Here is a 54,325-nt window from a genome sequence, read left to right as displayed (position 1 = left end):
ATCCTGCAAAGCCTGCGGAAGGATCCTCGTATTCTTCGGATCAAGGAGAGGGACCATTACTGGCTGGCCACTCTCCTTGATTCACGGTACAAGGGTAAGGTTGCCGACCTTATCTTGCCATCGCAGAGGGAGCAGAGGATGAGACATCTCAGGGAGGCCTTGCAGAAAGGTCTGTGCAACGCGTTCCCAGAGACTGGGATGTTACAAACTCCTGGTCCTGGACAACGTGTTGCTGAGGCATCGGTCAGAAGGAGCGGTGGGGAAGGTGGCCGTCTGACCGATGCGCTCAGACAATTTTTTAGTCCACAGCCCCAAGGTATGATCGGTTCTAGCAACCATCGCCAGCGTCTTATTTACATGGTGCAGGAATACCTAGGGGGAAGGTCAGACTTGGACACCTTCCCCACCGAAAATCCTCTGGCTTACTGGGTCTTGAGGATGAATCACTGGCCAGAGCTTGCACAGTATGCAATTGAGCTACTGGCCTGTCCTGCATCCAGCGTTCTTTCGGAACGCACCTTCAGTGCTGCTGGTGGCTTTGTTACCGATCACAGGGTGTGCCTGTCCACCGACTCAGTTGATCGACTGACCTTCATCAAGATGAATCAGTCTTGGATCACCCACAGCTACCAAGCACCTGAAGCTGATGTAACCGATTAATTTTTTTTGAAATATCACATCCCTTCAAGACTGCCTATGCTGATGCGGAGTGACTGTCCTGTTATGTTGATTGTCTATCCTCTTCCTCCTCCGCTGATATGTTGGAAGAACATTTTTGGTTCTGGGTGATGCCACCAGCCCAATTTTTTCAGCCCTTGTTTAACAGGGGCATTTAATTACAATTTTTGATGCAATGCTTTGCAGCAGGGCTCATTCCTGCACCACAACTAGAGTATATGGGAGAGGTTGCAGTGTCGTGGCACCAGCACCAGTGCCTAAGGCCCAATTTTTCAGCCCTTGTTTAACAGGGGCGTTTAATTACAATTTTTGATGCAATGCTTTGCAGCCGGGCTCATTCCTGCACCACAACTAGAGTATATGGGAGCGGTTGCAGTGTCGTGGCACCAGCACCAGTGCCTAAGGCCCAATTTTTCAGCCCTTGTTTAACAGGGGCGTTTAATTACAATTTTTGATGCAATGCTTTGTAGCAGGGCTCATTCCTGCACCACAACTAGAGTATATGGGAGAGGTTGCAGTGTCGTGTCACCAGCACCAGTGCCTAAGGCCCAATTTTTCAGCCCCTGTTTAACAGGGGCGTTTAATTACAATTTTTGATGCAATGCTTTGCAGCCGGGCTCATTCCTGCACCACAACTAGAGTATATGGGAGAGGTTGCAGTGTCGTGGCACCAGCACCAGTGCCTAAGGCCCAATTTTTCAGCCCCTGTTTAACAGGGGCGTTTAATTACAATTTTTGATGCAATGCTTTGCAGCCGGGCTCATTCCTGCACTACAACTAGAGTATATGGGAGAGGTTGCAGTGTTGTGACACCAGCACCAGTGCCTAAGGCCCAATTTTTCAGCCCTTGTTTAACAGGGGCGTTTAATTACAATTTTTGATGCAATGCTGTGTAGCAGGGCTCATTCCTGCACCACAACTAGAGTATATGGGAGAGGTTGCAGTGTCGTGGCACCAGCACCAGTGCCTAAGGCCCAACTTTTCAGCCCCTGTTTAACAAAGGGCATGTAATTACAATTCTTGATATAATATTTCACAGCAGGGCCCATTCCTGTGCCCACCGAGAGTAACTGTGAGGACTTATAGTGTTGTGGCACCAGCACCAGCACCACAACCACCAAAGGCCCAATTTTTCTACCACTGTTCAACAATGGCATGTAATTACAATTCTAGATATAATCGTTCACAGCAGGGCGCTCCAGCGCCCACCAAGAGTCACTTTGAGGTCTTACAATGTTGTGGCAACACCAACACCTTGTTCCGCCATACTGCAGAGCATATAGGGCAGGCCCCTACTTTCAAACATCCAACTTACAAACGTCTCCTACTTGCAAACGGAAGGAGACAACAGGAAGTGAGATGAAAAAAGACAGACGGCAAAACAAATTATACAGGGGTGATAACCCTTCCCTATGTTTTCAAAAAAGCTTAAAAATAGATTTTTTGACTGGAGCTACACTTTAAAAATGTACCAGTTGAAAATTACAAACTGATTCTACTTAACACAACAAACCTACACAGTCCCTGTCTTGTTTGCACTGCCTGTATACTGCTGTTCTGAGTATATAGGGCCTGGGGGCCACACGCATTTCCTTTTTTTAATATGGGTACGGGGTTCCCCTTGATATGCGTACAAGACCCAAAGGGGTAGGTAATGGGCAGGGAGGGCTACCCATGCCATTTTTCTCAATGATTTTCAACCATATTGCAGGAACCAGATGTAACATTAAAACCGCAAGCAGTTTTAAATGACGTTATTTCCGTTAAATGTCATTTTGTGCAGGGACTGTTCTAAACACGGGAAACACGTGGCACTTCACAGGCATACTATAGACACCCCCCAGGCACAATATTTAAAGGAGTATTTTACTTTTTTTTTCACTTTAATCGTCATTAAAATCAGTGCTCCCGCCAAAACGCCCATTTTTAAAAACATTTTAGGCATTGACCCATGTCCCCTGGGGCAGGAGCCAGGTCCCCAAACCCCTTTTTAGGACAGTATCTTGCATATTAGCCATTAAAATTAGCACTTTTAATTTCAAACGTTCGAGTCCCATAGACTTCGATGGGGTTCTAAAGTTCGTACGAATTTTGGGTCCGTTCGAAAGTTCTGCTGCGAACCGAACCGGGGGGTGTTCGGCTCATCCCTAATATGTATAATCATGCATCAATTGTCTCATGTATCTGCATAATATGTAAAAACTCCTTGTTGGAGTATCAATGAATGTGTATGGTTTGGTTCTAATGAATTGTAAAAACTATTGATATACAGGATAATGCAATGAATTATATAAAAAAATATTTTATGGTAATCAATTAAAAGCTGCTTTTTACTTAATTATTTTCTTTGCTTCCATTTGCTTCATGCAAAGTTTCGCCCCTTGATCTCTTTCTTATTATTTTGAAGCGGGATGGAGGCGGGGACTTGAACGACCCCTGTTACCTCATTTAAAGTTCCAAAAACCCTTTTTTCTTTTCTTTGATCAACCATGTGAGTTTCTAAATGTTGTTCCTTCATTAAATTTAACCATATTAACACTTAGAGGCACCTCTCTTCTCTTTTATATTCAGTTGTGACATGACGCAACTTGTATATCAAGACATCGCTTGTATATCAAGTCAAAATGTATTTTAAAATGTTGCTTGTCTTGCAAAACGCTCTCAAACCAAGTTACTCTCAATCCAAGGTTTTACTGTATATACTATCTATTAACCCCTCCTTTCTTCATAATGAACAATACAGAATTATTACATTCCTGTGAGAAGCCGCTGTTACCTTTTAAGGTATTGGAAACACTCTTCGGGGGTTAATTTATTGGGTTACTATCTGGCTAAGAAGGTAAATATTCACCTTTCTTTGTCAGTGTGCTGGAACAAGGCTTGCTAAAGGATTTGATGCATTTGAAGTGTAGTTTCCTTTTTCATCCATTGAAGGATGCAGTGAGGCATATACTTCTGGGTTATACTGCTGCCTACAGGAGGACTGGATATTAGCAAACAAAAAAATTGAAGACCAGCCCAGGATAACCCCTCCTGTGTGTGGGGCCACCTAACCCTGCACATGGGGGTACTTTTCACACGTGTGCATGCTAATCAATGCCCGGGACCAGACGGGGACCGATTTCATGTGGAAATCAGACATTATGGCAGTTTCCCAGCTTAGAGATGAGCTGTATACCGTGTAAAGTAAAAGAAGTAAAAGTTCAGAGTCCTTCCGTGAAAGTGCTGTTCCATGTCACTACGCATTGTGTATATTGCATTTAGGAGAGATACTGCTGAGCCCATACCCTCTCTACCAATCCACTGTATCTCTGCCACCCCACTCCCAGTGACAGAATGGGGTCCCGCTGTGCACCTAGGGTGGACCTTATGCATGCATTTATTTAACTCTTTCCACTCTCCCATACCATGTGGCCAGGTACATGAGGTCTCTGTACCAAGGGTTCGGTCCCAGTTACGACCCCCTCACGACTGGAAGATTTGTTACCTACATCAAGTACTACGCCTCACGACTTTCTGAAAATTCGAACATCCACCTCTTAGCCCCTGTACACATGGTCGGAGATTTCGACAACCAAATCCGTCGGATTTTGTCCGTCGGATCTTGTCCGAAACTGTTGCATACACACGGTCGGACAAAGTTGTCGAAAAATCCGATCTTTCAGAACGTGATGACGTAATTTTGTTACGATGCGATTACATTCAGGCTAGTAGCCAATAGCTTGGATGTAGGAATTTGATTTGAGAATGTGTGGCACTTGGTCCGATCAAAATTCTCTACACATGATCGGAGTATGTCCGATCGGCCCAGTTGGTCGGGAAATATTTCCAACAAGTTGGAAAATTGGGTCCGACGGATATTCCGACGGTATCAGTCCGATGCATACCACACACAGTCGGATTATCCGACAACACGGTCCGATAGGACACATTCCGACGGATTCTCCGACCGTGTGTACAAGGGCTAAGACTCTTCAGTACCAGGGGTCCCCAACTTTTCACTTCTGCACAAGAGTTCTGGGGCTGATGGTAGCCATCTTTGAGGCAGTTCTGTTTTCCCAGTTTCACTCCACATCAACACAACATTCTCTCAATGTGGAATAAGTCAGTCCAGCCCTTGGACAGACTGATTCATGCAGCACCAAAGATCAGGCTGTCATTAGTTGATCTATGCCTTTCCTACCCTGAAATTCCTTCCTCATCTACTTGTCACGATCATGATGGAGGGCATTTTGGTGATCCTTATAACTCCAGAATGGCCCAGGTAAATATGGTATTCTGACCTTATAATACTCCTGGCAGACGCTCAGGGGCTGTTTCAGATTGTCTGGATCTTCTGTCTCAAGAACCGATTTACTATCCTGCTTCATGGATGTTGGCTTTAAAGGCATGGATGTTGAAGCCAAGGTTCTAAAGGCACAGAGGTTTCTCTAAATAGATTATCTACATGACACGTTAACCTAGGAAGTCTACTTCAAGCAGGTTTAGTGCCAAACATGGAAGATATACAGTCATTTCTGGGTGAGAGGTGAAACACTTCCACTTGAGGAAAATCTCAGAGGGACAAATCCTTGCCTATTCACACATGGGTTTCGACCAGTATTTGGACCTATGCACCATCAAGGATCAGGTTTCTGCTCTTGCAGTCTTGATCCAAAGAATACTGGCTTAATATTTTTTGGTCAAGACCCTTGTGCAGGGAGTCTCACAAGTGGTTCCCACCTGTTCAATTTCCTGTGATTCCTGTATCCACTCTCACCCAGAAGGTAGCATTTTTTATTGCCATCACCTCCGCGAAGTGAGTATTTGAGCCGGCAACTTTATCCTGTACAGAACCCTCTCTGGTCTTGCACTTGAATCCCAGAACTTCCTTCCTACCTTAGGTAGTTTTGGCCTTTTATGTCAACCAGGACATTGTTCTTTTGTTCCTTGGTCTAGCTCCAATATATCAGAAATTTCCCTCCATCGCATGTATAGCTTTGGTTATGATCATAGTTTATCTCACAGCCACTGCTTCAGAAAAACTGAATCTCTGTCATTCCTAAACACCCTGTAAAGGCGAACTAGCTTCTTATTCCACTAATTATTCACGCTTATGGTCTTAAAGGGGTTGTATAGGTTCAAATTATTATTTTTTTAATAACAAACATGTAGCGCTGGCTCCTGACAAGCGCTATGTTTTTTTTCTAAAGTTAATTTGCCTAAAACCACAGTTGGTTTTCAGGACTATTCTCAAAATTTCTGGTTCCAGTACCAGTCCAGCTGGGTTGCACTGGGTTCTCCTTGCTCGCAGGTGTCGCTGTCACTGCTGGCAAGAGTAGAAACACAATTTAGCTGGGTGTATTGAATGCCACTGTTCTCTCTGAACCAGCCCAGTGGGAGTATTCTCCTGCTGTGCATTCTGGGGGGTGGTATTTAACCCCTTGCCGCCCGCCATATAGCAAAATGACGGTGGCAAAATGGTTTTAATATCCTGACCGGACGTCATATGACGTGATCAGGATTTTAAGCCTCTGTGCACCCTCGGGGGCACGAATCACGGCGATCATTGTTGCGGTGTGTCAGTCTGACACACCGCAACTACGATCTCGGTAAAGAGTCTCCGACGGAGACTCTTTACCACATGATCAGCCGTGTCCAATCACGGCTGATCACAGTGTAAATAGGAAGAGCCGGTGATCGGCTTTTCCTCACTCGTGTCTGTCAGACGCGAGTAGAGGAGAGCCGATCAGCTGCTCTTCTGACAGGGGGGGTCTGTGCTGATCGATTATCAGCGCAGCCCCCCCGAGGATGCCCACACTGGACAACCAGGGACGCCACCAGACCACCAGGGATGCCCCCCTAGACCACCAGGGATGCCAGTCAATGTCCATAATGAATGCCAATCAGTGCTCATGATGGATGCCAATCAGTGCCCACAATGGGCATCACTGATTGCCTTGCATTATTGTTTGGCACTGATTGGCATCCATCCCTACAATACTTTACACTACAATGCTGCCTATCCGTGCCGCCTATCAGTGCCCATCCATGCCGCCTATCAGTGCCCATCCATGCCGCTCATAAGTGCCCAGCAACTGAAGAACCCCAGGGGAGGACTCTTCTGGAGAAGGCCATGCACAAGGCTGGCTTCTCTGAAGGAGCCTGGAGGCTTAGTTGAAGGACGCAACCTGGATCCACACTCATACGGTATCGCCGGATCGGCTGAGAGAACCTGGTACCGTATGAGAGCTCTTTAAATTTATCTACGTCCCTCAGTATCTCTCAAGTGTACATCACAAGTCTGTGGCAGAGACTTTGTCAAACACCCTACCTGCTGCTAGGCCTAGTGAGAGGAGGTCTATCCAGGGGTTGTAAAATCCAGCTGTGAAATGGTATTTATTCTCTGGATTTACTATAAGGACTTCCTTTATTTTTTGCAACCTAAGTACCTGAACTTACTCCTAACCCTCTGCCCAAAAGAAGATTCCGTGTCAGTTTCCACATTCTTTGGGCCATCTACCACGGGAATCCCTAGAAGGAGAAGCAAACAAGAAGGTAGAGGTAAGCCCAATAAAACCAGCAGCTCCTTCGGAGGTCAGTGCTACATGTGGGGGCTCGAGTCCGGGATTTGCCGTTACCTCTCGCAACTAAAGAGAATTGCGGTAGAGGGTTTGTTTTTTGGACTGCGCCCTATTTGCAAGGAGTGATTGACCTGGAATTACCCTTGCTAGGATTGATGCAAACTACTAACAGGTGTCAGGTCACCTTGAGGCCAGGTGACAGATGCACACCGTAGGGATTAGGAGTGCACCGCAAGGTTGTGGACCCTACGGCTGACTGCTGCTGACAGAGGTCAAGGTGATAGGAAGGCAGGGCCGCCAGAACACCAAGATGGATCCCACCGGGGATAGAGCGTAAGATTCCCTGGGGCGCGGAGTCTAAGAGCCAGCAGGTATTCACCAGAGCCTCGAGTGGTGAGTATGGACTTGGCTGCAACTGGCTCCAGGTCGCGACCCCCAGGGTCCCCCAGCTCGCACACCCACAGTAGGCAACAGGAGGATAGGGATGGTGAGGGATAAAGCCAAGGTCGGGGCCACAAGCAGACAGGAATAGTCGGGGACACGCCAAAAGGTCAGGATCACAGGCAAACAGGGATGGTCAAGGACACGCCAAAGTCAGTAACGGAATAACAGCAGAGCACACGGCAGGTAACAGGAAGCTAACACACAAAGGTTGATCAGCAGGGCTGGCCTGCAGTGCACAGGTTAATATAGAGCTCTCTGATAGCAACTAGGGTGGAGCCATGCCAGAGGATGGATTATAAAAGCAGTCAGGTGAGGGTCAGCTGGTCTCTAGCCACTTGCTTACTGGGCACTTAAACCCCCCTCAGTCCCAGACCAATTTTCAGCTTTCAGCGCTGATGCACTTTGAATGACAATTACGCGGTCATACAACACTGTACCCAAATGAAATTTCTATCATTTTTTTCCCACAAATAGAGCTTTCTTTTGGTGGTATTTAGTTACAGCTCGGAGTTTTATTTTTTGCTAAACAAACAAAAAAAGATGCAAAAAAAAAAAAATCATGTTTTAATAGTTTGTTATAAAATTTTGCAAACGGGTCATTTTTCTCCTTCATTGAAGTGCGCTGATTAGGCGGCACTGATAGGCTGCATTGGTGGGCACTGATGGGCTGCATTGGTGGGCACTGATGGGCTGCATTGGTGGGCACTGATAGGCTGCACTGGTGGGCACTGATAGGCATAGTTAAGGCGGCACTAATAGGCACAGATAAGGCGGCACCGATGGGCACAGATAAGGCGGCACTGATGGGCAAAGATGGGCACAGATAAGATGGCACGGATGGGTGGCACGGATAAGTGGCACGGATGGGTGGCACGGATGGGCACTGATAGGTACCACAGATAGATGGGACTGATGGGCACTGATAGGTGGCACTGATAGGTGGCTCTGATAGGTGGCACTGCTGGGCACTGATGGGCGGCACTGCTGGGCACTGATGGGCGGCACTGCTGGGCACTGATGGGCGGCACTGGGGTGCAGCACCTGAGGCAGATTTTGGGTGGCACTGTGGGTGGCACTGCTGGGTGGCACTGTGGGTGGCACTGTGGGCACTGCTGGGTGGCACTGTGGGCACTGCTGGGTGGCACTGTGGGCACTATGGGCACTGCTGGGTGGCACTGACAGGGGGGCACTTACTTTATTTCAGGATGGCACTGCGGGTGGCAGGTGGGCACTGGCAGGGGGCAGGTGTCCTTTTAAATTGCTGGCCGTGTTCGGGACTGATGTCCCGAACACGGCCGCCGGCGATCGGCTTTTTTTTTTTCTCCTCGCGCTGTCAGCGCGAGGAGGAATACTAGCCGATTACCGGCTCCGTTTTATCACATGATCAGCTGTCATTGGCTGACAGCTGATCACGTGATAAGGGGTCGGGATCGACCCCTTACACGGATCGGTGATCAGGCGAGTCTCACGGACTCGTCGATCACAGAGCGCGCCGCGCGCGCCCCTCAGGGGGCGCGCAGGCCGCTCGTAACCGGGACTACGTCAATAGACGTAGTCCCGAAAATGTGGGTCCGCGCTATTGCCGTCATTTTGCAATAGCGCGGATCCCAAGTGGCTAGAAATGAACACATGGAGACAGGTAAGCAGACGAACTCTATTGCATAACCATGACAACAGGTTACTTCACACATCATTATAGTCGTCAGTTTTCCTGTTTTGATTGGTTTGGTGGAATTGCATATGTCCTCGCTGTTTATTACTTTCTACATCCCACACCCTACAGGGTTGTGGTTGTATGGATTTCCATTCCACTATCTGTTATTTGCATAGACTCCCGTATTCCACCATATCCTTTTGATAGATGTTATTTTGCCTTCTAGTGTATTCATTTATTTTTAAATACATTGCTTTATGTAACTTTTCTTTAAGGAATCGAATATTGGCGCTGTAATGTGTCCCTATCAAAATATATTCACCATTTGGGCTCCACTGTCTCGGGGTTGTTTATGTGTGCCCACACTGCCTGCACGTACCCCAGTATACCTCAGCTCCCGGGACAGATGATATCCTGTGTCCCTGGCTATGTACCGTCCACAATGTACTGCAAAAAAAATATACGTAAGTAATTAGGGTGGGTTCACCCTTTATTATGTGTCATGATCAGCTATTAGTAGATTAATTTTATTTTATTATGGGTTTCCATAGATGTCCCTCAACATCTACCCCTGATGAGTGCCTTTTACACGAAACGCGTCAGTCATCTGGGACATAGATCTATGTGCACAATTTACCATTAATTTGGAACATCTTTTATGTATACTCTAATCATGTACTTACTGTTTTTATCATCGTGATCATTTTGCTTATATCTCCTTTACAAGTGTTGCTATACTCATTATATGTATGCAAATATTTGCATGTTCATTGATTTGAGACCACTAAGTGGCACCGGGTTTGCTATACTCTGATGTATTCCTGATGTTTGTATTGTACACACACATACTTATGTGCTTGTGAACTTTGAATGTTGTTCACTATAGTGTCTCTCTTTCTATGTGGTCTGTGATATTGACATGTTACTTTGTTTGATCTATTAAACATGAATTTTGACCCAGTTATTTTCACACTGTCCATGGCCTCATTTAAAGTCCCAGACTCCTTGATACATTGTTCGCATTTAGGGATGGAGGCATGTGTATTGCATGCCTCATTTAAAGTCCCAACAATTCCCCTTTCTTATTTGCAAGGAGTGATTGACGGCCACTGTTTGGCACGTAAACTGTGGGCGGAGTCTAAAAAAGCCTGTGAGTTGCATGATCGGAGGAACCAGTGGGAGGAGTCTTGCCCGTTTCTTTTCCTGCATGAGGCACCGCATGAGTGTGTCGTAGGAGAAAGAGGAAAAGAGTCTGTTTTTTCTGTGCTAAAGAGAAAAAATGTTCCAGATGCCAGGAACGTCGTTCATCATGGGACCCAGGATGCCTTCAGTGCAGGGCTCGAGTGCTGCGGGAACGCATGGGAACGGCGTTCCCGTACTATTTCCACAGCGGGAACGCCGTTCCCATTAGCTGTCTGAGCAGGGCCGGCTGAGGCTATGCAGCGCGTAGTCCGCGCCGCTCCTCAGCCGCCGAGTGACTGGTTGCTAGGCAGAGGCCGCTCCGCATCTAGCAACCGGTCACATGACTTCGGCGTGGGCACGCACTGGCACGAGCCCGTCAGTGTGACACACGCTGCGCGCCGGACTGTCCTCCCGCTCCCCTCTACCCAGTGCCTCCTGGGGAAACAGCCGCTGCAGTGCACTTTGAGTTTACTGAGAGAACAGAAGTTTATTGAGAACAGAAGGGAAGAACAGAATACCAGGAGGTCAGTCACTAGTAGTGTCATGTGTAAGTAAGTTGCATTCTGCAATACCCTGCCAAATTGCCAATACTCATCCATACTCTGCAATACCCTGTCAATACTCATCAATACTCTGCAATACCCTGCCAATACTCATCAATACTCTGCAATACCCTGCCAATACTCATCAATACTCTGCAATACCCCGCCAATACTCTGCAATACCCCGCCAATACTCTGCAATACATACCCTGCCAATACTCTGCAGTACCCTATCAATACTCTGCACTACCCTATCAATACTCTGCAATACCCCGCCAATACTCTGCAATACCCCGCCAATACTCTGCAATACCCCGCCAATACTCTGCAATACCCGTCAATACTCTGCAATACCCTGCCAATACTCTGCAATACCCTATCAATACTCTGCAATACCCTATCAGTATCAATACTCTGCAATACCCTGCCAATACTCTGCAATACCCTATCAATACTCTGCACTACCCTATCAATACTCTGCAATACCCTGCCAATACTCTGCAATACCCTATCAATACTCTGCAATACCCTGCCAATACTCTGCAATACCCTATCAATACTCTGCAATACCCTGCCAATACTCTGCAGTACCCTATCAATACTCTGCAATACCCTGCCAATACTCTGCAATACCCTATCAATACTCTGCAATACCCTGCCAATACTCTGCAATACCCTATCAATACTCTGCAATACCCTATCAGTATCAATACTCTGCAATACCCTGCCAATACTCTGCAATACCCTATCAATACTCTGCACTACCCTATCAATACTCTGCACTACCCTATCAATACTCTGCAATACCCCGCCAATACTCTGCAATACCCCGCCAATACTCTGCAATACATACCCTGCCAATACTCTGCAATACCCTGCCAATACTCTGCAGTACCCTATCAATACTCTGCAATACTCTGTCAATACTCTGCAATACCCTGCCAATACTCTGTCAATACATACCCTGCCAATACTCTGCAATACCCTGCCAATACTCTTCAATACTCTGCCAATACTCTTCAATATCCTGCCAATACTCTGCAATACATACCCTGCCAATACTCTGCAACACCCTGCCAATACTCTGCAATACCCTATCAATACTCTGCAATACTGTGCCAATACTCTGCAATACTCTGCAATACCCTGCCAATACTCTGCCAATAAATACCCTGCCAATACTCTGCAATACCCTGTCAATACTCTTCAATACTCTGCCAATACTCTGCCAATACTCTTCAATACCCTGCCAATACTCTGCAATACCCTGCCAATACTCTGCAATACCCCATCAATACTCTGCAATACTGTGCCAATACTCTGCAATATCCTGCCAATACTCTGCCAATACACACCCTGCAATACCCTATCAATACTCTGCAATACCCTGCCAATACTCTGCCAATAAATACCCTGCCAATACTCTGCAATACCCTGTCAATACTCCGCAATACTCTGCCAATACTCTGCCAATGCATACCCTGCCAATACTCTGCAATACCCTGCCAATAATCTTCAATACTCTGCCAATACTCTGCCAATACTCTGCCAATACTCTGCCAATACTCTTCAATACTCTGCCAATACTCTTCAATACTCTGCCAATACTCTTCAATACTCTGCCAATACTCTTCAATACCCTGCCAATACTCTGCAATACCCTGCCAATACTCTGCAATACCCCATCAATACTCTGCAATACTGTGCCAATACTCTGCAATACCCTGCCAATACTCTGCCAATACTCTTCAATACCCTGCCAATACTCTTCAATACTCTGCCAATACTCTTCAATACCCTGCCAATACTCTTCAATACCCTGCCAATACTCTGCAATACCCTGCCAATACTCTGCAATACCCCATCAATACTCTGCAATACTGTGCCAATACTCTGCAATACCCTGCCAATACTCTGCCAATACACACCCTGCAATACCCTATCAATACTCTTCAATATCCTGCCAATACTCTTCAATATCCTGCCAATAGTCTGCAATACATACCCTGCCAATACTCTGCAACACCCTGCCAATACTCTGCAATACCCTATCAATACTCTGCAATACTGTGCCAATACTCTGCAATACTCTGCCAATACTCTGCAATACCCTGCCAATACTCTGCCAATAAATACCCTGCCAATACTCTGCAATACTCTGCCAATACTCTGCAATACATACCCTGCCAATACTCTGCAATACCCTGCCAATACTCTGCCAATACACACCCTGCAATACCCTATCAATGCTCTTCAATATTCTTCCAATACTCTTCAATATCCTGCCAATACTCTGCAATACATACCCCGCCAATACTCTGCAATACCCTGCCAATACTCTGCGATACCCTGCCAATACTCTGCAATACCCTATCAATACTCTACAATACATACCCTATCAATACTCTGCAATACCCTGCCAATACTCTGCAATACCCTATCAATACTCTGCAATACCCTGCCAATACATACCCTGCCGATGCTCTGCAATACCCTGCCAATACTCTTCAATACATACCCTGCCAATACTCTGCAATACCCTATCAATACTCTGCAATACCCTGCCAATACTCTTCAATACTCTGCCAATACTTATTCCTGTTTGTGGGATATTTTCTAATGGGCTGTGTAACAGAATTTGGAACAGGGTGTATTTGTGGTAGAAATTCCCTGCGAGGGAAAGATCATCACCCATTGTGTTGATTGTTTTGTTTGACACGTTATTTTGTTTTTGTAAACTGGCACTTTACAATAAATGTTGTACTGTATTTTCTGTGAAGTATATATGCATATGAGCGTACCTTTTTTTTTTTTTTTTTTTGGTGGGGGAATGGATCTTGGGTGGGAGTTCCCACACTTTTTTTCCCAGGACTTGACCCCTGCTTCAGTGGGAAACCCCATAAGTGTGAGACTGCCTGGGACTTTGCTCATGGATACAGGAATTCGCCTGAGACCTCGGGGGAGTTTTGTACTGTATACGACGGGAGATGTCAAGGCCCTGGGAATGCTCTGTAACAAGTGTGACTGACTGCTCGCAAGTCTACGGCCGTTTGTCTGATGCCTGAAATGTGGAGAGTACCTATTTAAAGTTGAGCAACCGACCGTGCCGCCTCGTGCATACCGTATGGGCTGGGCCACGGGCATCGCCACCAAGGAGTGCTCCTGTGGCGAGGCCTGCATCTTGTATACCGACCACTGCAATCAGTGTCCGGGAGGGAGATGCTGTCACCACCGTCACCGGAGAAGCCATTACGGACATCATGGACACTACTTCGTCCACCATTACCACAATCCCTACGCCTGCTCAGAGGAAGGTGGGGTACGTGAAAGCCTTCTGCGGCCGTGGTAGAGGCCTAACTCAGACATTGCCTGTATTGGTTCGGGGAAAGAGATCGCTTCCAAGGAATCCGCTGCAGATACGGGTAAGAGTTCTGAGAAAGTTGTAATGAGTGAGACTGTATGTAAATATTTTCCAGTTGCGGGACTCAGAAATAGATTCTCTATCTGACTTATCAGGGGATGACGAGCTGTTCAAGACTTTGTCCCAGGAAATGCTATGGGCCAATGCAGATGATGTGGCCGCAACATGTAATGTATCTGGCTGATTGGCTTTGAATTCGGGGAGTGCATCGCCTCGGGCGGGAACCCCTACAACCATTGACTTGACTTTGCCTAAAAATGTTAGTTTGTCAGAGTCCAAGAAAAATTTTTTTTCTATGGTATGTAAATCACCAAATTCTTGTGTGCCTCCCGGGGGTGGAAGTGCCCGAGCTCTGCCTAGGCTCGCACAATCCCAGTGGCTGCTGAATAAGCAGGTGGCAACAGAGTATGGTTTGGAGTTCCCCTATATTCCCAAGGAAATTATGCAAGAAATTGAGAAAAACTGAGAGCATTGGTATGCCAGTGATGTGTGGGACTACCTGAAAGTACCAAAGCCCTTTAGGAAACAAGGATGTTCCCCCAGTATGTATGAATGCTTCACAGGATGTCTTCAGCACTGGAGTTTTGGAAGGCATATATACTTGGATAAAGTTGTCATTTGCCGGCCGGGAAAGGACAACGTAGTGTATTTCATCACCACTGTGGATGCCAAAGGAAAAACATTAACTTTGCCAGAACCTCGTTTTTATTGGTAAAGCAATTACAGAGACTGTTTTTCCCTCTGCTTGAAATAAATAAAGTACAAGGACTGTGGGGCTAGTTAGAAAGTGTTAGGTTTACTAGAGGAAAGCTCCTTGTCAAGGTCATCTACCGGCCACAGCACTTGTATAAAGGACTTGTATTTTGTTGCTCTTGCCACTAGATGGTGAGAGTCTGCACAAACACCTGGACAATTGCACGCAGACATGTAGGTTAATAACACTGGAGAGAGAGTCTAATTTTCTGTTGGGAATGGGACTTTGCCTCCTATAACTGCACGCATAGTATGTGTTCCTGTTGTTTTTTTTGTGTATTTTCTTTTCAGGAATCACCAAGATCGTCTATCAAGCTGCCAGAGAGTGGGTGGTGTATATAGTCAGGATTTGATGTTTGTGTATTGTGTGACTTGTTTTATGTCAATTGTTTAATGTATTGTATGTTCCATGTTCTTCCCTGTTCCTTTTCCATCCCTCAACCCAATTTTAAGTTCGGGTACCCAACTTTCAGGACTGAATTTTTTTTTTCCTTCCCAGACAATGAGGACATTGTCTAAATGGGAGTGGGGAGTATGTATGCTCCTGACGAGCAGGCACTATATTTTATTTATGTTTTTTTCTAAGTTAATTTGGGTTTCAGGACTATTCTCTAAATTTCTGGTTTCAGTACCAGTCCAGCTGGGTTGCACTGGGTTCCCCTTGACCGCAGGTGTCGTTGTCACTGTTGGCAAGAGTAGAAACGCAGTTTAGCTGGGTGTATTGAATGCCCCTGTTCTCTCTGAACCAGCCCAGTGGGAGTGTTCTCCTGCTGTGCATTCTGGGGGGGTGGTATTTAAGGTACCGACGCCACGTGGTTTGGGGTTCCATCTTTGATTTTCTGTCTGTTCAGTTCTGGTGGTCCTCCTGATGCAGCCCCATGGCCCTCCTGGCCTGGGGTGCGGAACCATGCATTCCGAGTCTCGGGGCCGGCTGAACCGAGGCAACGCAACTGCAGGGACAGGCCCGAGTGGATTTTGGGCTTTTGTTCCAAGGGTGGTCCGGTGCCATCTCATCTGAAGGGAGAGGCCCAGCAACTGAAGAACCCCAGGGGAGGACTCTTCAGGAGAAGGCCGTGCGCAAGGCTGGCTTCTCTGAAGGAGCCTGGGGGCTTAGTTGAAGGACGCAACCTGGATCCACACTCATACGGTATTGCCAGATCGGCTGAGAGAACCTGGTACCGTATGATAGCTCTTTAAATTTATCTACGTCCCTCAGTACCACTCAAGTGTACATCACAAGTCTGTGGCAGAGACTTTGTCAAACACCCTACCGACTGCTAGGCCCAGTGAGAGGAGGTCTATCCGGGGGTTGTAAAATCCAGCTGCGAAATGGTCTTTATTCTCTGGACTTCCTTTAGTTTTTGCAACCTAAGTACCTGAACTTACTCCTAACCCTCTACCCTCTATTGAAAGACTCTGTTTCAGTTACAAATAAATAACCCAAAAGAAGTTCTTTGGGCCATCTACCACGGGAATCCCTAGACGGAGACGCAAACAAGAAGGTAACGGTAAGCCCAATAAAACTAGCAGCTCCTTTGGGGGTCAGTGCTACAAACATGTTATACTTACCTTCACTGTGCAGTTAGTTTTGCACAGAGTGGCCCCAATTCTGCTGTTCTGGGGTCCCACGGCGGCTGCTCCTCGCTAAAGCTAACCCCCTCTGGGAAGCTCTTTCCCGAGGGGGTTAGCTTGCAGGCATGCTCCCGTGTCATACACTTGGCATCCATAGACGCTAAGTGTATGACTCGGTCCCGCCCCCCAGTGGCCGCATCATTGGATGTAATTGACAGCAGCGCAAGCCAATGGCTGCGTTGCTATCAATCTATCCAATCAACGGCCAGACTCAGTGGAGAAGAGGATGCTGGGGGACGCACACAACAGGTGAACGGGCTCAGGTAAGTAAAATGGGGGGGGGGGGGGCTGGTGGGGCCCATGACAACAAGGTGTTTTTTCACCTTAATGCTGAGGATGGGATAAGGTGAAAAAACATGAACCTTTAGAACCCCTTTAAGGATTGGGCTCCACCCTTTTCTGTCAAGGCACACCCCACTAGATCTGTAAGTGCCTTTTAGGCTCATCAACATCAGGACTTTAATATGCTCCACATTTTACCAGGTGGATGTTCAGGCCTCTTCTGATGCCAGTTTCAGGCCTAAGGTCTTCTTTGAGCTGCCTTTTTTTCACTTTTCAAAGTTCTTTTTTTTTTTTTTTTTGTGGGTCTGTTACCATTCTTTGCTGTTACTCACCTATCGGTTGGACTAATTTGGGATGCCCTGACAGTATATGACTTCCTGTGTTCCTCAATGGATGAAAAAGAAAATGGAGCCCATTGAGAGACACAGTTTTAACCTCTCTGTGTTATAATCATGCTCTTGGTACTGCTTTACCACAAAACTGAAGGATGCTGGGGGTAGAAGGAATTATCTTGGGCTGGGCTGCAATTTTTTTGTTTGCTAGGGTCCAATCATCCTGCAGGTGAAAAATAATAACTCGTGTCAGTGAACATGTAGTTGCCATCATCCCTATCGTAAGTAAGAAATGAAAAAAACTCTAATAGTGGGATTTTTAAGGCAACAAAAAAATATTATATAATGTATATAATATTTTTAATATATATATATATATATATATATATATATATATATATATATATATATATATATGAATATTTTGCAAAATAGATTAATTTTTTATATTCATTTTTGTCGCATTTACCTTTACATCATTCCACTGCTCCATTCAGCCACTGGGAGTGAGGAAAGACAACCCAGTGTAAGAATCTAGTTGCTTCAGTTGGCGTTTACTCAGAGCTGAGGACTCTCTCTACCTTCAAGTAACAGTGCTAGGGCCAACCATCAAACACCAGTGCCCCCTGATGTAGTTAACCATATGTTCCTCTCATTACCCAACAGTTGTGTACTTTTTCCACCTGAACAGTGCTGGGGAAATTAAATCAAACCTATTGCTTGATCATGCATGGGCAAAGAACACGTTTACTTTAAAAGAAGTTGGAGTAACCATAAAGAAAAACCTACAACCAAGACCCCATCTCATGTGCACACATTTTAATTTTATCTCAGCATTCCATAATTCAGTAGGTTTCACCCAGAAACATCTCCAATAACTCATTAGGAAACTTACCTGCTCTGCTACTGCATGAGCTGTGCTGTCAATCATCACATAGTGAAGAGAAAAATGGCACACGCTTCACACTGTTAAGACGATGAGCAGGTGATAGACTGTGTACTAGATGCCCCCTCACTGCATGGAAAGACAAAGCCATTATTGGTTGTATTTATTTACTGATCCCCATTTAGAAACAATATAGCTTGCATTTTAATTAGCCAATATCATCTTTTATTATGGAATTTCACTGCCTCCTCAGAAAGCAAATACATACATAGTATTAGCAGCGAGCCTCTGTGCAGTTTATAATGTATGCACTTCTGCATCGGCATGAAACTCCCTACCGCTCATGATCCTGCATGGCTAATTTGCCACAATATTTAAATTCAATTCAAAGAGCCTTTGTCTTGTGAGACAATAATTTGATGTTTGACTTGTTTTTATCCCCCTGCTCCCATTGAGCTCCTTATCTTCCTTTTGACAGCGCCGAGGAATTTTACACTCTATGAAACCCAATCCCCTAGGACGCCGATGCTGCCAATGTTCTTCAGTGGCTTATATTCATCCAGGTTCACCCATCTTCACACAAATGAGCTTTTGTTTGTGACAAACTAACTGTGTGGCCTGAATCGGAAATCGGAGAAAATATAAAAGCTGGAGTCACAAAACACAGGAATTCTGCAAACAGTATAGTTTAGTTTTCTTTACAGATTAGGTTTTTACATGAAAATGAGAACTTGGTTGAATGCCCTGGGTAACATTTTTTTTACTACCTATTTAGACAACTCTCTGCGTGTGGCCCATATAGCAGTCATATTGAACAAATATATATATATATATATATATATATATACATATATATATATATATATATTGTACAGGACGCCGTGGCTGGGTCCTGGAAGGACGTTATGTTTCCTCTCTGTTTGGTTTGTGGTCCCTTTAAGGGAATAAAATTGATTAACCCACCTGTTAGAGGAAGTGTGTTTAAAAACAAGACAGGAAGTGGTAGATGGGTGTGGAGGAGTAGAGAAGACATGGTGGATGGTGTTTGTTTTGGGTTGCAGCAACAAAAGTGGACAGCAGTGTCCTGTTTGGAAGCCTCCTGGCAGGGGAAGCTACCTGCCATAAAAGATCAAGCACTGTTTGATTGAGACAGCTATTCTGGACTTTGCAAGTTGGTGAGACTAAAAACCTTTTCCTTTTGTTTTTGGCTGCTGTAAAGGTGTTGAAGTTTAATAAACCCCTTGTTGTGTGAAAAGCCTGTGTCCTGTGATCTACCTGGTCCCCCGAACATTACAAGTGGTGGAGAATGCGGGCAGGACAAAGTAACAGGCGTTTTTCTTGCTATTTTTTTTTGCATTGGATTTGAACTGACATTTAAAGGGACAGTACAGTGAATTTATGTCCTGGGTTAAAGCTGCACAACTGTTGAAAGCTGAAACAATGGAGGAGCTAATTAAACAGCTGTCCTTGGCTAATATGCAAGTGCAGACTCGCCATGAGGAAGCTAATCAGCGCTTAGCAACCCAGCTGGAGGTACAAAAAACGCACCACAACAAGGCACTGGCTCTGCAGCAAGAAAATACTCGCCTGTTGGTGGCCCAGTTAGCAGCCCAGCAAGCGACCCAACAAGGGGTTATGCAGGCTCAGATGGCTGCCTTAAAAGAAGCAGTGCAGCAGCTTTCTCAGGGCCGTGAACAAGTGGCCGTTGCCCCTGGCAACCAGGTGACCATAAGGGCAAGCCATTTTTTGCAGGAATTGTCCCTGAGTGATGACGTAGAGACGTTTCTGGCTACATTTGAGAGGACGGCAGAGAGAGAAGGATGGCCCCAGGACCAGTGGGCTGGCTTAATTGCTCCTTTTCTCACCGGAGATCCTCAAAAAGCCTATTTTGACCTACCACCAGAAGACGCTAAAGATTATCAAAAACTAAAGGCAGAAATACTGGCTCGATTGGGGGTGACTACGGCTGTTCGGGCCCAACGAGTGCACCAATGGAAGTATCATTTAGACCGGCCACCGCGGTCTCAAATGCATGACCTGGTGCAACTAGTAAAAAAATGGCTGCAGCCCGAAGTGTTGTCTGGCCCCCAAATTGTGGAGCGGGTCGTGCTGGACCGATACTTAAGGTCACTGCCAGACGACCTTCAACGGTGGGTCAGCCATGGAGACCCCAAAACCGTGAACCTCCTTGTCGAGATGGTGGAACGATATACAGTGGTGGAGGATCTGCTTGGCCCCACCAAGCGTCAAGGGCCCAGTCTGCCACGGCCTTTCCGACCAACTGCCACCCTTCGAAAGGATGTCCCCAGGAGCCCTGGAACCAACACCCCGGAAGGCCAAGAGTCACACCCGTTACTCCCTCAGCGACCTGTTCCTGTTCGGAGAGGAGGGGATGTACAATGTTGGCAATGTCATGCCTGGGGCCATAGTAAACAGAAAATCAATCAGCGCTAAACACAATAAGATAAAATGAGTGAACAAGTGAAAAAAATGCAGCTAGAATACTATAGGTCAAAATACCAAATCCCACATTACAAAATGAAAAGTAACAGTACAGCGCAAAATAATTAAATAAATAAATGACAATCAATTAATATAGTGCATATAACACAAAAAGTCCATAAGTAAAAGGAAAACAGGTGTAGATATCAAGAAGAGTCCGCTTGTGCAGTGTGTCTTCAATCAACATAACAAGTGATGATGTGATCCCTTCACCAATGAGCAAGATGGACTCTCACCTCAAATAATGGACCCCTGATATATCAGACAGGTCAAAAACGCATGTTCCCATCAAGGGTTAATCACAGCATTCAGCAAACGTAACGGAAGTAATCCAAGAATAAATCCTTTTTCATGTCCTCAAATCAATATGATTCCATATAGAAATATAAAGAACAAAATCTAGTGCTCTCCGTTTAAACGAATTTATTAAAACAAGATAAATAAAAAAAGGTACACTCACATTCTAATGCACTGATCTCCAGTGCCAAGTGCTGAGCATAAATACAGATACACTCCAAACGTCCATGCACAGATCAGTGTAGCAGCTTGCGGATGACGTCACGGCTTAGGTCACGTGGTCAGTACGCGTTGCGTCCCCAAAAGTAGGCGGGACTTCATCAGCCATACCCGGGCCCATTGCAGGAAGAGCCCATGGAATGCGGGGTTCTTCGGAGGGGGTCTTTTTATGCCCATAAAGCGTGTACAACACATCTTGACCTTAGAGAGGGGAAATTTGAGTGTGAAGTCCAAGTGAACCACCACCCTGCATGGCTTTGCTGGACTCTGGAAGCATGGTAACCCTGGTTCACCCTAGAGTAATTGGGAAGATCGGTCCGGTAAGAAAAATTTTACGGGTTGTGTGCATTCATGGGGACACTAGAGAGTACCCTCTCATCTCGGTGTCCATCTCCACCGCATGTGGCACTGGTACTCAAGAGGTGGGGGTGGTAAAGAACTTGGTACATGACGTTATCATAGGACGAGACTGTCCGTTATTTGCAAAACTGTGGGGACAAGGAGAACTATCTGAAAGGTCCAGAGACTGGGAAGAAACTAGTCCCTCTGTTCCTGTTGTTGAGGGTAATAACCCTGAGATGCCGCATGTTCGTAATATGGACCCAGTTGATAAAAATGCTAAGGATTTGGTTAAGGGTGATGAAAGTAGTGCTGACACTGTTAAGGATGTCAAAATGTGGGGTTCACAGACCTACCTGAATACTGAGGGGGGGGGAACCTTCCCCGCTTCAGGTAATGCTGGGGGAAGAGGATGAGGAAGTGGCCTCTACCCCTGCCTTGCCAGATTTGGGTGTTCCCCAGGGGCATTTGGTACTGCCCAGATGTAGGACCCCACTTTGGCCAGGGCACGGGAACAGGTTGTAGTAATAAATGGGGAGCCCCAAGAGCCAGGTGCTAATGAGCGGTGGTCACATTTTGCAATATGTAATGTATTGCTTTATCGGGTTACTAAAGCGAGAGAAAATGTGGTAGAACAAATATTGGTACCCCAACAGTATAGACGCAAGGTCCTGGACCTGGCCCATGATGATGTTTTAGGGGGTCATCTGGGAGTTGAAAAGACGGAGGCACGTATCGCCGACTGGTTTTACTGGCCAGGCTTGAAAGCAGAGGTAAGGAGATACTGTACCTCTTGTCCCACCTGTCAGTTGACCGCTCCGGCGACCCATTTCCGGAGCCCGTTGGTCACTCTGCCCATAATTGAGGTCCCATTCGAGAGGATAGCCATGGATATAGTGGGTCCCTTGGTAAAGTCGGCTCGAGGTCATTCTTACATACTGGTAATCCTCGACTATGCCACTCGATATCCTGAGGCGCTACCCCTGCGGAATACCTCCTCTAAGGCTTTTGCCCGGGAACTATTCCAGTTGTTTACACGGACAGGTTTTCCCAAGGAAATACTCACAGACCAGGGCACCCCGTTTATGTCGAAGGTTATGGCTGATGTATGCAAACTGTTCCGGATTAAACAGCTGCGCACATCGGTCTACCATCCCCAAACAGATGGATTGGTAGAACGTTTTAATAAGACCCTTAAGTCTATGCTCAAGAGAGTAGTACAAAGGGATGGGAAAGACTGGGACTGCCTGTTACCAGCTCTCCTGTTTGCTATCCGAGAAGTGCCCTAGGCCTCCACTGGGTTTTCGCCCTTTGAATTGGTATATGGGCGGAGACCTCGCAGATTACTGGACTTTGTTAAAGAAGAATGGGAAAGTGAACCAATTCAGCATAAGAGTGTTCTTGAATATGTCTCTCAAATGCAGGAGAGGATCCGAACTGTGATGCTGCTAGTTAAGAAACATTTACAAAAAGCCCAGGAGGCTCAACGATGGGTCTATAATAGGGCAGCCAAAATTAGGAACTTCCAAGTGGGGGATCGAGTAGCAGTGTTGATTCCCACTGTGGAAATTAAATTCTTGGCCAGATGGCAAGGCCCTTTCGAGGTTGTAGAAAAAGTGGGAGAGGTAAATTATAGAGTCCACCAGCCAGGCAAGAGGAAACCCTATCAGATATATCATGTAAACTTGTTAAAGCCCTGGACAGACAGGGAACCAGTGACCTCCCTGGCTAGTACAAAACTTGAGCCTCGGGTTGGGGTGGAGAGTGTCCAAGTAGCAAATACCCTGTCTAAAACCCAAAGTCAGCAGGCAAAGGAGTTCTTGCAGAGAAATAAAGAAACATTTTCAGACTTGCCAGGGCTCACTAGTGTCATAGAGCATGATATTATCACAGAACCAGGAGTCAAAGTTTTTGTCCGGCCCTACTGCATCCCAGAGGCTCAAAGGAAGGCTGTTTCAGAGGAAGTAAAAAAGATGTTAGACCTAGGGATTATTGAGGAATCGCAGAGTGAGTGGTCGAAGCGTACCGAAGCCCAACGGGACTCTGCGATTCTGCAATGATTTCCGGAAACTTAATGAAGTTTCCCGGTTTGATGCCTACCCCATGCCCCGGGTAGATGAGCTTATCGAGAGACTAGGTCCAGCCAGGTATATCACTACGTTAGACCTTACCAAGGGGTATTGGCAAATACCATTAACTAAGGCTGCTAGAGAGAAAACTGCTTTTTCTACCCCAGAGGAGAGTTTTCAGTACAAAAGGATGCCTTTTGGATTGCAAACTGCTCCAGCCACGTTCCAGAGAGCAATGGATAGGATTTTACGACCTCACCGGAAGTATGCCTCAGTGTACTTGGACGATATAGTCATTTTTAGCAAAAACTGGGAATCACATCTGCCCAAAGTTCAGGCAGTGCTGGACTCTCTTTGGAAGGAGGAGTTTACAATAAACCCTGAAAAATGTGCTTTGGGAATGGAGGAGGTGAAATACTTGGGTTATATCGTGGGTAGAGGGGTAGTGAAACCTCAGGTCAACAAGATAGAGGCTATACAGAATTGGCCCCGCCCCCTCACAAAAAAGCAGGTACGTGCATTCCTGGGCATGGTGGGATACTACAGGAGGTTTGTACCCAACTTTGCCACGTTGGCGGCTCCGTTGACCGATCTGACTAAGGGTTGGAAATCGGTCATGGTGGAGTGGAATGCAGACGCTGAGAAGGCTTTTTTGGAGCGCAAGTCGGCGCTGTGCCAACACCCTGTCCTGGTAGCACCTAAATTTTCAAAAGAGTTTGTTGTCCAGACTGATGCTTCCGATGTAGGATTGGGAGCGGTGTTGTCACAGGTTATTCATGGCGAGGAACACCCGATAGCCTTCCTCAGCAGGAAGTTAACACCAGCGGAGAAAAACTACGCCATAATTGAACGAGAGTGTCTGGCCATTAAGTGGGCTCTGGAATCCCTCAGATATTACCTTTTGGGGAGGAAGTTTAGGTTAATTTCTGATCATGCCCCTTTAACATGGCTGAGACAAGGAAAAGGGACTAATGCCAGGGTTACCCGGTGGTTCCTGGCACTTCAGGAATTTAAGTTTGTAGTGGAGCATAGGCCCGGGAGACTGCATCAAAATGCAAATGCCCTCTCCCGAGTCCATTGTTTGAGCTCCACTGTTGCCTCCACCTCCTTGGCGTTGGGGCACGGGGGGGGGATATGTACAGGACGCCATGGCTGGGTCCTGGAGGGATGCTATGTTTCCCCTCTGTTTGGTTTGTGGTCCCTTTAAGGGAATAAAATTGATTAACCCACCTGTTAGAGGAAGTGTGTTTAAAAACAAGACAGGAAATGGTAGATGGGTGTGGAGGAGTGGAGAAGACATGGTGGATGGTGTTTGTTTTGGGTTGCAGCAACAGAAGCAGGCATGTACTGGCCATTGGGACTACCGGGAGTTTCCCGGTGGGCCGATGGCTCAGTGGGCCACTCTGATGTAAGGGGGTGCTGATGGGACACTCTGATATAAGGGGGTGCTGATAGGACACTCTGATGTAAGGGGGCTGGTAATGGGACCCTCTGATGTAAGGGGTGCTGATGGGGCACTCTGTTGTAAGGGGGCTGGTGATGGGAAACTCTGATGTAAGGGAGTGCTGATGGGACACTCAAAATGTAAGTGGGCCAGTCTGGATGAAGTCCAGGGCCAAATTTCTGTCCCAGTCCAGCCCTGAACAGAAGTGGACAGCAGTGTCCTGCTTGGAAGCCTCCTGGCAGGGGAAGCTACCTGCCATAAAAGATCAAGCACTGTTTGATTGAGACAGCTATTCTGGACTTTGCAAGTCGGTGAGACTAAAAACCTTTTCCTTTTGGCTGCTGTAAAGCTGTTTAAGTTTAATAAACCCCTTGTTGTGTGAAAAGCCTGTGTCCTGCGATCTACCTGGTCCCCCGAACATTACAATATATATATATATATATATATATATATATATATACACATATATGTCTTTTCTCAACCTGACTAACTATGTAACTATGTAACCAGATTTTGTCCGACTGATTTTGTCCGAAACTTGTGTTGCATACACACGGTCGGACAAAGTTGCCGAAAAACCTGATCGTTCAGAACGTGATGACGTTATTTCGTTACGACGGGACTACGTTCAGGCTAGTAGCCAATAGCTTTGGTCTAGGAATTTGATCTGAGCATGTGTGACACTTTGTCCGATCGGAATTCTCTACAAACAATAGGACAAAGTCCTATCGGACCATGTTGTCGGAAAATTTTTATAGCCCAGCTCTAAAACTTTGTCGGTCGGATATTCCGACAGAAACAGTCTGATGGAGCCCACACACGGTTGGATTATCCAATAACACGGTCCGATTGGACATTCTCGGTCGGAATGTCTGACCGTGTGTACAAGGGCTAATGCCGCGTACACACGAGTGGATTGTATGGCGTACTTAGTCCGTCGAAACACATTTCAGCGGACAATCCGCTCGTGTGTGGGCTTCAGCGGACTTTTTCAGCGTGCAGTCCGGAGTACTAAGAATTTCGTTTTTTTCGAAATTCTGTCCGTCGTACTTTGGTTTCAGCGGACAATACGGTCGTCAGTATGCTAGTTCGACGGACTAAGAATGGCGCATGCCCAGAAAGGATTTACACGGCGGAAGGGTGCTTTGCTGTGTCTTGGACTTCCTATTTCTAGTCCCGTCGTACGTGCTGTACACGTCATCGCGCAAGCTTTCGACGGACTGTTTGTGTATCCGTGTGTGGTCAAGTCCGTTCAGTGGAAACTACGACGGATTGTCCGTCGGATTGTATGACGGACTAAGTACGCCATACAATCCGCTCGTGTGTACGCGGCATAAGAGTTTTCTTCACACCTATGCAGTTTAATGCTTTTTTCATTTTGCAGATTTGCACTACAGTCCATTTAACATGGTTTCCTATGGAACATGTTCTGTAGTGCAAATCTGCAAAATGCACAAAGCACTTAAACTGCATAGGTGTGAATCCAACCTAAGAGATTACAATGCAAAAAAGACAAGGAATAGGTAAAATACAGTAAATGGATAATCTGGAGAGGAAAGGGCCACAAATCTAAAATATATCAGAAATTTACATCAACACTGCAGCCATGAACTGACCGGCTATGCAGCTAGTATACAGCATTATAAAGCTTATGCTGAGGAGAGCAGAGATCACTGAAGGATCCTGGGGAATGCGTACATTAATTAACCACTTCAGCTCCAGAAGGTTATACCCGATTCCTGACCAGGCCATTTTTTGCTGTACGGCACTGCGTCGCTTTAACTGACAATTGCGCGGTCGTGCGATGCTGTACCCTAATAAAATTTATGTCCTTTTTTTCCCACAAATAGAGCTTTCTTTTTGTGACCTCTGCAAATTTTTTTTTCCTCTATAAACAAAAAAAGACCAAATATTTTGAAAAAAACATTTTTTTTTTTTTTACTTTCTTCTATAAAACATTCTCAATTAAAAAAAATCAAATTTCTTCATCAATTTAGGCCAATTCCTATTCTGCTACATATTTTTGGTTAAAAAAAATCCCCAAAAGCATATATATTTATTGGTTTGTGCAAAAGTTATAGGGAGTTATTTATGAAAGGTAAATCCATTTTGCACTGCAAGTGCACTTGGAAGTGCAGTCGCTGTAAATCTAAGGGGTAGATCTGAAATAGGGGGAAGCTCTGCTGATTTTATCATCCAATCATGTGCAAGCTAAAATGCTGTTTTTTATTTTCCTTGCATGTCCCCCTCGGATCTACAGAGACTTTACTTCCAAGTGCACTTGCAGTGCAAAGTGGATTTGCCTTTAGGAAATAACCCCCATAGTGTCTAAAAACTTTTGGATAGATTTAGGGACTATACTTTTTTATGTTTTTACTAGTAATGGCGGCGATCAGTGATTTCTAGAGGGACTGACATTGCGACAGACAAATCTGACGCTTAGTGACACTTTTTGGGGACTAGTGACACCAATACAGTGATCAGTGGTAAGAAAAAAAAATGCACTGACACTGTATAAATGTCACTGGCAGGAAAGGAGTTAGCATCAGGGGCAATCACAGGGTTAGCTGTGTTCCCTCAGTGTGTTTTCTTTCTGTGTGGGGGACGGATGCACTCCAGGAAGAGAGACAGCAGGAATCACAGATGTCTCTCTTCCTGTCTAACAAAAGGAGGATCTGCCTTGTTTACATGGCCTTCTATAGCCCCGTACACACGAGAGGACTTATGTCCGACAGACTTCCGAAGGAGTTCTGCCGGAGTTCTGACGGACTTTTCGACTGAGCGGACTTGGCCACACACAATCACACTAAACTCCGACGGATTCGAACGTGATGACGTACGACTGGACTCGAATAAGGAAGCTCATAGCCAGTAGCCAATAGCTGCCCTAGCGTCGGTTTTAGTCCGTCGGAATGGCATACACACGAGCGGATTTTTCGGAGGGACCGGGTCCGGCGGAGTTCCGTCGGAAAAATTTGAAGCATGTTCCATATTCTAAAGTTCGTCAGACTTTGGCGAATCAAAAGTCCGTTGCAGCCCACACACGATCGAATAGTCTGACGGAATCATTCCGTCGGACTTTGGATGTTCAAAAGTCCGCTCGTGTGTACGCGGCATATCTCTCCAGCGAGCGAACACGGGTGGCCGGAGGCCATCACAGCTGCAGGACCCGCTGATTGGCTCCCGCTGTGATTGGACACAGCGTGGCTCCAGCGGCGTGCATGCCTCAGAATTGTGCACAAGAATCACGTACAGGTAAGTGATTTTGCGCTTAAGGGCCACCCTGCCGCAGTAAATGTACGTGGGGCGGTTCTTAAGTGGTTAAAGAATATGCCTACCAATATGCCATATTCCTGATATGTGCCTGTTGTACCGTGTACAGTACTTGTATGAAGATGTATAATTTTCTCTTTGTATTGCTTCCTTTGTGTGAAATCCCTCGTGTTCCTGCCAGTCCCTCTGCCTTCCTATTAAAATCTGACCACACTAGGCATGAGAGCGCAGTGCAGTCAGTTTTCTGGCTGTGCTGGGAAATCAGCCTTCTCTCCTCCAATAATGAGACTTACCCTGACACGTCTCCTGCACAACCGTTCACTTGGAAGACCAGGGTGCTGCTGCTTCTCCTCCCCCAACTCTCCAAGATCGTTCTGCAGATAAGAACATAGGGAATGTAATCACCTATTTAAAAAAAAAATTAAAAGGGTATTTAAAATATTTTTATATCCATACACAAATGTTTTGCCTTTCATTTGTATTTTCAACTGAATGGGTTGTTTTACAAGGTGGGGGTTCACATATTAATGATTCATAATTTCTCAGGATAAGGTGTTTTCAGCTGCAGGAAGGTATTTCATAATCCTGTTTTCTGAACTGTTGGCAAATATGACGAATGTAAACTGCACACAGTAATGATGTAGTATGATCTCTTTATCATTTCTAAAATGTGACTGTAGACAAAAGAGGGTTTTTTGGTGTGCAAGCAGGATCCTGTGCTGTCTCAGTCCTCAATTATCTCATACAAACATTCATGTTTATTTCAATAGAGAGAAGAAGAGATGAGAAGACTGTGCAGGGGGACCCTGCAGACATCACATATTACAAGATTTACCAGTAGCACTGAGGCAAATTTTCTAACCTGCCCACTTAGTGTCCCCCCATCCCTACAGAGTAAGGTGACCAGATTTTTAAAATGAAATCCGGGGACATATATATTTTTTTTTTACTAGTAATGGCAGCAATCAGCGTCTCATAGTGGGACTGCGATATTGTGGTGGACAAATTGGACACTAATGTCGCGTACACACGACCGGTTTTCCCATCGAAATAAACTCCGAAGGTTTTTCAGACGGAGTTCCGATGGAGTTCCGCTGAAACTGTCTTGCGTACACATGATCACACCAAAGTCCGACCGCCAAGAACGCTGTGATGTACAACACGTATGACGGGCTAGAAAAGGGAAGTTCAATAACCAGTAGCCAATAGCTGCCGTCTTGTACTTGCTTCAGAGCGTGCGCAATTTTTGGTCCGTCGGAACAACATACAGATGAGCGGTTTTCCCGATAGGAATTGGTTCTGTCGGCAATATTTAGAACATGTTCTATTTCTAGGTCCGTCAGGATTTTGGAAAAAAAAAGTCAGATGAGGCCCACACACGATCGGAATATCCGATGAAAATACCTTTTCTGTCGGATATTCCGCTCGTGTGTACGTGGCATTAGTGACACTTTTGACACTTTGTGGGAACCAGTGACACTAATACAGTGATCAGTGCTAAAAATATGTACTGTCACTGTACTAATGAAACTGGCTGGGAAGGGGATAACATCTAGGACAATCAATGGGTTAAATGTGTGCCTAACAAGTGTTTTCTCACTGTGGGGCAGGTGATTTTACTAAGGGAAGACATAGATCCCTGTACTTGCTTTGCAGGAACACAGGATCAATGTCTTCCACACTGACAGAATGGCCAACTGCCTTGTTTACATAGGCAGACCACTAGGCGAGTCCGCCAGATCCGATGATTGGCTCTGACACCCAGAAATGCAGGATCACGTATATAAGTGATCCTGCACAGTGTGATCCCCCCCTGCAGCAGTAAATCTGCTACTAGGCGATCGGAAACTGGTTAAGATCATCAGCATTATCATAACTCGCAGGCAGGGGGCATTCTATCGTGGCTCTGGCTGGCTCTGTCACAGTGTGTCACATAACATGGCTGCTGGGTGCTGATTTTGTGAACTTCTGACCAATAGGTGCCTGCTGCCTGTGAGTTCTGATACCATCCATTATGCCAGAGAGACAGGCACAGTGCAATGTAGTCTATTCACAGACACTCCCAAAGCTCACCTGTGTTGAAGCCTTGAAGGCACTGGCAGCCCCACAATTGGATCTGCTTCCCCTCTATTCCTGCTGCTGGACATCATCAGCTGAACTCGGCTGCCTCTCTCTGCCCATCGCTGCCGCCGCCACCTGCCTCACAGCCTCTCAGGTCTCACTCTCCAGGCGCCGGCTACTACTGGGTGGGGAGCGGAGGAAAATTACTCTGCCAGGGAAGGCAAGGAGATAATCAGGCAAGCGGCTGGCCGGGATTTGCGCCAAGGCAGAAGAACATGTGAGCCGAGCTGAATGGGCATGTGCCAGAAACTGAAGAAATAGTCCATCCGCTCCGACCAGCACATCATCGTCAGAAAGGGACACAGATAATGGAAAAAATACACCCCCTAAGCTAGTAGGAGCGGGGGGGGGGGTGTAATTCAGATTTATTTTTTTTATTCTGCACGGACTGTCTTTGAAAATTGCCCCAGCTCCTGTTGAAGTCAAATCCGGGGACAAAACCGGGGACAGAATTGGTCCGGGGACAGTGTCCTTAATCCGGGGACTGTCCCCTGAAACCGGTGACATCTGGTCACCCTACTACAGAGGCAAGATGGAAGTAACGTGTGATCCATAAAGACATGGGGTTGCCACCCAGGGCTGGTGCTACCACTAGCATTTGATGGACACTGGTGAGGCTGCATTTGATGGGCGTGGGTGAGGCTACATTTGATGGACGCTGGTGAGGCTACATTTGATGGACAATGGCGAGACTGCATTTGATGGGCGCTGGTGAGGCTACACATGATGGACGCTGGTGAGGCTACATATGATGGACGCTGGTGAGGCTACATATGATGGACGCTGGTGAGGCTACATTTGATGGGCACTGGTGAGGCTACATTTGATGGGCACTGGTGAGGCTACATTTGATGGGCACTGCTGAGGCTACATTTGATGGACACTGCTGAGGCTGCATTTGATGGGCGCTGGTGAGGCTGCATTTGATGGGCGCTGGTGAGGCTGCATTTGATGGGCGCTGGTGAGGCTGCATTTGATGGGTGCTGATGGGCTGCATTTGATGATTTGATTCATTAATAAGGTGGGGTATACATGTGTAGCATTTATTGAAGGGTACAACTTGGGTGGAACAAGGGGTGATATGAGATGCCCATAGCAGTTGGGGTATTATTTGACAATACTGAATAGCCTTAGCTTAAATGTTGTAGTACATCTAGTATTCTCAGCAAATTCCTGAAACACTACTTCTTCACTTCCAATTTTGACAAAGAAGAATCACTCTGAATAATGCCACCTTGCAGACTGTGACAGTTCCTGAGCATCAAATATTCAGAGGCCTAACACAGCCTCTCCCCGATGGATCAATGAGGTAGATAGCAACACAGTCTTTGGAAGATATTGCCGATGTGCTAACCAGACCAGAGATAACATGTTCTCCCCCCCGATGGCCTGACACATGGTAATGAGTGGACTACTGCACCCAGCCAGTCCTTTGCTGTCAATGCTGTGTTCCCCAGTCACAGCATTCTACACTGTTCTTGATAACTTCTCTTGTTCTGTTACACTGACCTTTGGTTACATGACCGTTCTGTGTCCCCGGTCACAGAACGCTGCTCTACTCTCTTCCGCTTTACTGCTACTTCTTCTGTACTCATCTTTTCCAGCATTCGAGCCCTGTGTTCCTGGTCACAGCAGCTTGATACCTTTTTTAAGACGAAGATCTTTATCTTAGACTCCCTTCCGCAGTTCCTCCATCCCTCCTCCGCGATTGGCGCATCCCCACGTGGGGACATCCGAAATAGCACCTCAATACTCCATGTTGTCTTTACTTTACTCCAGACTCCTCCCTGGCAGCATGTGACCCCAGCTTATATGGGAGGCCTGCCCCCTGGCAATACCAAAAGATAATTGGTCAGGGCTCCTCACATGAGCTGTCTGCTACTCAGACTTCAGGTCCAACCCCCATTCCAGAACCATCTTTCTGAAAGCAGGGGAGGCATCTCTGAATCAGAGGACAGGTGACCCACCACTGCACTGAACACTCCCAGTCACAAATCAAAACAACTGGCCTAACCTAAAGCACAGGCCTGGCTAAATTTACCTGCACTTGGGCCCTGAGCTAGAAAAATCCTATTCTAGCACCACAGGTAGAGGGTGCTACACATGGGCAGGGAAAAAGGGGTGGAGTCAAGGGTGGAGCCAATGGGGGGGCGGCAAAATTAGGTTTCACCTAGGGTGTCAAAAATCTTTGCACCAGCCCTGTTGCCACCTGACTAGACTGGACAACCATCATTTTATGTCTGTAGAAAGCCAAAGTGGACATACAGTATACTCTAAAAATGACTTTAGGTTTGCCTGCACCCATACTAAGAAATGTTAAACTCTCTATGTACATATATTTCATTTTGTAGGCTCTGTCCACTGCTGCCAACACCCTTAACATCATACTCTTCTGCCATGTACTCACATTCCTAAGACCCCAATAAGATACTAGCCCACCTATGTACTGCTTCAGTTACTCCCCTTGTTATCTTCAGGCTGGGTTCACATATATGCAAATTGGATGCAGTTTTCACTGCACCAGTTTGCATGATATGCGATTGTGACTGTCTCTCAATGGAGTGGGTTCACATACGTCCGGGCGGCCCCGGTGCAGTTTTCAGAAGGGTCCTATGCATTTCTGGGTCTGGTTTAGCTGAGAATTCAGGCTAAAATTTGGACCTGAATCGTACCTGAACCTTGAACAGAAACGCACCAGACCTAGGCTGGAAACCACGGGCGCACATATGTGGACCAGGCCTAAAAGTGCATTCCGTAATATTAAAGAGGAGCTGCACCTTAAAAAAAAAAAAAATATTAAAAGTCAGCAGCTACAAATACTGCAGCTGCTGACTTTTAATAAATGGACACTTACCTGTTCCAGGGTCCAGCGATGTCAGCAGCAGATGATGAGCAATTGCTCGTCTCTTGGCTGCCCCGGCCGCCATCCTCTGTCAGGGAATTCGGGAAGTGAAGCGTTCCGGCTTCACTGCCCGGTTCCCTACTACGCAAGTCACGCTGCGCGTCTTCACTGGTCCCCGTTGTGCCTTGGAACCTGTGTGTTTCCCAGAACACAACGGGCGGGGGCATCTGTGGCTAGGTATTCCCGGAATTGGGTGCAGATACCTGGATTATACAGGTATCTGCACCCCCCTCCCTCCTGAAGGGTGCCAATTGTAGCACCAGGGGGGGGGGGGGGAGGGGGGAGGGTTCCGATGAGTGGACCTTGCATTCTCTATATCTATAAAGAAAATAGCTGAAAAAACAGCGACTAATAAACTCTGCGCCACTCAAAAAATGAAAAAAATATAGACTAATACTCAGTGGATCAAATAGACTAAGTGAAACACTAATAGATTCTCTATATCTAGTCTTGCACAGTACACAGAACATGGAAATTTAATAGTTTTAGTAAATATAAACTGATAAATACCTTTTTTTTATCAGCAGTCTTAGTATTTATTCTACTCTGACTGTCCTGCATGAGCCCTGACCCTCTGTCTGGACAGTGCTGATTGGCCCTGTGCTGATCACATTCACCCTCCCAAGAAAAACAACAACTCTTTAGCAATACACACCAAACTGAGCATGTGCAGAGTGATTCCAAAGGCTCTGTCTTATCAGGAAATGGATTGGGGACAGTAGAAGAGGAGAATCAGAGAAGACAAGCTCAAACAGGCTTTTTACACAATTTGGAGGAATAACCCCTTAGGTTCCACATTGAGCATAGAAGAGCAGGCTGGCTACGTGAATCGGAGCATTAGCTTCTTCGTTTCAGTCACACTGTCCTTTGCGCTAACAGTTATGGATCCCATTGTTAGATCTGTACTTGTAGGTTCTGTAAAGGGTGAAAACATGATGAACACTCATGCAATGCCCTGTATTTTGTGTTTTAATTTTGCCTTAATGTAAACTTAATATCTATAACTCTACATAGATACGTCACGATATATATATCACACATCAACTCCCCAGCACTGCCCCCTTCACTTGCTCTTTGCATGGACACAGGAGAGGCCTCCAGCCAGCAGAGGGAGATAACCAACAGATGATAATGTAAACCTTATAGACCTGTCCCAGGATCGCTGTTTGATGATGTCATCTGAGGTGGACGGAAGAATAGTGGAATAAAGATTAGTCATTTCCATACAATATAAACAAACGTTCTTTGGTAAAAGGCGGCTGAGACAGGGAGCTGCAATGGCAGAGCTGGAGATCGGAGAGTACTGTGATGTGGAGCACTGCGGCCAGCTAGGTGATGAGATGTCATTCATGGAAATTGTTATCTCTAGATCTAAAAATACCACTTGTCTGCCTGCCATGCTGACCTTTCTGCTTTAAACCCGAGTGACATTAGTTTGTGATTGCACTGTGTATCAGAAATAGCCAACTTTTTATTTCTAATAGTTGGTGTCATCATTGTTCATTCTTTGTTAGATCTCAGTGCTGCTAATCTTCTGTAGCCTCTTTGCTGCCACTTCCTGTCAACATGCACCCCATTGATGGCAGCATGGAATGTCTCAGGCTGGGTTCCCTAATGGTTACACAAGTGGGCTATGCCTGGGTAATTATGTGGAAATGGCCACTTGTAGTGTCCATTAGAAGCCCACGTGGGTGACAACGCTGGAGCATACATTGAAGCCAAGGACAGAGTGTTGTCACTCTATAAGAGAGTGCCTGAATGATGACCTTCCTGGTAGGATCACTAGGTGTAATTTTAGTGGTTCTAAAGGCTCGAGGTTTTTCACCTTCATGCAAAACCTTCTTTGTGCAGCAGCCCCCCCCCCCCGCATGCCTACCTGAGCCCCACCTCGATCCAGCGATGTGCACGCAGCTCTCCAGTGACTCTCCCTCCTCATTGGCTGAAACAATAGTTCCCACTGCTGTCAATCACAGCCAATGAGAGGAGACGGGGATCTGTGTGTGAATAGACATGCAGAGCCATGGCTCAGGAGCAAGCCTGCTTGGGTGCCCCCATAGCAAGCTGCTTGCTCTGGGTGTGGGAGGGACTAGAGAAGAGGAGAATCGGGGCTGCTTTGTGCAAAACCGCTGCACATCGCAGGTAAGTATAACATGTTTGTTATTTTATTTTTATTTTTTTTTAAGTTTAAAAAAAAAAAAAAAAAAAAAAAAGCCTTTAACCACTTGCTTATGGGGCACTTAAACCTACTTCCTGCCCAGACCAATTTTCAGCTTTCATCGCTGTCACTTCTTGAATGATAAATGCGCGCTCATGCTACACTGTACCCAAAGGAAATTTTTATCATTTTTTTTTCCCCCACCATCAGAGCTTGGTGGTATTTAATCAGCCACCACTGTGGCAGTGTGACGTCACAGGCTCGGTTCCTCCCCTCCGATCACATATATGGAGTTATACTATTTTTGCACTTGGCACTTTAGCAAGAATTAAGGTGGCACTGATTGTCATACACATATAATGGTATTTAATTACTGCTGGGTTTTCTATTTTTTACTAAAAAACAAAACAAAAAACAAAACACTTTTATAGTTTGTTACAAAATTTTGCAAACAGATATTTTTTTTTCTCCTGCGCTGATAGGTGGCACTAATGGGTGTCACTGAGGATGAGGCACTGATTGGCACAGGTTGGTACTGGTATGCACTGGCTGGCACACATACTTGGGTGATGTCTCACCCTCTTTGGGGTAGCTGTCCCTCTGACAAAAGCCAGTAATCGGCTTTTTTTTTCTGCTCACTCTGTCAGCGTGAGCAGAAAAAAAGCCTAATTACAGATCTCTTGTTTACATCATGTGATCAGCTGTCATTGGCTGACAGCTGATCATGTGTTAAGGGGCCGGGATCTGTGATCAGCCAAGTCTCATTGACACTGTGATCAATCTGTGCTCTACCCTTCCAGCACTTACTGCAGCATTAGGATGGAGGTGTGCATAAGTGGCTTGGGCTCTCAGCTGCACGCTGAGAGGCTGAACCAGCTGCTGATCAGACGTTTGAGTGGATCCCGACATTATTGTCAGGATCTTTTCAGACCCTAGAGCGGCTCTGTGAGGTCCACCAACAGCAGACTTTAGCCCAACATTGGCTGATTCTGGGTCACAGGAGAGCACAAGTGAATGCACTCTTGTGACCCAGAAGAGAAGTATGGCTAAAAAAAGCTTTGACTATACTTCTCTTTTAGGCCATGCATGTATGTAGATGGGAAGTAGCTATAAAGAAGCCGTGGGAGATCAGCAGAACTGATCCAACAAAGGATGAAAAGGGTCAGACTTATACAATACACAGAGCATTAGTCAATTTAAAAGTCATTCAGTTACAGTTTATGGATGCTTTAATGAGCATTAGCAGAGGTGAGCTCATCTGTTGAAAGGATGAATGACTTCAGAGTATAGTCACCCCTGGCAGCCAATCAGATTCCATTCTCTTGTATTCGAATGAAAGAAAAATGCCTGGCTGTGGGTTACTACATACTGCTTTTTACCTGATGAAATAGGCAGGTAGCCAGCTCAGCAGTTACCCCTGGTCAGAACATAGCATGCTGTAGTACTGCCCTTTAGAATGATTATGGTATTGTCAGGTCTCATTTTGTTTCTGATTTTTGTCCCACAGATTTTCTTCCTTTTGTCTGTGATGGTTGCTCAAAAGTATTTTGGTGAGTGTTGGGCATTGGATGGTAGACATTGTTTTGGGAAATGTTCTTCTGTTGCTATTCACCTGAAATCATTATTCTGTAATGTTAGGCCCCGCTCACAAGGCAGAACTGCACATTTCCACACCACATAGTACATAGTTAGTAAGGTTTAATAAAGACACCAGTCCATCCAGGTCAACCAGAGTGAGTGTGGGTGCATGTCTACAGTTGTCCCTATCCCTGTACATTGTGTCTCATTAAGATGCTCATCTATTATATATTTAAGGTACCCATATAGTGCCATCAATTTACACAGCACTCCACACATACATTGCACACTCACATCAGTCCCTACCCTCAAGGACCAAGGTCCCCCACTCACATTCCTATACTAGGGCCAATTTTGGACAGAAGCCAATTAACCTACCAGCATGTCTTTGGAGTGTTGGAGGAAACCAGAGTACCACACACACAGGCACAGAGAGAACATGCAAACTCCAGGCAGGTGGTGTTGTGGTTGGGATTTGAACCAGCGACCCTTTTTACTGCTAGGTGAGAGTGCTACCCACTACACCACTAGCCGCCACAACACAGCTAGGAAACGCGCATTTTATTTCATGACAAATGTGGCAAAAACCACATTTTAAAAAATGTGGGAAGATGCGTGTTGTGTGTAGGGCAGTAGGCCATTCAAATAAATGGGGTGCTCTATGCTGTCCCCCCAATATGCATGCTTAGCAAATGGAGCCTAAGAGAGATGTAAGATTCAGCATACACATGGAGAGGATGGTACTCCACTTTTTGCAAACCTATATTAAATGTACCTCCTGTTCTTGCAGCAAAAAAAATAATGTGCCTGTATTATTTTATTGCAAAAAATGACAGTCTTGATTAGTGGATCACACATAAAATGCCCGGCCCCTGCAGGTTCTTTTTGCATCTCATTGTCCATATGGAGGCTTTCAGTTGTAGAGCTGGAGGAAGTGTCAATGGACTACGACGAGACTTATATTTCATTCATTTATAGGTTTCAGCAAATGAATGGCACAGCTGTGCAGGTGAAGCCCTGAACCACTGCCCGATTCTGTTTCAATTGTTTTTTATTGAAAGTTTTTTATAAAGGTAAAGCGGTATACAGAAACATACAAAAATAGGGCCTACAATCGGCCTCACTTGAATTATTTAAAGGTAAGCAAAGTGCAAAACTGCATCACAGGCAGCATAGAGCATTAACTTGTAAATTACAACAATAGTAAACCGTAGAAAGACATACTGACAGAAGATCACCAGTAGGGATTCACATTGACATTAAAAACGTACCGTATTTATCGGCGTATAACACGCACCCCAAGTTTAGGAGAGGATTTTAAGGAAAAAAACTTTTAGGAGGGAAGTTTAAGGGAAAAAAAAAAAAACTTACATTTATATGCCCATCAGTGTCATTTGCGGCCTTGTCCACCATTGCGGCCTTGTCCACCATTGCGGCCTTGTCCACCATTGCGGCCTTGTCCACCATTGCGGCCTTGTCCACCATTGCGGCCTTGTGCAGTCTTGTCCCCCATTGCGGCCTTGTGCAGTCTTGTCCCCCATTGCGGCCTTGTGCAGTCTTGTCCCCCATTGCGGCCTTGTGCAGTCTTGTCCCCCATTGCGGCCTTGTGCAGTCTTGTCCCCCATTGCGGCCTTGTGCAGTCTTGTCCCCCATTGCGGCCTTGTGCAGTCTTGTCCCCCATTGCGGCCTTGTGCAGTCTTGTCCCCCATTGCGGCCGTGTGCAGTCTTGTCCCCCATTGCGGCCGTGTCTATTTTATTTAAAAATGCCGCCGCCGAGATACAGAGCCGGATGTGTAACTCGGCGGCGTGCGGTAGTTCTTGGCGGGCCTCCGGCCGCCTTCGGCTCTTCACGGGCAGCTTTCGGCCACCTTCGGCCGTTCTCGGAAGGTCCGAAAGCTGCAGAGAACAGCCGAGAGCGGCCAAAGGCGGCTGAAAGCTGCCGAGAGCGGCGAAAGGCGGCTGAAAGCTGCCGAGAGCGGCGAAAGGCGGCTGAAAGCTGCCGAGAGCGGCGAAAGGCGGCCGAAAGCTGCCGAGAGCGGCGAAAGGCGGCCGAAAGCTGCCGAGAAAGGCGGCCGAAAGCTGCCGAGAAAGGCGGCCGAAAGTCGCCCAGAGGCTCAGAATTTTGGGGGATCGGTGTATAACACGCACGCACGATTTTCCCCTGCTTTTAAGGGGAAAAAAGTGCGTGTTATACGCCAATAAATACGGTATATAAAAACAGAGAGGAGGAGTATCGGGGCTGCTTTGTGCAAAACTGCTGCAAATAGCAGGTAAGTATACCATGGGGGTTATTTTACGAAAGGCAAATTCACTTTGCACTACAAATGCACGTGGAAGTGCTGTCGCCGTAAATCTAAGGTGTAGATCTGAAATTAGGGGAAGCTCTGCTGATTCCAATCATGTGCAAGATAAAATGTTGTTTTTTATTTTCCTTGCATGTCCCCCTCGGATCTACAGTGACTGCACTTCCAAGTGCACTTGCAGTGCAAAGTGGATTTGCTTTTAGTAAATAACCTCCAATGTTTGTTATGGATTTTATTTTTTTTATTTATTTTTAAGTAAAAAAAAAAATAGCCTTTCATATCACTTTAAAAATGGCCTTAAAGTAGAAGTTTGGGGTTATAAAAAATCAAACCTCTATGCTGCAGCATTAGTCTGTCCCCAGCCAGCTCTAAGCCCAAAAGAGGGGGGAGAGAACCCAAATTGCGAATGAAAATGTAGGGGTTGATATACTAAAGGCAAATAGACTGGGCAGCTGCTCTCAGCAAGTGCAGTTGCTCCCGAGCTTAGTAAATGAGCAGAAGCTCTGCTGACGTCCATCGTCCGATCATGTGCAAGTAAAAATGCATTTTTAAAATTTTCCTTGCACTTGATTGGGTAATCTTTGCAAATTGAAGCTTTACCTCATTTACTAAGCTCTGGAGCAACTGCTTTGCAAAGTGCACAGTCTATTTGCCTTTAGTAAATCAACCCTGAGACTATACAGTAGGGGGAGAACGCGCATCCCTTAGAGGGAAACCCGTCTTCCTTTTCCCCAGCTTGTAGGGGCAGGGAGAGAATGGGGAATACCAACAAACACAAAACAAGGTTTTCCAACCATACATTTAATTAAAAAACACTTTGCTTAACCACTTGAGGTCTGCGCTATAGCCAAATGATGGCCACAGCGCGGACCTGAATTTCCGGGAGACCGTCATAGGACGTCCTCCCCTTTGCATGCATGGCGCACGTGGTGCGTGCTGTGATCACCGATCCGAGTAAGGGGCCGGTCCCTAAGAAAAATAAGTCGATAATGTTTTATGCTGCTGTTATTTTTATTGTTATTCCAAATGTGCATATTGTTTGTCTTTACAGCCTCGCACACAGAAGCAGAGACTCTCATGGCTGTGTTGAGGTAATAGTGTGTTTACAAGCCGTGTATCTTTAAAAGTATTTGGACAGTTCTTCATTATAAAACATGTATTTTCCATGTAGCACCGCTTAGGTACAGACTACTAAAACATTGGGGGTCTGACTTTCTTTTCATGGGCTACTGGATTTAATAATAAAGTGGTTAGGTATTTGCATTTTACTGTTTTTAAACCTTAAGTGTTACTAAACTCATAACTGTAAAATCAGTCTGTATATGCAGTAAAGCATGCTTGTTATTAAGGATGAGCTCAGGCGTGTTCGCAACTCCACGTGCCCACGCCCACCAGGAAGCTGACACTCCGCAGCGCTAATCACAGGTAGTGAGACCTTTTCCGATCTGTGCAGCCGTTGATCAGGAAATGGCTCACTGCTTGTAATAAGCGATACGGAATGTCAGCTTCCTGGCGGGCAGGTGGAAGTGCAAACACACCAGAGCCCATTCTTACATGTTATATTAGCTGTGGAATCTAAGGGGTTAATCCTCTGCATTGTCTATAAAGGCTGTGTGATTCTGTCTTCTCTGATCCGCCTCTTCTTTAATTGACTCCAACCCATCTCTTGATAGAACAGAGCATTAGGAGTCAGGCTGCACATGCTCAGTTTGGTGTGGACTGCTAGAGATTTTTTCTTTTTTCTTGAGAGAGTGCATGTGATCAGCACATGGCCAATCGGCACTGTCCAGATAAAGGATCAGAGGAGATGGAAAACTCTCCCTACAAGCTTAAGCAGACAGTGATATATGTGACAAGACTGCTATATATTTCTGATGAGAAAAGGTATTTAGTGGTTTCTGTTTACTAAAATAATTGCTTTTCCATGTTCTGTGTACTGTGGGAGACGCGATATAGTGAATGCAAAAGGTAGGGGAGGGATGGGACTGTGTGTGGAAAGGCTCATACACACCATGGCGTTTTTTAGCTGTAACAGGCATGGTCATTTTTAACCACTTGTCGCCCGCCCTATAGCAGAATGACAGCGGCAAAGTGGTTTCAAAATCCTGACTGGGCGCGCATCGCGGTGATCGTTGTTGCGGGGTGTCAGTCTGACACCCGCAACTACAATCTCGGTAAAGAGTCTCCGACGGAGGCTCTTTAGCACCTGATAAGCCGTGTCCAATCACAGCTGATCACAGTGTAAATAGGAAGAGCCGGTGATTGGCTTTTCCTCACTTGCGTCTGTCAGACGCGAGTAGAAGAGAGCCGATCGGCTGCTCCTCTGACAGGGGGGGGTCTGTGCTGATCTATTATCAGAACAGCCCCCCTGAGAATGCCCACACTGGACCACCGGGGACGCCACCAGGGATGCCCAGCACCAGGTATGCCACCCTAGACCACAATGGATGCCAGTCAGTGCCCACAATGGATGCCAATCTGTGCCCACAATGGGCATCACTGATTGGCATACATTATTGTTTGGCACTGATTGGCATACATCAGTACAATATAATGCCGCCTATCAGTGCCCATCTGTGTCGCCCATCAGTGCCACCTATCAGTCCCCATCAATGCCACCTCATCCGTGCCACTTCATTGGTGCCACCTCATCGGTGCCCATCAGTGCCACCTTATCTGTGCCCATCAGTGAAGGAGAAAACGTACTTATTTACAAAGTTATGAATCTGAAACAAAAAAAAACATATTTTTTTCATAATTTTCTGTCTTTTTTTTTTTTTTTTTTTTGTTTAGCAAAAAATAAAAACCGTAGAGGTGATCAAATACCATCAAAAGAAAGCTCTATTTGTGGGGGAAAAAAAGATAAAAATGTCATTTAGGTACAGTGTAGCATGACCGTGCAATTGTCATTCAAAGTGCGACAGCGCTGAAAGCTCAAAATTGGTCTGAGCAGGAAGGTGTTTAAGTGCCCGGTATTGAAGTGGTTAAAGAGGAAGTAAACTTAGCCAAACAAATCCTGATAATGAATATAGCATATACACAAACGCATTTTAAATCATTCCATTGGTCCCTTCTTGCTTTATAGCAGCTTATATTTGTTTCTATGCCTCTGGTCCAAAGCCGGCGCCATTTTTACTTCTGTTTTCCACATCTGTGCACTGTAAAACTTCCGCCCTCTGTTGTGGTAATGGGCGGAATCTCGCACATGCGCATTGCGTGAAAAGAAACCCTCATTTACATTCTATTATTACTATGGCAACAAAGTCCGTCATCTACAATTTACACACCTGTACCTGTTTTCCAAACAGAGGTACTAATAAAAGTGAGAAGAAATATAACCCTGTGGGATATTTGTTGTTTTTGGTGTGGTTTTAGCAAGTTTCATTCTGTCCTCAGGGATCGGTGCTAAGGTTTACACTTCCATGTGACGCAGCAAGTCACATGGGGTGTCTCAGGAAGAAGAGCACGGGGCTGTAGTCTCGCGGGATTACAATGCAATTCTGCAGGGAGTGGGTGACAGAGGCACGGCATTGGTGGGAAAAGACTGACGCCACACACCTCATGCCGTTAATAGCCACAAATTTGCGCATGCTCCAATGACGTCATGAAAGTGATTCTGGTTCTTTTTCAACAGCATGACACAGGTTAGGCAAGTTGTAAAAAGAGCATCATGTACATTGATTAGAAATGATTTTGATGCAGCAAAGTGAAAATGTTGGGTTTACAACCACTTTCAGCTCCAAAAAAACCAAGGACCAGCGCGTTCTGAGGCTCCAGTGCTAGAGCTGTTTTTACGGCGATGCTGAAAAAAGCTCAAAAACGCACATTAGCGCTATACCAATGTTTTTTTTTTTTTTTTTTGTTTTTTTTTTTGCGTCAGCATTTTTTTCCCTCTCCAACCAAAATGGCCCCGTCGCATGATATCGAACATTGTTTGTTTATTAATTTTTCTTGGCATTGTGGACAATTTGGGAGTGGAAAATAGCAGAGGGATGTTTTTAATTTTTTAACGTGCCTTAGCGTTAACACTTACAAACGACGTTAAACGCACATTGACGCCAAATCAAATCGCTAATAAAAATGCGCTTTTAACGCTGCTTTTTTTTCCCAGGCATTGTTGTGTGTTTTTTTTTTTTTTGTTTTGTTTTTTTATATAAACGTCCCTGTGTATGAGGCCTTGGTGTCGCCTTCATTGAAATCGGACTTTCTCTGACTAAGAATATCAGCGATTCTATTAAATACAAGCAGCAGTGCAATATTAGCATGACTACACATATGCATTCCATTCCTGACTATGTGGAATAGGTCCTTTATATTGCCTGTAACCATATGTGCTACAGAAAGGCTGGTTCAGAATTAGAATTCTATGTGTTTATAGTCTTTATTTATTAACAATTTTGTATTGCATTTTGCAGTTCTCTGCTATCTACACACAGACTAATCTATAAATTCTTTAGTTCTGTAATATTACTAAAATGTAAAGAAAATTATTGGTGAAGACCCTAAAGCCCCATACACACGATCAGTTTTTCTGCTGATTTTTTATTTTCTTTTTTCCTTCAGATTTACCAAACCATATAATATGAGGTCAAACCTTAGGAGTTTCAGTTTGTATGCAAACAGGGTTTTGGTAAATCTGATGGAAAAAATCAGCAGAAAATCTGATAGTGTGTATGGGGCTTTAGAGTTTTTAAAAATGAGAGTTTGATGGATCAATTTTTTTTTAATTTGTTTTGGTCAAAGGTTCACGTGAGTACAGATCATGGAAAATCAAAGGGGAGCACACAGTACCTATGTACCTATACAGGTTGCGGTGACAAGGAGCTAGTGCAAGTTCTGTGCCCGTTCTGTGAGAAACATTTCTGTCTCAAGTATGTTCTGTATCTATTCTTTGTACACATATACACTTATACTGTGACATTATGGTTTTCCTATAACACAGTATATCTTTTCTAGACATCGGCATCAGTCAGATCATGAGTGTGATAAGCTTGAAGCACCCAAGCATCGAATGTCTGCAACACAACAGTTGGTGAAAGATATTGTCGGTTAGTGGATCCGTTTTTATACATTTTATTTTACACAGTAGTGGATAATTGTAAGAGAGGCAGTTTGACTTTCGGGTTGGGTTCACGCAGATGCGATGCGGGAGCCAGTGCGATTCCTGTGCAGGTTCCCGCATCACATGTCTCTCGCAGGCATTTCATACTGCCCTACACAAACTGCTGCGGGTCTCAATACAAAGTTATTGCTCCCAGATCGGTTTGCAGATAGCTGTGCGAACTGTAAAATGGTACAGGAATCCGATCGCATAGGTGTGCACACCCATGAGATCTAATTCCAGTGCGGACCAAAAAAAGGGTCCTGCACCATTCTGGTTCAAATGCAATGCGAATTCATCTGTTTGGCTGAAATTACATAGCATGTGAGCTGCATGGCAATGCAGTGCGATTCACATGCGATGTCTGAAATGGCATTAGTGTGAACCCAGCCTCAGCGTGAATATTCAGTTTTATGTTTGCCCTCTGTTAAAGTGGCACTTTAGGCCTCTTTGACACAGGGCTGTCCGTATTTAGCATCCGCTTGCTCTGCGGGGATCTCTCTGACTCAGAGAGTCCGCACTCCCCTATGGGGGATCGGATGGTTACGGACCACCTGTCCGTTTTTCATCCAATCCGTCTTGATTTGGCGGATCGGATGTCGGTGGACATGCCACCGTTGACCTCTATCGTTCCATAGAGCTATATGGAGCCACCGTTCACATCCGTCTAAAAAACTGACAGGCGGATCTGAACGGTCCGCACGTGTGAAAGGGGCCTTAGTCAGAAAATTTAGTCCTGCTAGATAACTTCAGGCTGGCCATTTTTGTAGTTTTAGCCATGTAAAACGTTAAAAATAAGTGTCTATACTGTTTAAAATCCAGTAATGCACTGTCTCACCTCGCCCTGCACATGCTCAGTGATCAGCATTTTTATGCACTGATGAATCTGTAGAGGCCTGTCTGCTGACAGCCTTAAAGCGGAATTTAAACCCTCCCATCTTTTACAGCCAAGTAAGCTGATTCTGTTTTAACTACAGCTGCCAGAGTGCTGCACATGTGATCAGTTATGACATCAGCCATTTGATGGTTTGATTGAGAACCCAATCAAATCATTTTTTTTGAAACTGGTAAATTGACAGGTTTAGTTCTACTTCACGATTTCCTGCTGGGGCTCTGGGCTTCAGCAAAATGGAAGCCTCCAGCAAGAAGTAACGGGAACAGTGCTGGAGGCAATTTACGTAACACACTAATGTAGCGGGGGGATATTTATTAATGTGTTATGTATGTTCCCTGCTAAATAACATTATTTTTTTATCAAGTTATTATGAGTAAAATTCCGCTTTAAGTTGAATTTACTGTCAGGGCTTGTTGCATAAAAGAAGCCCCTGCCTTTTTTGGGTGACACGCTTCGCACATTGCGGTGTCTGGGCAGAATTGCAGCGATCCCAAAATGCCAAATGTGAATGGAGCCTGAGAGTTTCTGGTCTACCAGCTGTCTGCAGTGTAGTACATACCTTAGAACAGTTATTCTCAATCCTGTCCTCAAGTACCTCAACAGGCCATGTTTTCAGGATTTCCGTTAACTTGCACAGGTGCTTTAAATCTGAGTCAATGGCTTACAGGAAGACCTTGCGGGTCCAGAAAGCAACCTTACTGTTTACTGTATTATCTGATTTTCAGATTCCAAGAAATCTGCTCCTCCCAGCAAAGGGAGAAAGGGCGCAAAAAACAGCGAGACTGCAGCAAAAGTTGCACTAATGAAATTGAAGCTCCATGCGCTGGGAGATAAATCTTTACCGCAGGCAAGTGTTTGGTCATCGCACACGGTCACTATGAAGAGCCCTGCCTTATCAGTATAGTTGGAGGAAAATGACTAAGATGGTGTTGACTTAGCAACTATCTTACTAGAGAAAAAAGTGCAGGCATCCTGCTGTTCCCCCTTAGTGTCCGGCAGTTATTACAAGCTAGACTCTGACCCTTCCTGGTAGTGTCCAAGCTGGCGTACCCTGTCCTACCTAATGTCAAAGTAATGTGTGGGAGGGTGTTGGCAAGCTGCTTCCTTCTAGTGCCAATGTTTTCTCTGTCAGAGGGTCTGGCATTTGGAAGTAGTGATGGGGACTATGGGCCTCTAGGTACCTGCACTTTGTCTAACAGTAGATTATTTCCCACACTCTTACATGCTGGTATGGTATTTGGCTTGTGTCTAAATTGGCTCTAGTAAGTGTATGTATGAATGTGAGTTAGGGACCTTAGAGTGTAAGCTTTTTGAGGGCAGGGATCAGACCTCTACAAGCTAAACAATGGTACTCTGACTGCCATTAGGTATCGGGATGAACTACTTGGACCCATTGTCAGACCCTACATTGGTGCAGTTGGTCCTGGGTTCCTCCTGGTTCATGACCATGCCCGAGTATGCAGCCAGTTCCTGGAGGATGAAGGAATTGATACCATTGCATTTCTCTGTTCAGGAGCTCAGTGATTCCCTGGTCCAGATCTGGGAGGAAATACCCCAGGACACCATCCGCCGTCTCATTAGGAGCATGACCCGACGTTGTCAGGCATGCATGCAAGCGGGTGTGGGCAATACAAACTACTGAGTACCATTTTGAGTTGCTGCAATGACATTTCAGCAAAATGGATTAGCCTGCTGCATCATTTTTTCACTTAGATTTTCGGGGGGACTGACTTCAGCCCTCTCTCTAGGTTGGTAATTTTTCATTTCCATCATCCAATGTGGCATTCTTTCATTCCTAATGACTTACCCAGTCCATATCAGTATAGATGTCCAGCATGATAGAGATGTCTATAGATAGATAGATAGATAGATAGATAGATAGATAGATAGATAGATGGATTCATGCACAATGAGGACAATGATTGCTTTATTGCAGCAGAAATAGCCCTATAATACTATAATAACCTTTCAAGGCAACAGATGCAGTACTGCCTACTTTACATTTTATATACACAGCCTCAGCATTGAAGCACACTGTAGGGTTGCATCAATACCACTTTTGTAAGACTGAGTACAAGTACTGATACACTCCCCCCAGTACTCACCAATTAACAATGTGTATGTATATCTCGCTCTCGCTCTCTCTCTCCTTTCCATTCAACCAGATCTGGGGGGGTGGAGGACCCGCGGAGGTGGACACGGAGAGAGGGAGGATGACACCTGAAGCCTGAGGAGGACACAGGGGGACAGTTGGGGGTAATTGGTGTGGCAGTGGAGGGAAGCACTGATTTTTATTTTTTCCCCCTGTATATCCTTTCAATAAAGCAGCTGAAAGTCGCGAGAGGGGGAGAAGTGGCTGTTAGCTGCTTTATTGCAAGGATATACAGGGGGGAATCATTGCTTGTAACTGCCGGTGTGCTGATCACCTGTGAGGCTGCCTGCCCCCCCTGCTACACTGAGGATTCCTGGTCCAATACAACAGGAATCGGATCAAGCATTTGAGCATTTTCACAAGTACCGACACTCATGCAAATACTTGGTATCGATACCAATACTAGTATCGGTATCGGTGCAACCCTAGTGTGCTGTAATCCTAATGACTCTTTCATAAACTTAGATCCATCATGCTAATAAAAGCTGCTTTTGGTTAATTCAAAAAAACTTATCTCTGCGCTTAACTGTTCCCAGTCCTGTTGTCTGATATGGCTTCTGTATTTTTCAGTCTGAAAGGATCTACTTCCAGGTCTTCCTGCCGAAGGGTGGAAAGGACAAAAGTAAACCCATATTCTTCTGCAAGAAGTGGAGTATCGGTAAAGCAGTGGATTATGCAGCTTCATTAGCAAGCCTGAAGAACGACAATAACAAGGCAACAGCAAAGGTATGTTCTAGTTAACTTTTCTTGCCACGGCTGAAAAAAAATAATAATCTGTGTTTTATATTGGTAAATTGAACTTGTTATGGAATAATGAACATACGAACAGCCCACAACTTCATGTATATAATATCTGTTAAGCAAAATTTAATCTTGAGCAGTTGTATATGCAAATGTGTGACCTTTCCACTGCCATTGAGGCATGCATGCGTGCCCTGCACAAGCCAACCGTCCGCTTTCTGATGAAAGTTATTCAACAGCTGTACAGCCATCTAGCTGGCTGCTAGACATTGGTAAAAGGAGAAAAGGAGTGGACAGTGGACTTTCTCTCCTAAATAAAAATATGTGTGTGTGTGTGTGTATATATGTGTAATATATATATATATATATATATATATATATAGTGAATTGCTAATGATATCCAGGGAACAGCGCATATATATATATATATATATATATATATATATATATATATATATATATATATATATATATATATATATATATATATATATATATATATATATATATATATATATATATATATATATATATATATATATATATATACATACATATACATATACATATATATATATATATATATATATATATATATATATATATACATACATACATATACGCTGTTCCCTGGATATCATTAGCAATTCACTAGATGATTTTATTTGCTGCTTGAAACTGTTAAAAGCATTGATGTGTATTAAGCTAAGACGGCTAAATAGATTTGAAACAACTGAGAGTTCTCATTGGTTGCTTCAGTTTGCACATATATTGCCTTAACCACTTGCCACCCAGGCCAATTCTGACATTTCTCTCCTTCATGTAAAAATCATAATTTTTTTTGCTAGAAAATTACATAGAACCCCCAAACATATGTGTTTTTTATTTTTTTAGCAGAGACCCCAGAGAATACAATGGCACTCGTTCCAACTTTTTTTAACACGGACGGTATTTGCACAGCAATTTTTCAACTGCTGTTGTTTTTTATTTTTTATTTTTTTATTTTTTTCCCCAAATTTTTTTTTCATGCTTTAAAAAAAAAAAAAAATGTAAAGTTAGCCCAATTTTTTTTTGCATAATGAGAAAGATGTTGCGCTGACTAAATACATACCTAACATGTCACGCTTCAAAATTGCACACGCTCGTGGAATGGTGCTAAACTTTGGTACTTAAAAATCCCCATAGGCGACGCTTCAAATTTTTTTTACTTGTTTTGAGTGACAGAGGAGGTCTAGAGCTAGAATTATTGCTCTCGCGCTAACATTCATGGCGATACCTCGTGTGGTTTGAATACGTTTTCATATGTGGGTGGGACTTATGTATACATTCGCTTCTGTGTGCGAGCACAGGGTTGACAGGGGCGTTTACATTTTATTTATTTTTTTATTTTATTTTTTTATTGTTAATTTTACTTACATTTTCTATTTTGACACTTTTATTCCTGTTACAAGGAATGTAACCATCCCTTGTAATAGGAATACGTAGGACAGGTCCTCTTTACAGTGAGATGTGGGGTCAATAAGACCTCACATCTCACCTCCTAGGCTGAGAAGCCTGAATAAAAAAAAAAACCTCAGGCGGCGCCATTTGTTTGAATGCAGAGGCCAAGCATGACGTCATAACGTTGCGCCTGGCCTCTGAACGATCATAGAGACTCCAGGGACCATCTGGATCCCTTCTCCGACTCATCGATGGGCGCGGTGAGTCGGTAGATGCACCGGGGAGGGGGGGGGGGATCCGATCAAGCGGTGGAACAGCCGCTATGACTGTTCTTATGTTGTAGGGAATCGCCGGCACTGAAAGATGATATCTAAATGATGTCTGTAGCTGCAGGTGCCATTCATATCCCCGCTCAAAGTCAAGGCTGTCATATGACAGGCAGAAAGAGGTTAAATAAAGGTACAAATAATACATTACAGTAAAGTTCTATTATGATATAGTTCATATTGTCAGATTACAGTGTTGAATTAAGATAAACATATTGCAGTGATATGTTGCAGTCTGCACAGATGAGATCTCTATCATACTCACATTAACGCAGCTTTTCATCCTCCACAGAGTATACTGTACCCCCAAATTCCTACATACAATTGGTTTGCAAGCGTTTTATTTTTTATTTTTTTTATCCCTATTTTTACTTGGGGTTCTGGCCAGTAACGCACCTCCTGTATTAGAGTGCCTCACTCTGGATGAAGGAGCACAGGGGGCACCTTTGGACAGCAGCATTGTCCGTCTGTGAGGAGGGGAGTGCTAGATGTATTAGCAGATTTAGATACACAAACAAATTAAATCCAAACTGCAGTTACAGCAACAGTTATTCTTCTTTTGGGAGAAAGGTTTTAGCTGATCATTGTAAGCACCGCTGTCAGTGGTAAATGGTTTCAACCCTCTAATTGATACATTTCCAGAACAGCTTGTTCTGTTGAAAAGCAGACTTTGGGCCCTTTCACACTGCTCCGTTGGAAAAATGAGGTAAAACTGCATATGCGTTTTGATGCATTTTTGGTACGTTTTCTCATTGCCTGACTCCAGTCATGCACAAAAACCACACCAATAACGAAACCGTGGTGTGTTTTTTGATGCATTTTCTATTAATTTCAATAGGGAGGTGCATACCTATTGGTCTGGTATCCCACAGCACATTGGTGTGAAGCGTTCTAGAGGATTTAAAGGGATACATTTTTCATGCATTTTTGTTGTGCTTTTTAAACACCAAAAACGAATCAATGTGAAAGGGCCTTTACTGGCTGGATCACTAGAAAAAGAAGAAAAACAAAGCAAAGAAAGCATTAAAAAGAAAAAAGCAAAACAAAAAAAAAAACAGCCATCATATCCAAGAATTGGTAAGCCGCAGCAAAATACATGTTTGCTTTTGGGTTTAATATTACTTTATTGTAGTAGTGGTGGAACCACTCGTCTGTATTCTAAGTTACCATGATACTTCCCTTATGGATGACTGTCTGTCCCTGGCGGTCACTGGATCACTTTTTTTGATCCTCGCATGATGCTTTCACTAAGTTAGATATCGGCCACTGTTAGTTTTGTCATCTAAAACATTTTAGTCGACTAAATGAGTACTATTTTATTTTAGTACTATTTTAGTCGACTAAAATATGACTAAAACAATTGATGACTAAACTACAACTAAAACAAAAATGGCATTTTAGTCAAAAGACTAAGACTAAAACTAAATTGAAATTTGACTTCAAAATTAACACTGATCTGTAGTGCATGTTCATACCCCAATACCTTAAATAATATATGAGATTTTTCACTCCAGCAGTATATAGTGAGTTTGGAAATTCTAGAGAAATGTTAACTAATCCATTACAATTTAATTACACCCATTAGATTTTAGATGACTAAAATGTACTGGAGATTTAGTCAACTAAAACAATTTGCAGAAGGCCAAAATGGGACTAGGACTAAAATTGCATTTTAGTTTTAGTCCCAAGACTAAAACGAAATTGAAATTTGCTGCCAAAATGAAAGCGGAGGGCCACCCTAAAATAAAAACCATTAACATTCTCAAAAAAACTTCCCAGAAACCCCTGTTGCTAGGCAGTCTTCCTAATCTGCCTCTTCCTATTCCGTGGCGCTTCCTCTTCTTTGGTGAGCGGCCCTGTTGCCTTCTGGGACGTGTGTGTGTGTCCCAGAAAACAATAGAGCCATTCACAAAGCGCTGCACGACTCGCGCATGCGTAGTAGGAAACGGGTAGTGAAGCCTCAAGGCTTCCCTTTTGTTAAGATGGGGTGCCATTGGACAGATCGGCCTCGGGGGGGGCGGGGGGCATCGCGGGCTCCCTGGACAGGTAAGTGTCCTTATTAAAAGTCAGCAGCTACAGTGTTTTTTTTTTTTTTTTTTTTGTTTTTTTTTTTGCTGTAACTTACATGTTCTGCCTTTACAAAGGTGAGACCCCAATGTTGGAGTTGTATGTCTTTTCTACCTCCCTGTCTTGTTGCTTTTGTGTACTCTAGAAAATGTTTGCTTAAAAAAATATATCTGGTAAAAAACCTAAATATATTGCATTCTAATTATTTCCTGTTTCTTGTAGAAGCTCAGAGTGTGTCACCCGGAGACGGGACAGGCTCTGCCTTTGGACAGCACAGTGGAAACGTGGCTTTCAAGTCCCGAAAATGCTTTGTACAACGGTGGAAATATTATCATTGAGTACCTGGATAATGACTGCACTGCTGTGGAAGACACCAGCTCCTACTTAAACTAGTAGTAGCTAACAGTGGATCAACTTTCATATTTTGTACATATTTATATACACAATAAATATTTTATTTAAATATACACAGTTGGCCTATACTATACCTACTTCTTTACACGGGGATAACAGGATGTTATTTAGGTGTAGCCACAAGTACTGTATGTATCACAAATTTGTTTCCAGAAAAATGAATGTACTATATAAAAAAAGTCATGGGAATGTGGGATCGGGTTTATAAAATGAGGTGGTGTTTACCCGCTTGCCGACCAGCCGCCGCCATTATACTGCGGCAAGGTGGCAGGATCCTGCGACTCGCCGTAGCTGTACATCAGCTTGGGAACTTGCTTTTGTGGGCGCGCGTTTCTCCCCCATTGGCCGGGCGGGGGGGGTAGAGTCCGCCGGCCAACCGCGATCGTTCCCAGCACTGACGGAACGGGGATCTGCCTGTGTAAACAAGGCAAATCTCCGTTCTGACAGGGGAGATCACACAGATCCTGTCTTTCTGCTATGCAAGAAGATGGATCTATGTGTTGTGTCCCAGTGAGCCCCCCCCCCCCCCAAATACAGTCGCTCTTGATGTTAACCCCCTCCCTGCCAGTGTCATTAGTACAATAACCGTGCATATTTTTAACACTGATCACTAATAATGTCACTGGTTCCCAAAAAAGCATCAAAAATGTCAGTTAGGTGTCCAATCTGTTTTCCACAGTCCAGCTAAAAATCACTGATCGTCGCCATTAATAGTAAAAATAAATAATAAAATGCCGTAAATCTATCCCCTATTTTGTAGACACGATAACTTTTGTGAAAATCAAACGCTTATTGCGATTTTTGGTAAAAAAAAAAAAAAGTAGCAGAATATGTATCAGCCTAAACTGATGAATAGATTTGACTACATTTTTTTTATTTATTTCTTTGGAAATGTTTTATAGCAGAAAGTAAAACTTTTTTTTTTTTCATTTTTTTTTCTAAATTGGCACTTATTACATTTTTTTTTTTTTTTTTTTTTTTTTTTTGCGCTATTAAAAAAAAAAAAAAAAAAATTGCAAAGGTGGTCAAATACCACAAAAAAAAGCTCTGTTTGTGGGAAAGAAGGGGATCAATTTTGATTGTTGCACGACTGCGCAATTGTGAGTTAAATCGACGAAGTGCCGTACCGCAAAAAAAAAAAAAAAAAAATGGCCTCGTCAGGAAGTGGGTAAATCATTCTGGGGCTGAAGTGGTTCAAAAAAAAAATCTTATTAATTAGGCAATTGTTTGATAGACAGGGGTTGATCTACTAAAACTTCCCAGTGATGCAGCTCTGCATAGAAACCAATCAGCTTCCAGGATTTACTGTCAAAGCTTAATTGAACAAGCTGAAGTTAGAAGCTGGTTACTATGTACAGCTAAACCATATTCTGAGTGCAACGGTTTTAGTAAATCTCTCCAACAGTTATGTCAACTTATTCTGCGTGAATAAGGTTAATGTACAAACTTTTAAAACAGCACTTTAACATTATGCAATTATATAATTGCAAAATGCCTGACAAAGTAATCTAACCTGTGTGTTTGTTTGTTTTTTTTTTATTATTATTATATTTTTTTTTTAAACCCAGACTCTTTGATAACCTAAGTATTAGTCCAAAATTGTACTGGTTAATATCCA

General features: G+C 44.6%; 1 protein-coding gene across 1 annotated transcript; it reads left to right on the top strand.

The window, feature by feature from the left end:
• The first annotated feature begins 34,699 nt into the window (after window positions 1-34,699).
• On the top strand, window positions 34,700-52,760 carry ZFAND1 (zinc finger AN1-type containing 1). Its single transcript, XM_077492936.1, has 8 exons — window positions 34,700-34,867; window positions 37,198-37,240; window positions 40,623-40,662; window positions 44,315-44,442; window positions 44,528-44,619; window positions 46,293-46,414; window positions 48,290-48,445; window positions 52,516-52,760. Exons 1-8 carry the CDS (start codon window positions 34,813-34,815, stop codon window positions 52,684-52,686), a joined length of 807 nt encoding a protein of 268 aa, XP_077349062.1. The 5' UTR covers window positions 34,700-34,812; the 3' UTR covers window positions 52,687-52,760.
• Window positions 52,761-54,325: the final 1,565 nt, after the last annotated feature.

The sequence above is a fragment of the Lithobates pipiens genome, unplaced genomic scaffold (genome assembly GCF_037356315.1).
Source record: "Lithobates pipiens isolate NorthernLeopardFrog02 unplaced genomic scaffold, aLitPip1_a1.2 Scaffold_19, whole genome shotgun sequence".
Classification (NCBI taxonomy): domain Eukaryota; kingdom Metazoa; phylum Chordata; class Amphibia; order Anura; family Ranidae; genus Lithobates; species Lithobates pipiens.
Note: the sequence above shows the minus strand (reverse complement) of the source record. Positions and strands in the feature narration are given on the sequence as shown.

What these genes read in the sequence shown, in the direction of transcription:
- ZFAND1 (XM_077492936.1), top strand. Translation starts at nt 34,813, where the DNA reads ATGGCAGAGCTGGAGATCGGAGAGTACTGTGATGTGGAGCACTGCGGC. An exon ending in GAGAAACATTTCTGTCTCAA is followed by an intron (nt 44,443 to 44,527) that starts GTATGTTCTGTA and finishes TATCTTTTCTAG; the next exon opens with ACATCGGCATCAGTCAGATC. An exon ending in GTTGGTGAAAGATATTGTCG is followed by an intron (nt 44,620 to 46,292) that starts GTTAGTGGATCC and finishes TCTGATTTTCAG; the next exon opens with ATTCCAAGAAATCTGCTCCT.